The 60,948-nt window shown below is 40.0% G+C and overlaps 1 long non-coding RNA gene across 1 annotated transcript; it reads left to right on the top strand.

Moving 5' to 3' along the window:
• Nucleotides 1-24,238: 24,238 nt before the first annotated feature.
• Nucleotides 24,239-36,104, top strand: LOC135362460 (uncharacterized). Its single transcript, XR_010407215.1, has 3 exons — nt 24,239-24,446; nt 24,647-25,166; nt 35,652-36,104. It is a non-coding gene; the product is annotated as an uncharacterized LOC135362460 (long non-coding RNA).
• The last annotated feature ends 24,844 nt before the right edge of the window (nt 36,105-60,948 follow it).

Consider the following 60,948-nt stretch of genomic DNA (forward strand, 5'->3'; position numbering starts at 1 on the left):
GAAATTCAAGAGAGGGAGATGTGTTGTGAAGAAGGAGTTGGCCAAATACCCCAAATACAGCTGAGTGGTCAGATGGGAGGATGATACACAGGTGCCACTGAATTTGGCTGTGGGAGGCAGGTCATGGGCCTTGGCAAGACAACACGAATATCATGCGGACAATGGAGGACAGGACCAGGATGGAGGGTGGTGAGGTAACTAGGTTCAGACAGTGAGTCATAAGTATAGCTTGCTTCACAAGAAAGAGGAGCAAAGAAAGGAGAAGCCTGAGCTGGGTGGGTGAGGGGTCAGGAGGTGCCTTTTAGTGATGGATCGGTTTGTATACTGGTAACAGCGATCTGGTAGGGAGGGAGAGAAAAATTGAGAATAAGCAAGTAGTGGATGGTTTGGGAAGGGATAGTAGGTGGCAGAGAATTTCCTGGCTTTGTGGGCTGCAAAGGAAAGGAAGCAGAGAAGATGGACGGAGGTGGGGGTGGGTCTGTAGCCTTGTTGGTGGGTGGGTGAGGGAGAGCAACGATTCCTGGCTGCACACGTCCCCTGGCCTTTCTACATCAGCTCGGGAGTAATAATCGCAACATTTAGATGCAGGCAGAGAGATGACACTGTGTCACTTTGATCCAAATGGCATTTTTATGACTGTACTAAGTATGTTTATGACATCTGTAAGGAGAAAGTCTAGAATGCTGAGCAAAATTACACTATTGGGAGAGGACGTTGACATTTCTACTGACAGAGTGACCACCACACTTGCCTCCTTGTTCCCAAGGGACTTGTGTTTTTTCTAGTCTTTTTATGGTGAAGCATCTGAGAGGCTGATCATGAGGCCATATCAAGGGACCAGTGTCTCTGAGGTGTCATCCCAGGATTGGCAATAGGATCTCTGAGTCGAATCACTTGTCTTCCCAGATGAACTGGAACCCAGAGAGAATCATTCCTAAGCTGACATGACAGCCTTAAAGGGGATGGCTCAGATTCTATAGGTCTTTTTCCCCCCTGGGATGGGCTAACTGGACTCTCTGGAATGATTAGTACCTTGCCTGGTCTTAAGGGTCCACAGGGAGGAAGAAAATATTAGAGTTTTTATGACAGTAACATGATAGTAATTTTTATCTTATTCCCTTAAAATGTTAATATACTATAGTATATACCAACTATTAATACAATAATATATACATGCAATTTATGGCTAAATAAAACTCCATGTAGCAGTGACTGCTCGAAACCTTTATCCCAAGAAGGAAAGTGGTCCAGGTAGTTTGTGGGCCACTACTGTAAATAGCTAAGCCAACTGGCTAAGATATTTTTGTCCTTTTTTTTCTTCAAAAACCCTGGTTCCCAAGGCAGGCTGTGATTGGCTGTTTGAATAGTTTTGCAGGCTGGCAGGAACTGAAACCCACTCTCCAGGATGAGCAAGATCTGGGCCTGGTCCCCTTTATAAGGAGGGTGCTTTGGCTAGGAGACCATGTGTGCAAGAGCAGAGTGGGGAGGGGAACCAAGACTTAGATAACTCCACGCCCTCCTGGCTGCACCAACGTCAAGGCAGCATATCGGGCTGAGCCCCGATTTTACATCTTAGACCACAGTGAGATAGTGAATCCTGTAAGCTCAGAGTCCTGCCTCCCTCCGTGTAGAGGGTCCTGTCACCCAACTACAGAACCCTAGATTTCCTCTGAGCACTGCCTGGGAACCCTGTGGAAAAGACCCTTCCTCTGCCAGGGACCCTGTCACACCCCTGCACAAGCTTCCATCCGTGCGGATACTTTGCCCCAGGTCCTGAATCTCAATTTTGCTGCCTGGCTCTCCAGCCCTGCCAACAACTTGTGAAGCCCCAACCTCTGTATGCCCGGCATACCTTACTACCCTATTTCTCATTCCCAACTGCTCATTGCTCCCCCTAACCCCTGACCGAGACACACACGGACACACACTGTCCTCCCACCCTCCCATCTGATCTCCATTCTCAGCATAGACCAGCTGCCTTCTCTGCAGCCCACCATTCCCCTTAGGATTTTCCACAGGCTCCTCTTTCCTGCTGACCCCAATCCCTGCCTCTACCTTCTTTCTCAGCCTTGCTTCCAACTCTCTTCTAAGACACCCCTGCCAATGCCTTTACCTGGTAGCTTCTCAGCACCACACAATGGGGAGCACCTTCCCTAACTTTTCACTTGACTGTCTTTCTCTCTTCCTTCCTTCCTTCCTTCCTCCTCCCTCCCTCCCTTCTCTCCTTCCTCCTCCCTCCCTGCCTCCCTTCCCCTTCCTTCTCTCCTTCCTTCCTTCCTTCCTTCCTTCCTTCCTTCCTTCCTTCCTTCCTTCCTTCCTCCTCCCTCCCTCCCTTCTCTCCTTCCTCCTCCCTCCCTCCCTTCCCCTTCCTTCTCTCCTTCCTTCCTTCCTTCCTTCCTTCCTTCCTTCCCTCCTTCTTTCTTTTCTTTCTTTTTTTAAAGATTTTATTTATTTATTTGAGAGAGAGAGACAGTGAGAGCAGGAACAAAAGCAGGGATAGTGGAAGAGGGAAAAGCAGAAAAGGAAGAATGTTTGCATCTCTCATAGCATATGAGCTAAAATGATGGCCCTGCATTATTAACACACATATCAATTAGCATATATAATACTATGTGTATACACCTGCAGGGCACCCTTCTGTACTGATTGATTGGCCCACAGAGGCAATGGCTGCCCAGAGGCCAGGAGCCAGGGAGCATGGGAGCCTATTTCCAGGGCTCCTCACCCTCTGGTGCTCAGTGAGGCCACTTGGGAAATGAGGTTATCAATATCTCACCCATGTGAACCCAAGGGGCTGCACTCAAAGATTTCTTAATAGTAATAGCTAATAACCTTGTGTGTTCACTCTGCACCAGGTACTATTCTGCATCAATGCTCATATCAATCCTTTCTCTTCCGAAACTACTTTGAAAGCTGAGGGAACAGAGGCCCAGGCAGTTATGATTGCTCACAGCTGGTGAGTGGTGGCCTAGGGATTTGGTTTCGTCTAGACTATCTCCAGAACGCTGTGCTGTAATGCCTAACACGTTCTAGGCAGCTGGCAGGCGCACATATGGTGCCCCTGGATTTATAAAGCCCTGTAAGTTAGGGCATCCACACTTACATTGACAATTTAAGGAATGACTTATGTCTGGGAGGAACTATTCTGCCCACTTGGATTTTTCTTGAGAATGTGGCCCCAAGTTTTCATTTCTTTTTGCTGGTCTGCACATATTCTCAGGTAATTTCTACAAGCTAAAATATCCTGTCCTATATTTAAAGGTTATAAGCAGACGTGCTTGTAGCTCTGCTTTTGCTTTAATGACCAAAGGAAGGCAGATAGCAAGAGAGAGTGCTCGCCCCACTTACCTGCATTAAGAGTGCTTTCAGGGGAAGTATTTTCAAGAAGCCATACAAAGCCAAGTAAGACCTTTGAAACAATTTTTTTTTTATTTGGAAGTAACATAGATGTTTTGACCTTTATTTGTTTCATATTACTTGCAATTGAGTTAGCTGAAAATAAAGTACACTTATTTGACTAAATGGCCTGTGTCAGCTGCCCTGATGTGTTTTTTTCCTGTTTTTTTTTTTTATTTTATTTTACTTTTAATTAAATCGCAGTACTATGTACTGAACCAGCCCTAGGGCAGGAATGAAGACACACAGTTTTCGGATTATATAGGCCCCTGGGAAGCACCTCTTTGATGGGGGCTGGCTTGAGGTCATGAGTTTTCAAAGCAACTGATAAAGAGTTAACAGAAGTCCTTCCTTCATAACAAGGATGACATACAGAGCAGATTATGCTGGTGAACAGGGCAGGCCTGGGCCCAAGGCCACATCTGACTCATGTCAACAGTGTTTTGCCCAGAGACTTTTATGGCCCTCTCGGCCCTCCGCTTGACCTGGCCTGGTCCAGCTGTGGTCACTCTCAAAGCATGCCACACATTCACATTTGGTCTTCTCCTTTTCTGTAGTCCTTCAGCTTCTATGAAAAAGACTGACTTTCAGCAGGCTCTGGGAGGGGAAAGCTCCAGCCCTTCTCCGTGGGTTGTGTCTCTAGGCTGTGTAGGACCGAATATTGGCTTATTGATGAAGGGGGCAGCTAAGAACCTGCCCACCAAGACCAGAAGGAAGGGGTCAGGCCATCCTCCCTTCACCTGCTGTGGTTTCTCCCATTTACAAAGTTGTGTGTACATCTCAGGCAGGTGAGCAGCATGGCCCTAGTTCTTCAGGGATACACAATCGATCAAAGCATAACAGCTAGAATAATGTAATCTGAAGAATCATAAACAAGGCTCCCAACGTTTATTCCATATAGAATGCATATAAATACCTTATTGCCCTCCTCAGCTTATACTTAGTGGTAGAGGATTGGTAATCCCAAATTACTCTCTGGAAGGGGCTTATGAACAGGTACCTGGTTGTGTCGATGGAGGTACTCAGGGAGTTGTCTTGAAGACATGCCTGTATAGCAAGCACATTGGTTTTATTTAGGTTGTATGTTTATTTGGATAGTTTGGAGATATACCCACCTAAGCCACCCCTTGGGTTATGTCTTAGAGGTCAGAGGGTCCCTCCTAGAGAATTTGATGTGAGACAATTAAAGAAAAGCTATCGTTTCAAACCTTTTAGAATTGTGAGCACAAGGTTGACAAGATTGACTCAGGAGATACCCCAAAGGAGCTTTGTATTTATGCAGATGGGCACCTGGTATCAAACCAGCCCAAAATAAGAGTACTTGAAACAGAGATTCCATTTTTGGCTTTTACATGTTAGGCCAAGGAGTTTGGGGGCTCAGGGAGGAAGAAAACTAGGCTGGGTCTAGACCCAGAGGGGAGGACTGGCCACAAAAAAGTAAATGTCATTGCCATCGGCTGCTCTGATTATGTAATGTTAGGAACAAAGCACCCAAAGCTGATAGCTTAAAATATTAACAATTTTATTACAGTCCCAATCTGCAGGTCTCGTGATTCTTTGGCTCCATCAGCCAATGACTGGGGTCACCTAATGGGATTCAGCTGGTAACTGGGCTGTGCTGGAGGGAGGCTGGGCTCTGGTCAGCCCCTCATCTCTATTATGAGTAGGTTTTGTGGCCTCTCCACATGGTATCCCCTACAGGTCAGTAGGATGTCTTGCAGAGCATCTCAGGCTCCAAGAGCAAGGGTTCTAACAGACAGGAAGTGGAAGCTGCTGGCTTTGGGGGGGAATCAGGTGCAGCACCATATCCACCATATTGTATTGGCCAAAGCCATCACAGTACCACTCAGATTCAATGGGGGGCAAGAGATGCTACCCCTCCATAGGAAAAATGTCAAAAACTATGTGGCCATCTTTAATTTGCCATATCTGTCATTTAGTTTCAAATTGGCTTTTGTTCTATAGTTTGTTTTAGTCCACCTCTCTCTTCCTCCAACACTTAGTAACAGCGAGCAGAAGAAGGAGAATAGGCTGTGTTCTTGCCTGGGACACAACTGGGGGCCAGGAATCCATGGGAACAGGGATTGAGAGGGAGGTGACCAGAGGACTGTAAGACACCCAAGGGATCCTCAGGAATATTTGGGAGAGCTCTGGATGTCCCAAGTATGTGAGATGAGCCTGGGCATCATATATTTGGATAATAACAGAATACTTGAGGACTTGGTGATATCTTGTTCCTATAATAAAGTACAATAGAAATCACTTTTGAGCTTCTTCCCCTCCAGAAGATACGCTTCACAAAATCAGGGATTATATCTGCCTCGTTTGTTTGTCATGTCCCAAAAGCGCAGCGATTACTCAGTTATTCTTTGTTGAATAAATAATAGCCATGAACTTATTACTTGCTGTGTGTTTTTGCTCTGTTGGTATTTTGCATAAGTAACCACATTTAACAAAATGACACTCCTACACTGTTATTATCCCCACCTGACAGATGAAGATGATTACCTACCCATGATTGCTTAAGTCCAAGCATGTCCAACTCCAAGCCTTCAAATCAACTAGGCATTTTGGTTCTCCACTTACAAGTGTAATATGCACTGCACTGAATCCATCCCTAGGGGAGTTATAGTTTATTTAACTGAGTAAGTGAAAATAAATTCACAAAGAGTGACATTGTGATAATATAGTAAATAATGATTGAAATATGTCACAAGTCAGTGCAGGAATGCCAATAGACAAAAATATAAGGATAGTAAATTCTGTGAGTTTGGAGGACCAAGCAATTTATGGACCACAGGGGCTTGAGGAAGCTTCATGGAGAGGTTGAGACTCCAAGTTTGGAGAAATTGTGATGGATTGGGGGTTGGGGGTAAGATCAGGGGTACCTGCCATAATGTGGGGAAGTTGACAGGCAGGGAGAAAAGCATGAGTCAGGATTTGGAGGCAGGAAAAATACAGGGCACCTTGGAGGAATGGTGACCAGGTTCAAGAGAAAGTCCATGCTGGATTCAAAACTGTTCTCACAAATAACATTCACGTGAGAAGCAGAAGTCTAAGAGATGGAGAGATGATTACTGTAATACGATTTAACATTTAAAAAGTAACTCCAGTTGACCATATGTAATCATAGGATCTATCTATCTATCATCTATCTATCTATCATCTATCTATCTATCTATCTATCTATCATCTATCTATATCTATCTATCATCTATCTATCTATCTATCATCTATCTATCTTTCTATCTATCTATCTATCTATCTAATCTATCTATCTATCTAATCTATCATCATCTAGCTATCTAGCTAGCTATCATCCATCCGCCCATCCATCCATCCATTTATCTATCTAATTTATGTGCAATAGAATCTACTCTTTCCTGGACAGTTTTATGAATTTTGACAAATGCATCGAGTCATGTAACCATGATCAAAATCATGACACAGAACTGTTCCACCATTTCAAAACAACTTCCTTGTGCTGTCCCCTCCTGCAGCCCTAATCATAGGATTGTAGCTATATGTCCAGTTATATATTTGTGGTGACAACTGAAATCTCCTTGTACATTTTTCTTTGTTATCCTGTATGGCTTAGTGCTATCCAGACTTTTGTTGGTTCTCAGATAGGGGATGAAAAAGAAAGTGGCTTTGAGTTTTTGAAAGAGAAAAGAAAAAAGAAAATGAAAACTCCTGAGTGAGAGCAGAAAACAAGCAATGCGTGGTACACTCCAGACACCTTTTAGAAAAAGATTATCATGCTCTCTCAGGAGAGTTCAGACAACTCAAATTACCATTATTAATATGCTTCAATAAGAAAGAAGTAGCTCAGGCCCATTTAATGATAAACATCACTCAGTTGTCCTAATTTCTTCCTAGAAAAGTCACCACTTAGCTAAATCAAGCATTTGTTTTTCACATTTTATGTTTTGACTTGGGAGCTGGATATAAAAGAGCTCTGGACCAGAAGCTCTAAAGCCTGAGGCTGAGACATTAACAGGTCTCAGGACACGGGGGAAAACATTTAACTTCTTTGGGTTTTCCTTTTGGTCTCTGCAAACTGTGAGCATTTGATTAGAATGACTTCCAAGTTCCTTTTAACTGGGAACAAGAACTGGATGGATAATGCTTGTGACATGTTTCCCAAATACATTATCCATCCTACTCCATAGTGAAATACAAAACCCACAGGATTTTGGTCTCTACTATTTCCAAAATTTTCTGTTTTTCAGACCCAATATTCCAACTCTACCATGTTTTCAGATGAGTACTCTGTGATTCTCTCATGGTCCATTTTTAAAAGAGGTTAAATAAAACATCTTAGTTGCTATGACATATATTCCTTTTACAAATTCACTAACATGTGTCAGTTAATTTCCATGATACGTGTTGATCTCAGTGTGGTGAGGATGAAACCAAGTTGAGAACAGGAAACTAAAACAATCAACAAGACACAGTCACAGAAAATAAAACAAGAAGGAAAAGGAAAGTTCTGGGCCCCCAGTGCGAAACCAGGGGAAAAATGGCAAGTCAGAAGTCCTTGGGAGTTCAGTACCAAGACCCATAGCACCTCCATTCTTATAGAAAATATTCGCAGGGATTCAGTGTTGACAAATCCTGGGTGTGTATGACTCACTTATCCTTGTAAGAGAATACTAACTTTAGTGGAAAAAGCAGATAAAAATAAATGCATGCCACTCAGGTCTATTGCCTTTTCTTGTCTCAAAAAATGGAAATAACTCCACATTGTGTATGGACTTTCTCATTCCTGTTCCTAAGAAATTTCAGGTTGTTGGCTACTCAGGCATTACATTCCAAACCTCTTCCCCTCATCCCACCTGATGGAAGCACAGCCTGCTTTCTGCCTTCAATATTGTAATGCCATTTTAAGGACAATCACGTCACCTGAATGTGTTATTATTTTGGCTTGCTTTAAACCAAGTAAGCCAGCCAAATGCTGATAAAGGAACACCTCTGAGCTCCCCACATTTATTCAGAACCCAGAGGCGTTTACCTCTTATCTACCAGGAATATGAGAATGATAATAGCAGGACACTTAAGCCAGAGACTGCTGTTTCTTATTTAATATCTTTAGACACTAAAAGATTTGCATTGCGTTTAAATGGAATCACCCTGAGAACATTTAATTCTGACAGTTTAAGGAAAGTGTTCCTGTGCTAGGACTATTTCTCATCGTTTCAGACGTGATGGGTGACAGTGGCTGACTTTCGTGTTTCTCTCCCCAGCATCCCCACTGCAGACTGAGCTGAAGTCACTGTGGGAGGCTCCAACCTGCAGCATAGGATCCAGAGCTTCTGAATGCACAGGGAACCAATTTGCTGGACCATCATTATTATTAAGAAAACAACAGGGATTTGCAAAAATCTGAGAATCCTGGCAGCATATTGAATATGAAATGATCAGGACCATGTCTTTGGAGAGGTGAAATAACTGTTTTCTTGAGAACCCCGAACATCCGATGAGCTGCATTTCTCATATTCCTCACCCTGTGTGCAACCAATGTCAAATCTATCAGTGTTATGTGTTCACTGTTTTCCCTCTTCCTGGAATGCTCTTTCCTCCTTTTTCTTTGTAGAAACTATTCATGTGTCACAACCAAATTCAAATGCTGGTCCCTCCACCAAACCTTCTGTCTCTGACACCTCCTTCCCCGATGCCAGGAAGAGCAAATCCTTTCCTACAGGAGGCTTTTATTATCCTTTACTTGGTACCTCGAGGTTTCAACTTAAATTGCCTGATCTCTATGCCCATGTCAACTCCTGGGGGTGCCCTGCTTGGGGAAGGAGGCTGTGTTTGCCAGGGCCAAGGTCATAAGCATGTAACACTCAGAAATCCTGAAATCAAATGGGCTTTGTGTTGGCCCCTCTGAAATTAGGTTTTGAACTTCCTTCACTCACCCCTTCTCATTTTAATAGGATAACTCCTGAACAATTGGTCTGAATTCATGAGACATAATAGTATCTATTAGATCAATGGTGAACCATTGTTCAAAACATGAAGACGATAAATAGGAGCCAGGGAACTGACAGCATGTTTAGAGTGTTTGTTTATGCGGTGATGAACATGAACTATGTGGGCACTGAGTGAATAACAGAATCTCAAAAAGGGACAAATATATCTGCCCATAGCATTAATCTGTATCTGTAGGCTAGCAGGAGAAAATCAATGTGGCTTCTGAGAAGAGAAGGCACCTCACCAGGAGATCAGTAGCTTGAAAAATTAAGACATTTATAGTGAAAATTAATGAATATCCTTTTTTAAAACTTTTAATTTTGAGATACTCTTAGACATTCAGAAGAAAGGCAAAAAATAGTACAGAGTTCTTACATCTCCTTCATTCAGTGTCTGTTAATGTTAACATCTAACAAAACCATAGCACAATGCTCAAAACTAAGAAATTAACATTTGCACAATGCTGCCAACTAAACAGAAGACTTTATTCAGATTTCACCAGTGTTTCCACTGATGTCCCTTTTCTAGTTGAGATCAGTCCAGAGTGTCACCTTGCATTTATTTGTCATGTCTGCTTGGTCTCTTCCAATCTGTACCAATTTCCCTGTCTTTCCTTGTCTTTCCAAAACTTGACCCTTTGAAAGTAGTGGTCAGTTATTTTGTGAAATGTCCCTTAAATTTGGCTTTTCATGATTAGATTGAGCTTGTACGTTTTGGGGATGAATATCACAGGGGTGATGGGGCCTTAGTTCATCATATCAAAAGGTACATACATGATATCTATCTGTCTTACTGCTGGTGAATTAACCTTGACCACTAGGCTAGGGCAGTGTCGGCTAGGATTCTCCATCATAAACTTACTATTTTCCCTTTGGAATTAATAAATATTTACTTTGAGGCAGATCCTATGAGATTACGAAAATAACCTATTTCCTTTTAAAATGTTGCTAACTCTAGCCTCTATTGGTGGATCCTTATTGTGGGGTTCCAGTGGTGATTTTCTATTTTCCTCATTCTTTCTACTTTTACCAGTTGAAATTTCTCTAGGAGTAAGAATTACCCCTTCTCTCTTATTTATTTATTTATTTATTCATTTATTCATTTATTTATTTTGCAACAGTATGAACTCAGAGTTATTTATTCTTTGGGTTGAATTCCAATACTATAATTATTTATTTTGTTGCTAAATTGTTTCAGATTTGGCTACTGGGAGCTCTTTCAGTTTGACTCCTGTATTGTACACACTTTCATCCGCTTTGTTTGAGCACATCCTCGTTTTCTGGCATTACCAAGCCTTCACAGTCATCTTGCATATTCTTTGCTACAGCCGTGGAATCAATCACTTCTCCATGAGCCCTGGTTTCTTATATTGCAAAATAGATTTAGGAGCCAACATCAGGGCACTGCATGTGCTCATTACTACTGGAGTATCATTATTTCTAGGTCTGCAGACAGACCCAGGGAATGTATGTACACACATATCCATATTTATTTCTGCATATTTCTACATGTACGTATTTTTTATAAAAACATGAGTCTGTATTGATACTTCTGAGTCCAGTCCAGCAATCACATGGTGCAGTCTAGCCACCCTCCTCCTTATTCATAACTGCTTTTTCCCACTGAGAAACCTGACTCTCATGAAATAGGGTACATTTCTTGCTTGTTCAGTCCTGGTACACACATAAAGTAGTTTCAAATTGCTAACTTATGCCCCAGAGAAAAACAAATTTACCAAGTAAGGTACTGTGTCATGTATAGTTGTTTTTTTTTTTGTTTTTTTTTGTGTTTTTTTTTTTGTCTTTAGCCTTTCAGTAACCAGTCAAAACAGATTTCCCGAAGATACATAGATCAGCTCTTCCCCAGTCTGATCAGTGAGCTTGCATGATTCACTTGTGACAGTCATTTCTCATAATCTGCATCCCCCCTTGACTGCCCCATCTACCCAACATGCTTGTTGTTTTTTAAAAGTGTAAGTTACATACAGCAAATTTGCTCTTTATGATATACAGTTTTTTATGGATTTTTGACAAACAAATAGTCATATGTTGACTGCCACAGAGAACAATTACATTCCCCCTACTATCACCCAACTCCTGGCAACCACTAATCTGCTTTCCATCTTTATAGCTTGGCCTTTTCCAAGATGCTGTATGAAGAGAATCATATAATATGTAGCTTTGGGGGCTGGACTTCTTTCTCACAGCAAATGAGTTTAAGATCCATCCATGTTGCTGTGTCAATCAATAGTTTGTTTCTATTTATTTCTGAGTAGTATTTCATTGTATGGGTGTTACCATAGTTTATCCATTTTCATTTGAAGGTCATATGGGTTATTTCTAGCTCTTGGAAATGGTGAATAAAGCTTTTCTAAAAATTCACCATAGGGTGATTAACATAATAAAAAATGCAAAAAAAAAATTCACCATAGGTCTTTATGTGAACGTAAGTTTTCCTTTTGTTGAGTAAATAACTAGGAGTGGAAATGCTAAGTCATATAGTAAGGGTATATTTAACACTAAGAAAATGCTCAAAGGTTTAGCAAAAATGTTTACCATTTTCTTTTCTCACCAGCAAACTAGCAATGTATGAAAGTTTGAGTTGTTCTGCATTCTTGCTGGCATATGGTAAGTGTTTTGGGTTTAGCCATTCTAATAGGTGAGTATTGGTATTACATTGTGATGTTATTTACATTTCCCTAGTGACCCATGATATTAATAATTTTTCATGTGCTTAAATGCCATTATTGGCGACATGCCTATTAGATCATTTGCCCATTAAAAAATTGGGTTGGCTTATTTTCTTATTTTTGAGTTTTATGAGTTCTTTATGTATTCTGGATACAAGTCTTTTGTCAGAAATGTGATCTGCAAATATCTTTTTCCCAGTTTGTGGCTTGTCTTTTCAATCTCGTAAGTGTGTCCTTTTCAGCACAAAAGTTTTTAATTTTGACAAAGTCTAATTTATGATTTTTTTTTCTTTTATGGATTGAGGTTCATTATTATAATTAAAAATTACAGAACCAAAGGTCATGAAAGGTTGCTCCTATGTTTTCTTATAGAAATTTTATAGTTTTATAATTTAAATAAGTCTATTGTCCACTTTGAGTTATAATTTATTTTCTATAAAGTATGAGGTATTAGTTGAACGCTTTTCTTTTTTGCATATGGATGTCCCACACGTGCAGCAGCATTTGTTGAGAAAATGATTCTTTCTACATTTCTACATTTGCAACTTCATTCAAAATCAATTGACTGGGTTTTTTTGGTGGGTCTATTTCTATATTCTCAATTCTGTTCCACTGATCTCTATGTATGGCCTTTTGTTAATATTACAATATCTTAGTTACTGTAGATTTATAGCAAATCTTGAAATCAGGTGGTATGAGTCTTCCAACTGTGTTTTTCTTTCCCAACATTGTTCTGACCATGCTAGTTCCCTTTCTTTTCCATATATATTTTACAACTAATTTTCAGTGGCTATAAATAAAGACTTCTTGGATTTTGATTGAGATGCCCTGAATCTATAGATCAAATTAAGGAGACTTGACATCGTAAGAATATTGTCTTCTAATTCTTTACCACACCATATGTCTTCATTTATTTAGATGTCTGATTTTTTATCAGAATTTTGTAGTTTTTAGTACACAGATCCTGTACCTATATATTTTGATTTTTAATATTAAAAAGTTTTTTTAAATTCCAATGTTTCATTTCTAGTGTATATAAGTTGACCCTTGCATATTGCCTTTTTATGTTGTGACCTGGATGAACTCACTTATTAGGTCTTTCCAAATGTGTGCTGCTTACTTTATAGGCTAGGAACCTAATACAGTATTGGATAAAAGTGTTGACAGAGGACATCCTTGCCCATTGATGGTTGGAGGGCGAAAGCATTCAGGCTTCACCAGCAAGTACAAAGATACTTAATCTTTACATATCCTTACAGGGTAGGATCAGTTCTTAGGTTGCTAAATGTTTTTATCATAAATAGATCTTGACTTTTTTTAAATGCTTTCTCTGCATATATTGATGTGATCATATATTTTCCCTCTTTAGTCTGCTAATGTGTAAATTATATTGACTGATTTTTGAGTATTAAACCAGCCATGGAACCTTGGAATAAACCTCACTTTGTCATGATGTTTTTTAGTGTAAGTTTAGAGAAAAAATATTACTAGAATAAGTTCACTGTTAGCAGGAAAAATCCCTATGTTCTGGTGTAAACCAAAGACAGAGACCACAGTACAGATGGGAATCAACCTTCTCCCTAGAAGTCACACAAAGCAGGGTAACTACAAACAGGGCTCTCAAAGACAAGTAGGCAAGGTGCTGCACCCCTTTCCTCCCTGTCCTGGAAATAGCTGGAACCATGCCAGCCTTACCTGACCTCATCCATCTCCTGCACAAGGCAGATTTCTAATGCTGTGTCCTGAAGATGCCATCCCCTGGTTATTTGATTAAACACCAACCTTGGTAGTGCTGTGAAGGGACTTTACAGATGGATTTAATTAGGGGGCTAATCAGCTGACTTTAAAATATGGTGATTATTTAATGGATTATCCACTGGGCTCAATGTAAATGCATGAGCCCTTAAATGAAGGAAAGGAAGTCAGAGAGATGAGCAAAAGGGGAGGTTGAGGAGACTCAAAGCATGTGAAGGGCTTGATCGGTCATTGCTGGCTTGAAGGTGGAGAAGGGGAGCCACAAAACAAGGAACATGGATGGCCTTTAGGAATAGGGGCTGGCACCTGGCAAACAGCCAGCAAAAACAGATTCAGTCCTACAACTCATGGACTGCAATTCTGCCAACAATCTGAATAGGTTTGGAAGCAGATTCATCCCCTAAACTTCCAGAAAAGAACACAGCCTTGCTGATATGGGGTTTTGGAGACTCAGCGCAGAGAAGTAGCCAAGCCACACTGTGCCTGGATTTCTGATTTGTAGAACTGTGGCATAATAAATGGGGGTTGGTTTAAGCCACTAAATTTGTGGCACTTTTTTATGGCAGCAATAGGAAAGCAATGCCTTCATTGCTGAGGAGCTTCTGTGTGTCTGGGGCTGCTAGGTGCTAAAGACACAGAGATGACAAAGACAACTTCTTTCTCCAGGGAGCTCACAGACTAGAGGGAGAATCTGACACCTAACAAAACAATTAAGTATTCTGAAAATATGCTACAAGGGAAAGTTTCTTGTGGTTGCAAAGAATGGCAAAGAATTCTGGCTAACTTGAAGCAACCAAAACAAAACAAAACAAAACAAAACAGGGGGTGGGAAGGGAGGAGAGAGGAAGAGAGAGAGGGAGCGAGCATGTTTTTAATTTTAACAAGAAAGATACTGGAAGATTCTCATAAATTAAGGAAACTTTAAAGATGTCAGATTTGGGGAAGGAAGACCAACACAGTTCTAAGACCCTCAATAACAGGAATTTGTGGACTTTCTCCTGTTGCTATGGCTCAGCCCCCACACTTATTGGTCTTCATTTCACTTGCCCCCAAGTTCCAAAGTATAAGGGGAAGAGAATATGGCCTAGCTTGAGTCAAGTACCTACCTTTCGATCAAATGGCTGTGGCCAGGAGACAAGACAAGTCCTGTGTGAGTGTGTCTATATCTATCATCTATCTATCTATCTATCTATCTATCTATCTATCTATCTATCTATCTATCATCTATCAATAGAGAGGGAGAGAGATAAATTTATATTGTTTCATGTGATTTTGGAAGCTGGTACATCCAAAATCTGCAGTGTACGCTGGCAGGCTGAAGACCCAGGGAAGAGTGGATGTTGAAGCTCAAGTGTAAAGGCAGTTTGGAGGCAGAATTCCCTCTTCCTTGGAGAACCTCTGACTTTTTTCTCTTAGGGCCTTCAGCTGATTAGATGAGACTCATCTACACTGTGGAGGATAATCTGCTTTACTCAATGTGCACTGGTTTAAATGTTAATCTCATAAAAAAAATACCTTCACAGTGACATTTAGACTGGTGGTGTTCAACCAAACATCTGGGCACCTTGGCCTAGCTAAGTTGATCCATAAAATTAGTCATCACGACCTATGGCACACATGGCCCCTGGGGGTCTACCTCTGTGAGTAAGGGTCTCATCTCCAGAAGGAGCCATGTTATGAGCCCCAAAGCCAGGCCAACACGTTCCTATAATGCTCTGACTCGACACCAGCCTCACTTTCCTTACCCCTAAAATGAAGATAGCAATATCCATAGGGCCTTATTCTTTTAGTAAAGGATTAGGAGGGTAAAGTCACAGTATTAACCGTTAAGTTATATGCATATGTGAGTTGCCATTATGCATTTTGAATTAAAACTCAAGGAAAGTTGGTAAACTAGATTTTATGCTTATTACTTAAAATGACTTCAAAAAACCCCAGAGCCTCACGATGATTTCAAATGCTTCCAGGAACTCCTCAGAGCAACATTACTGTGTGTACACTTCAAATTGAGAAGTGAAATCTTTGTTAACCCTCCCTATTAGGAGGAGGCATGGGTGGCTGAACTGTGTGTGGGGTCAGGGTGTCCCAGCCCAAGCTGACAAAGGCTCACTGCCTTGAAGGAGAAAAGGGGGAACAAACCTAAACAAGAGTTACAGGCTGAGCCTGGGGTGTTTGTGGCTAAAAGAACAAGAGACTTTCATTTTCTCTCAGGCTTTCTAGTCTTTGCCTAGTGAAATGTCAGGGTTGTGTGTACTGATTATATTTTGCCAAAACTATCAGAAGCCTTAATGAGTCTCACAAACTGCATAGCTGTCACACCACAATCAGCCCTTGCTTCATAGCAGGGCTGGATGCTGGCCTTACCCTGTACTTTTTTTTAAAAATTAGAATTGATCAAAATTGCAAACTTTTCCTCATCCCTCCCTTCCATCCTTGCAATTTTGGTAGAACGTAACGTAGGCAGAATTCCGATATTTATGTCTCCAAACTTGCCATTGTCGGTATCAGTCTAAGTGTTCACGATGGTTGCTGAAGGGTTGCATCAGGCTCATTCTCCAAGCACGGAAGCCCTAGCCAGACAGTTGTCAAGGCAACAGAAAATGCACACTGTGAACTACCAAGGAAAGGCCCTTTCTGGCTGCTTACAGTCTGTACGATGTTGAAGTGCAAACAGTTTTCAAGCTTGGCAAAAAGATCTCTTTTATGGCTAATTATAAAATGCACCCAAGGTTATTAGACTGGGTGATAGATGATTGCCTGCTAAATGGGATGTGAAAAATTAAGGCAGTTTTCAAAGCAGAGGGACCTAAATTAAGTGTGCCTAAAGGATCAATTGCTTATTTTTGTCATTCTGCATAACCCGAACAGAACAGCTGTGTGTGTGTGTGTCTGTGTGTGTGTGTAGGAGCTTCCAAACTCATATTTATTTGAGTCACATCATACTTTTTGCTTCCAAATGTATTCAAAAGAAGGTAGGAGGTACCCAACCCATATTTCGATTTTTGGGGGGAAGAAGACTTTAAATTAAATCCCTGTTGATCAACATTAAGAATTTTCAATTACTCCTAGCAGGTGAGATTATAAAATCAGAATTTTCCTGCTAATTTCAGATGGTTAAGTGATATTATATCTTCTCCTTTTTTTTTTTTTTTTGCCTGCTATAATTCTCTTCTCACATTCTTGCTTGCCAACAAACTCCAAATCAATACTAACATGTTAATTTGATAAAAGATGTGGTGACTCAGGATCAAAGGAGTCAGGGCAAAAACCCTGATCTACTAATCCACTGTCTTAGTTACGTGTTCCTTTGAAAACAGACTGTCTTTAAATCTGACTTGATATGAACAGCTGATCCAAAGCCTGGTGGCCAGTCTGAGAGTGAACGGGAATTCAGTGAGTTAGGCTGTGGAATGAGCTGATGTGAACATTCATCTTTTCTTTCTTGGGTGAGCCCCAACTCTTGGTAAACAGGCCAGACTTGCACTGAGGGTGACATGATCAGGTACGTTTCCTCGGGCTCTCACCCTAGGGGAAGACAAAAAACGGAACTTCCAGCCTTTAGAAGAAGAAATAAGATTTACCTGAGGGAGAAGTAAACTCTTGTAGACTCCACTGATTGACTATGGAAAACTGTAGTATTTATTGTCTTCGCATAGATAGAGAAGGCTCTTGAGGTTGATCTCCTAGAAGGTGAAAATGTCATGGAAACTAGTTATGCATGAGCCTGTAATGTATAGCACATTTACCCATACATGTGATGGCCACATGTCTCTCCTTAGCCTGAAATGCTCCTGTGACTGCATTTTATACACTGGGTGCATCTCTACAGGCAGAAGAGTGGGAAAGATTATTATGCGGTAAATAGACATGTCAATCAGGCGTGTTTGGACAACGCACAGCAATAAACCAGGTTTTTCATTTCCTCTATAGCTTTTTGGGATATTATTATTTCTCTTTATAGCCTTTCCATGTGTGTTTAAATAGGTCCTAAATGTAGTTGTTCAAGATATTAGAATTAGGGGGGCCTGGGCGGCTCAGTTGGTTAAGCAACTGCCTTTGGCTCAAGTCGTGATCCCGGGGTCCTGGGATGGAGGCCCATGTCAGGCTCCCTGCTCAGCGGGGAGCCTACTTCTCCCTGTGCCTCTGCCTGTCGCTCCCCCTGCTTGTGCTCTCTCTCTCTGTCAAATAAATAAAATCTTAAAAAAAAGATACTAGAATTAGAGTGTCAGAGAGGAGTGAGTATAATTGACTCTTGACTTAAATTCCTTTCCTGTTTTCTAGTCTTGCGTGGAGGTAGTGGGAAGCGGCAGCAGGGAAGAATGACCTCAAATAAAAAGGTGAATTGAAATGAAATGGCTGAAATCTGTTCCCTAACAACCAGCTTTCTGAAATCGTATGTAAAATGCAGGACATATTTGGACTCCTCCTCGGAGTGGATCAATAGGTTCCAACAATTCCTCAAATGGGTCCTTGACCCCCAAGAGATTAATGATGAACACAACCCAAGAGTTTGTAAAATATGCAAATGGACTAGAATGCTACCAAGTAGCACTGAGTCAAGGGAAGTTCTGTCTGCAGGCACCATGCTGGAGTGGGCTGCCCCAGGCCCCGGTGAGTGACTCGGGAGGAGGGAGGGCCGGGCACATTGGAAGTCCTTGTCCCTTAAGCTGGGTGCCCGGTATGGCTGTTCCCAACTCCGTTGAATGTCCTCTCTCCAACCTCCCGTCAGCTCTCTACTTCAGCATTTTATTGCAGCAACCAAGGAAATAACATGAATAGAGAGCTTGTAAACTCTGAAATGCTTGATAAATGTTTATCATTTAAAAGGGGAGAATTGGCATCACAGTTTCGTGCTGCATAAACGTCGATCAGTTCTGCCCATCACCATTGGAAATGTCTGTGACATCCAAAATGCCTGTTAATGCTTCCATTCACTCATCTTTTTGCTAATAAGCTAGTTCATAAAATTAACACGCCCAGATACTAAGATCTGCTATCAATACATACTGATGCTTTCCTTCTCATCTCGGGCTGGGTAGGATGTCCCCTGAGAGGCACTGAAAGATGGTGGAATGACTCAGACGTGGAATGCAGAATGTAATCTAATGGCACTGAAAAGCGATGCAGTCAGTTAGAAATAACATCCAACTTTCCAGGCAGCTTAAATGATGTTGAATTAGCTGCAGTGGCCGCATGGTTATGTCTCAACATTGCTGTGACAAATCTGACCAGGAAGGAAGTCCCGCATGCAGAGAACAATAGTAACAAAAAGGTCTAATGGGATGAGTGGGATATGTTTTGGAAATGATAAAGACAACGTGTTCTATAAATACAAAGAAATTTGTTGTCACCTTTGTAGCTTATTTGAGAAAACTGGGCACATAATTTATAGCCTGGATTCCCATTTGAGGTAAAATGCAGTCAGATTGCAAGAACTGAGATTTGAGCCATAGAACTGATTACAGAGTAGATGGAAGTGGATTCCCTGCATTTAGATTCGCAAGGTGAGCGACAAGAAATGACCGTCTAGTAAATATGTTTAAAATAGCCAGGGATAATTTAACTTCAAGCAAATTATCCATTAAAGATTACTGAACACATTTTTTTTTAAAGCAGATTTTACAAGCATGCTGGCAAGGAAAATTAAAGGGATTCCCATCTTAAATGAGTTAGCGAAGACATAGATTTGATTAGTGATATCCAATAAGCAGATGAAATTACATGTTAGAATGACTGAAGGTAAAACTATCACTTTTCTGTTGTGAAGGTAAAATGAGGAGTGTTCTAATCACAAGGAAAAATACAAGTAAAGCAACATAAAAACCTGCGTGGGGTTGTGTAAGGACTGGATGTCTGTGTCCTCCCAAAATGCATATGTTGAAATCCAAACCTCATAATAATGGGAGGTGATGAAGTGATGAGGGTGGAGCCCTCATGGATGGGATCCTATAAATCTGCCCTTACAGAGGGACCTCAGAGAGTGCCCATGCCCTTCTTCCACACTGTGAGGACACAACGGGAAGAGCCCTTGACCATGCTGGCACTCTGAACTTAGGCTTCCAGCCTCCAGAGCTGCGAGCAATAAATGTCTGCTGTTGATAAGACATTCAGTGTATGGTACTCTGTTATAGCAGCCTGAACTGACTATGGCAGGTTGGAAGTCAGAACTCAGATTCTCTGAATCCCAGCCCTGGCATTCAGAGAATGTCAACTGTGGGGTGTGTGCATGTGTTTCTCAGGGCTGCGCCTGGACTCCTAATCTACAGCAGAATCGGCACAATTTCTGCTGCCTTATGGGTAGGAGAACAAAGGTAAAATGAGATCACTGTACAAAAGCATTTTGTAAATGAACTGTTATCTAAGTAATTCATTCATTCTTTGGATATTATCTTGAAATTGAAAAAAATATATATCTATAAGGAAATTTTCTCTGTTTATCACCACTACCTTCTACCCTTACTGGAAAACATTTTCATGAGCTATTTGGTTCAGAGTTAAAAAGAGAGTGGCAAGGAGAATAATTATTCAACCATAATTGATGTCAAGCAAAGTGGGAAAATCTCTTAATTTATTGGAGTCTAAATGTCCTTGGTTATGAAACCCAAATGATAAAATGCAGTGTTTTGTAAACTCTAGTGCTTAATACAAATGTATTTATTTTAATTCCTCTCTTAATCACTAGAACCCATTTCTCTAATTTTTTTTGCTGCTGATATATTTTTGCTCTAATAAGTTTGAAAGAATTAAAATGCATTATTCCTGGATTCAGATACCTCCTTGGGAATTTGGTAAGAATACAGCGTATAATACACACAACATACAAAATAGATGTTAATTAGAAAATTATGTTATCAGTAAGGTGTCTAGTCAATAGTAGACTATTAGTAATTAATATTTGGGATATTTAAAGTCATATCCAGATTTTCAACTGCACACGGTACTGCTGCCCCCGACGTCTGCATAGTTCAAAGGTCAACTGTACATTGAAATATATCTGCATTTCCTTCTGATAAAACACCTCAGTTGGTTTGCTCCAACCCTAACCATTTATCTCATGAGCTTACATCTCACCCTTATCTCACCTTTTGCCTTGGGAACTTCAGCTCCATTCCCATTTAAGCCAAAAACAATATCTAATTTTCCATCCATTAAGGTAATGTCTTGTGATTCAAAACATACTTCAAGATTCTCCTTGCTGAGAAAGCTTGTTTCAAGGTCCCTGGAAGAGTCATGAGGATGCATTTGATTAATAATTGTAACTCTTCATATTCACAGAATGCCTCAATTAAAGAGTGCTTCTTCATATGTACATGACCTCATTGATTTTTCATTTATATAAGGAAGAAAGTAACATCTGTAATGAAGCTTTTTTACATGCATCCTTTCATCTGTTATAAAAGAATACCACCAATGTTTAAAAGAGGTGAAGTCCAGTATTTCTTGGCTAAGAAGCAGGACAGCTCAGATAGTACCCATTTCTATCAAAACCCAGGGCTCTTACTTTCAAGATTTTCTTTGGTTTGCTGCAGGTTGAGTATGATATGCCTAGCTATGTCTGTTTGTTACTTATTCTGCTCTGTGTTCTCTGAGCTTCCTGGCTCTGTAATTCGGTACTTTTCATTATGTTTGGAAAGTTCTTGGTCATTGTTACTTCAAATATTCTTTCCCCACCATCTTCTCTTCTCCTTCCAATATTCTCATTACATATATGTTATGCTTTTTGAAATTGTCCCACAGTTCTTGAAGGCTCTGTTATGTTTTTCCACTCTTTTTGTCTTTGCATTTTGGTTTGGAGAGTTGTTATTGACCTATCTTCAAGCTCAGTGACCCTTTCCTTGGCTGTGCCCTGTCTACTAATGAGCCCATCAGAGGCATTCTTCATTTTTGTTAGTGTTTTTGATTTCTAGCATTTCCTTCTGATTCTTTCTTAGAGCTTCTGTCTCTCTGCCTATATTACCCATCTGTTCTTGTATACTATCTACTTTCTCCATTAGGATCTTTAACATATTAAACACTTATTTTAAGTTCCCTGTCTAATAATTCCAACATATGTATAATTTCTGAGTCTAGTTCTGAGGATTGTTTTTTTCTCTTCAGACTGTTTTTTTTGTTGTTGTTGTTGTTGTTGTTGTTTTTGTCTTTTGTCATGTCTTGTAATCTTTTTGCTGAAAGTCACACGTGTTGTATGAGGTAATAAGAACTACGGTCAACAGACATTTAGTATGAAAATCTATGGTCATCTGGCTGGGAGTTTCGCTATTTAGCATTTACAGTGTTCTAGGTGCCGGAGGCCTCCAATTCTTCCAGCGCCCCCGTTTTTTTCTCTGCTTTTGACTCTGGCCTCCCTAAGTACTATTCCTCAGGGAGAGGGCAGGTCAGCTCTCTGAGATGGACTCCACTGTTATCATACTGGAGTCCTTTGATGTGGTGATAATGTATAGAGGAGGAGAAGCATTCTACAATCTCATGAACCAATCTCATTCTCTTAATGGGTCTGTGTCACGGAGCTGTGACTGTCACAAGCATTTCCTCTATTGGTATTTTCCCCCTGCCCCTACTCTTTTTTGAGTGCAGCATTCCCAATCTTTTCCCTTGGAACCGTGATCCATGTTGATTATGCTTTGTTTTTATCATATAATGAAGTACACAGGAAGTTCAGAGTCTACTGTTATGGGAGAAATGTCTTTTCCCTAGCTTGGATATCGCTCTAGTCAAGTCTTTTCTGATGGGGCAAAGGCTTTTGTTATGGACATATTTCACAAAGATTACTCTTCCCTTCCTCCCAGAGCCATGAGTGGATCTCTCACATCTTCATCTTGAGAACCTGTGAGTTTCCTGAAGGTAAAGTCCATGAAAGAATGTCCCCCCACCCCCACCCAAGACTGTGGCTCTCAATGGCTTCTCACTCATGTGAATCCACGCTCAGCTCTGAGCAATTCGTCAAAGTTACCATTTGAGTGTTTCTACCAGTGTTTGGCTCCAGTGGCTTTTGCTCCAAGTCAGCAGACCTAGCCTTTGTCTCTCCAGATTTGGGGTTGACAGTTTGCCTTGCAACTTCAATTCCCTCATGAGTCCAAGAAATGTCATTGATTTTCCAAGAAAGAGTTCAGCTTCTTCTTGTAAAGATAGAATGATTTCCAAGCTTGTTATGTGTCAGAGCTGAAACCAGAAGTTCTAAATCTTTCCCTTTACCTGAGAGCCTTCACCAGATTCTAAGAAAGAAAAAGCAAAGTCTCCAAAATAATCCGGCATCTACTCATTGCTAATTTGTGTCTTAGGAAAGAGGAAGGGAATGCTAACATATTAATTTCTTTATCTGCCTGTCCTTTATAGAGGAAGAAGGCCAGCCAGAAAGTCACTGAAATAGTTTGGGGGCAAAAAAACTTAGGTGTACCACATTAAAAGAGGACAACAATCCATCCAGCCCAGTATCCCATCTGACTGTGTTGTGGGGGAGCAGACCAACAGAGATGAAAACAAATGTAGTGATGGATCTATTGTCCACAAAATCATGAGAACCCTTAAAATCACAACATCATAGCATGTCAGAACTAGAAGGTGGGTAGAAACTGCTCCTTTATGCTGTTGTTTAAATCCTGTAGACTTTCATAGAGGTGTAAAATGTCTTAAAAATATAGCACTAGTGATAATGGGAAAAAGAAGGAAGGCAACATCCACTTCTCTTCTTTCTATCTTATCATCAAGTCATTTGTGAACACATCATAAAACTATGTATATCATAAATCTGCTGTCACCTCCATCAGCTCTCCATTCCATCTGAGTCAGTGTCAGAGAAAGAAATGAGGAAGACGTTTATGCTCTTCTTGCTCATTGGTTCAAATGGTGAGGAAGACTGTATCAAGACAGACAGAGGGATGAGGCAACAGCAAGAATAATAACCCTAAGGCCACAAGTGTGTCATAAGAAAATATTTTTGCAAGACTTCAGATTCCCCAACATGAGTCATCTGAGGATAGTCCTGGAAGTGGTATTTTTGTTTTGTTTGTCTGGAATGTTATATAACTTGTTGTATGGTTGGTTGTCTTAGTCTTAGATGTCAGAATAGGAAGCAACCAAAAGTCAATCTTGTTTAACATTCTTCAGGCTATGCTTGAATCTTTTGGTTTCCAGGGTCCAGGTGACCTCTCCTGAGGCCCCAGGTCCACAGGGCTCATTAATCCCCAACCAACTTACTTTATGTTCCAGAGCACTGGTTGTTACAAAGTTCTCTCTCTTGCTGAACCCAATTCTATGTTCTTGTAAATCCATGAATTGATCTTAATTATTGCACAAAATAAATATCTTTGACAATTGAGCTATTAGCCCACATATGAATTTTGTAGTTACTGGACACAGTTTTTCTGAGACAAAATCTTGGATGAAATTCAACAATTCTTTCTTTCATTTTCAGGTATGTCAAAATAGATGAATCAAAATGCCTAGCCTCAGTGATTTAAGGAGTTCACTAAACTGACCTATAAATAAAGCAGCTGAAAGAAGTTTGGAACATAACACATAGAAATGTATTTATTTTTCTCCAAGGAGTGAATGAGCCCATGTCCCTGAGGGGCCCAGAGGGCAGGAATCTGCCCTCAGTTTGTGCAGATTAAAGACCACTTTCTCATCTAGAGTGGTAAGTGAGTGTTAATCGGAGGGAAGCGGTGAGTTACATTAAAGGAAGCATTTCCAATTCCAACTATTAAGATACACATGAAAATTGGCAGCTGTGGGTATATTAAGTGAGAGCATACTAGAGTAAATATTACAGAGAGAATGCCACATTCAGTCATGATAGGTGAGACAAATGAGTTCTTAGAATATTCTCTTTTTCAGAAAGACACGGGACCTTGAATTGGAAGAACTTGAAAAAATTAAAAGGCATGGAGACCTTATTGCCCTGAATGTGGTTTCAGGTAGGTGATTTGTTCTAATCTCAGCCAAAGTCTGAGCCCATTGCAGAGAAGGCAGCATGCTGGTGGCAGAAGGAGGGACATGGAGAGAGGAAGGCGTGGAAAACATTGATCCAAGCGAAAATGGCCCTGGGAAGAAAGGCAGAGGTGTTTTTGTTTGTTTGTTTGTTTTATTATTTTTTTTATTAATCTTTTATTTGAGTAGTTGTTACACAATGTCACATTGGCTTCAGTTGTACAACATACTGATTCAACTTCTTTATATGTTATGCTCACCACAAGTGTAGCCACCATCTGCACCCTACAACACTGGAGGTTCTTGATTTCCTCCAGTTGGGAACAACTGTGAGCATGGACAGCAGCAGTGACAGAATGGGCTCCAGCTCCTGAATCAGCAGGCAGCACGGAGGGAATGGCTTGTAATCTCAGCACCTGAGCTCTGTGTAAGTACAAAATGCAAACACCAGCTGAGCACCAAGTGATCAGATAACCACATGTACAAAGGAAGAGACAATGGCCAATTTATAATGCAATGTCATTAACTAAGAGAATTCAGAACCCGCAGGAGGATCTTGTTCTGGCACATTCCCAGAATCTAAGTTGATTGATTTTTTTTTTAACTTTTATTTATTTATTTATTTATTTATTTATTTATAATTTTTTTATTCTTATGTTAATCCCCATACATCATTAGTTTTAGATGAAGTGTTCCATGATTCATTGTTTGTGCATAACACCCAGTGCTCCATGCAGAATGTGCCCTCCTCAGTACCCACCACCAGTCTAACCCATCCTCCCACCCCCCTCCCCTCTAGAACCCTCAGTTTGTTTTTCAGAGTCCATCGTCTCTCATGGTTCGTCTACCCCTCCGATTTCCCCCGCTTCATTCTTCCCCTCCCGCTACCTTCTTCTTCTTCTTTTTTTTTTTCTTAACATATATTGCAGTATTTGTTTCAGAGGTACAGATCTGAGATTCAACAGTCTTGCACAATTCACAGCGCTTACCACATGAGTCATTTTGTTTAATGTATTATATGTGGTATGGGTAATAATGTCTTAATGATGATTCAAATTCAAACTTACTTGTCATAAAGAAAGATCATGTTTGAAGAAAATAATGATTAGAGGGCCACAGGTAGTAATTACTTTGAGAAAAAGTGATGCTTCCATCTGTAAAATCTTCCATCCTTATAGAAATTTATTTGACATAGCCCCATAGCATTTCCTTAAGCTTACTTTTGATTGGACAAAGCTAAAGTAGGCTTTCTTTATTGATTCATTTGTTTTAATAAATTGGCATCTAAAAAATTCATAAGCAACCTGTAACAAAACCTAACTGAATTTTTGTTGAGCTGTTTTTATTTATTTTTTAAAATTATTTATTTATTTATTTTATTATGTTACGTTAATCACCATACATTATATCATTAGTTTTTGATGTAGTGTTCCATGATTCATTGTTTGCGTATAATACCCAGTGCTCCATTCAGTACGTGCCTGCTTTAATACCCATCACAGGACTAACCCATCCCCCCAACCCCCCTCCTCTCTAGAACTCTCAGTTTGTTTCTCAGAGTCTATAGTCTCTCATGGTTCATCCCCCCTTTGACTTCCACCCCCTTCATTTTTCCCTCCCTGCTATCTTCTTCTTCTTCTTCTTCTTTTTTTTAACATATAATGTATTGTTCCAGAGGTACAGGTCTGTGATTCAACAGTCTTACACAATTCACAGTGCTCACCATAGCACATACCCTCCCTAATGCCTATCACCCAGCCACCCCATCCCTCCCACCCCCCACCACTCCAGCAACGCTTGGTTTGTTTCCTAAGATTAAGAATATCTCATATCAGTGAGATCATATGATACACGTCTTTCTCTGATTGACTTATTTCACTCAGCATAATATCCTCCAGTTCCATCCATGTCGTTGCAAATGGCATTATTTCATTCCTTTTGATGGCTGCATAATATTCCATTATATATATATATATATCTCACATCTTCTTTATCCATTCATCTGTTGATGGACATCTTGGCTCTTTCCATAGTTTGGCTATTATGCACATTGCTTGTTGAGTTCTTTTTAAAATAAGATTCCTCTATCTTAGGATTCTCAACACCGGCTTAACTCCTTTATAGACAGACCAAAAAAAGGAAAGTTCTTGGTGCTTTACTTTGAGGAAAAATGTCTTAATTTTGAATATGTAAGAAAAAGAGTGTAATGCATATTTTATCTTATTGCATATACATACAGCTATTACTTGGGTTTCTTTGTGAACTTCACAGCTGGAGTTACAGACTGATGATCATTTCATGTACCATCCTAATATCCATGGCAGTTATTCAAATGAGTTATTTAACTGACAAATATATTCAGACTTTAGAATAGGTTATGTGTTCATTCTCTTAGTGTTCAAGGGTAATGCAAAGCTCAATGCCAATTAGTCTAGAAGTTTCTTGGAGGGGTGAACAGGGGCAGGAACTACTCTTATTTCTCACAAGGCTGAGCTTATTGTGAGACTTTAAATGAAAAACAAAATAGGGGCACCTGGGTACTCAGTCAGTTAAACATCTGGCTGTTGATTTTGGCTCAGGTCACAATCTCAGGGTTGTGAGATTGAGCTCTGCATCAACTCCATCCAACATGGAGTCTGCTTGAGAAACTCTCTCCCTCTCCCTCTGCCCCTCCCCCCTCACTAAAATCTTAGAAAGAAATAAAAACAAAATAATGGGTTGTAGAAAATTAATCTCTAATTTCTATTTTTAAGATTTTATTTGAGAGAGAGCGAGCACGAGTGAGAGAGCACAAGCAGGGGGAGTGGCAGAGGGAGAGGGAGAAATGGGTTCCCACTGAACAGGGAGCCCAATGTGGGGCTTTATCTCAGGACCGTGGATCATGACCTGAGCTGAAGGCAGCTGCTTAACTGTTTGAGCCACCCAGGCACCCCTAATCTCTAATTTCTAACCTAGTTGTTGAGCAAATTATTTGAGGTTTATTGGTCTCTCCTTACCCAACGTTGATATAGTAGTTACTTAATTATACCACCATCATAAACAAAAGCAATCATTTATGGTATGCTTTTCTAAATTAAAAAGCACAAGGCAATACCCCCCACCCTAAACACACACATGCACACACACACACACACATTCCAAATAGCAGCTATCTGAATCTGAATCTCTCCACGTATCCTTCAAAGAGCACACAGGACAATGAGGATTTCAAGAGTCACCTATAAACCTTATCTACAACAAAACAAGGAGACAAAGAATAATATAAACTGTAAATGTAATTGGGAAAAGCATTCTGAACAGCGAGCCAGGCTCAGCATCCAGGCTGCAGCAAGGGTTAAATGTCAGAGAAAGATCACAGCGTGGTGTGGCAGTGGTGGAGAACGAAAACATTTCCTCACCCTCTTAGGGTGCTGGCTGCATCGGAAAATTAATTTGACAGAGGCAGCTTAACAGGAGAAAAGTGTACACATTTCTTTGATATAAGTTTGAAATCACAGAGCAGCCTTCAAAAGAAATGAAAAGCCAAGGAAACAGAGCTGTGTATTTTTATTTTAGGTCTGAGGAAGACTGGATGGTCATGGAGGAATATGATAGGTTAAGGAGAATGAAGTTAAGTGTAGTAAATGGGTGTCCTTTTGTCTTGGGAGATAATGATGTTCCTTTCCTTTGGGTACCCTCCAGGTACACGGAGAGCACCTCTCATGTGAAGACTCTGTGACCTGTTTCAGAGACGAGGGGTGAGGGGTGTGGAGGTCAGAGTGACCTTCCTGCTTCTGCCTGTTTCTCAAAGTCCCTCAGCTTAAAATACGCAATAGGCCAGTATGCCATATTTGGGGGTAGTATGTCCTGAACTTTCCCCATCATAGTGGTGGAATGAGAAGGCACCTCCAGGAGAAGAAGGGCCTCTCTCTCCTTTTTTTTTTTTTTTAAGATTTTATTTATTTATTCATGAGAGACAGAGAGAGAGAGAGAGAGAGAGGCAGAGGGAGAAGCAGGCTCCCAAGGAGCAGGGAGCCTGATGTGGGACTCGATCCCAGGACTCTGGGATCATGACCTGAGCCAAAGGCAGACGCTTAACCATCTGAGCCACCCAGGCGCCCCATGGAGGGCCTCTCTTGAGTAGGCCGATGTTGAGACTAGGTCTGAGACCTTGGGGATCAAAGCCCTGGCTAATGTGGGATTAAAATGCCTCTGGCCTTCCCCTTGCTTGTGCTCTCTCTCGCTCTCTCTCTAATAAATAAATAAAATCTAGAAGAAGGAGAAGCAGCTTAAAATTCATCAGCCTGGAGGTGTTAGTCTTCCGGGGAAGAGGGAGCCAACAGGGAGGCCCGAGGGGGAAGGAAAGAAATGTAGCAAAAGGCTATGTTATCGGAAGAAAAGAATATTTCTTATCACAGGGCACTTTGATGACCCTACAAATTAGAAGACAATGAAGAAGCAGACCCCACTTCCAAAGGGAAAAAAAAAAAAGAAAGAAAAGAAAAATACTTAAACATTATAAGAAATGGGCTAAAACGAAAGTGAGGAAGAGTATAAGACACTGCAGAAAAACACTTAATAGATTTGAATAATAAGGAAGATACTCCTTGTTCAGGGATACAACAGTACAACATTATAAACCTGCCCATTCTTCCGAATCAACATACAAACTGAATACAATCAAAATAAAAATACCAATGAGTTTGGTTTATTTTTCCCTTGGGCTAGACATTTGATTCTAAAATGTATATAGATTCTTAAAAAATATGGCATAATAGCCAAGGAAACTCTGAAAAGAAAGTAAAGGGGTCTTCACCCTATGAAATATTATAATATTCCATCAAGCTTCTGCAGTTAAAGCAATGTGGAAATGTTCCTTGAGCAGACAGACCAGTGGAACAGAGTAGAAAGTCCAGAAATAGATTCAACTATATGGAACATTTGTATGTGATAAAGGATGCATCTCAAATCATTGGGAAAATCTTGAACTTTCTCATAAATTGTGTTAAGACACCTAGATTCATTGATGAGAAAGTAAAATTGGATTTATACTTCACATAAGAAGAAACCCCAAATGATCAGTGATCTAAAGGTAACATTGAAACCATGTAAATGTTCTATTTGGAACATAATCTTGGAGGGAAGAAAAATTCAAAATCCAGATACCATAAAAGATTGATAAAATCAACTCTGTGTATGGGTGTGAGCATGTGTTTCAATGTAGCGAATAGAACAGAATTAACCATCAAAGCTAAAATAAAATAACATGCTTTTCACCTGAAGAATCTTTTTGTTAACCAAAATGTTTTACCTATTTTCAGGTGAGTAAAAACAGGGCAATATCCAGATGGAACTTCGTGAAATTTATAAATCTCAGGGCAAAAAGCACATCCTCAAGTATTCAGGCAGAAAAAGTCAATTTACTTAAAATAAAGAAAAATAATCTTTGTCTCAGACTTTTCCATGGTAATGAACATCAGATAGAAACAAGAGTGCCATTTACAGAGATTTAAAGCAGAAAGGTTGTAACCAGGATTCTAGACTAAACAAGTTTTCCTTCATCTGTAAAAGCAAAAACAAATAGTCAAGGCTTTAAAAAGTAGTTCATTTCTGTGCTGCGCCCTTCCTTAACAACAAAACAAAACGACAAACTTCCCATGCTGAATATGTATTGCATCAAAGCAAAGCAAAAAACTTGAGAATGTGGAAATTACAGCAGGTAAGTTAGATAACATTCAGATATTTTTTTAAAAATTGTAATAATTGGGCGCCTGGGTGGCTCAGATGGTTAAGTGTCTGTCTTCAGCTCAGGTCATGATCCCAGGATCCTGGGATGGAGTCCAGCATCAGGCACCCTGCTCAGCGGGGAGCCTGCTTCTCCCTCTCCTGCTCCCCCTGCTTGTGTGCTCTCTCTCTCTCTCTGTGTCAAATAAATAAAATCTTTAAAAATAAATAAATAAATAAATATTGTAATAATTATTTTAAAAAGTTGAAGACATAGTGCATATATTTTTTGGAAGGTTTTTTTTTTAAATTTTGTTTTATGATGTTATGTTAGTCACCATACATTACATCTAGTTTTTGATGTAGTGCTCCACGATTCATTGTTTGCGTATAACACCCAGTGCTCCATTCAAATATGTGCCCTCCTTAATACCCATCACCAGGATAACCCATCCCCCCACACCCCTCCCCTCTAAAACCCTCAGTTTGTTTCTCAGAGTCCATAGTCTCTCATGGTTTGTCTCCCCCTCTGATTCCCCCAGCTTCATTTTTCCCTTCCTACTATCTTCTTTTTTTTCTTTTAACATATAATGTATTATTTGTTTCAGAGGTACAGGTCTGTGATTCATCAGTCTTAACACAATTCACAGTGCTCACCATAGCACATACCCTCCCCAGTGTCTATCACCCTGCCACCCCATCCCTCCCACCCCCCACCACTTCAGCAGCCCTCAATTTGTTTCCTGAGATTAAGATTTCCTCATATCAGTGAGATCATATGATACTTGTCTTTCTCTGATTTACTTATTTTGCTTAGCATAATACCCTCTAGTTCCATCCACATCATTGCAAATGGCAAGATTTTGCATTTTTTGATGGCTGCATAATATTCCATTGTGTATATATACCACATCTTCTTTATCCATTCATCTGTTGATGGACATCTTGACTCTTTCCATAGTTTGGCTATTGTGGACATTGGGGTAGTGCATATATTTTTTAAATGTTCCTAAAAGTGAAAGGGACCTCTGTCTCTCTACCCCCTCTCACACACACACCTTTAAATTCCAGATTATTGGCAACCAAAATTAAGAATTAGATGGAGGAAAAGAGCAAGAAATACGAAGCTGCTAATTTTCTAATTTTACATCAAGAAGTATCAGTAGAAACTTTCTTTGGCAATAGTAATGAAATCAATATTGTTGCAAGTGCATGTTTTAAGATTCAAAGAAACTTATCAGATAATTAAAAGTATATGTATACACCATTCTAATTGTTAGAGATTAAAAAACATTAAAAATAATCAATTTATTTAAAAAAGAGAGAAAACAAGAACAAAAGCGCAGGCCAACAAGAAAACAAAGATAAAAAATGTCAAATCCAATTGGCACCAAAATTTGATTTCCTCACCTATAATGTGGGTTACTTAAAACCTAATTTATAGGTTAATCTTGGGGATGAATAGGATAATGCTCAAAAAGTACTTAGCAGTACCTGGCTCACAAAGTTCAATGCTCTTGCTGCTGCTGATTATTACTATTATTACTATTAATCATCATCATTAACAATTATATATATGTATATATATATATATATATATATATATCACCTACAAAAATAAATTTAAATGGATGTAATTTGATAAACTATTTTAATCTTTTTTATTAAAAGAAAAAGATTAATGCTATAAGTAAAATAAGAGAATTGAAAGTTAAAGCATGTGAAAAGATATATCAAAGAAACACAAACCAAAGAAAGCACAACAATGGAGAATCCAAGGTGAAGAGGCATGGAACATTGCAAAGATGATCATTTTATATGCACAAGGGAAAAATCACAGTGAAGATAAAATTGTCATGAAATTTAATGCATTAAAAGTGTATCTCTAAAATAAATAACATAAAAACATTTGGAAATGCAAGAAATAAGGGAATTTTAAACATGTTATCCTCAATAATCATAAATCAAAAGACCAAAATAGAAAGTCTATAGAGGATTTTAATGATGTAATTAATAAGATCTAATTAATATATGTTAAACATTTTACCTTACAAAGATTTTGATGTGGAAATTTTTTCAGTGCAATAAGAATGGTTTTATTAAAGCATGGGGATAGGACCCATGGGCAGAAAGAGCTGGTCTGTACTTGTGTGGGGTGACTGATTATATACTTTCAAGTTGGGAGGGGGTCAGGGATATAGCATAAGTCTCTAAGGACTTTTGGAAGCAAGGTTTCCAGGACCCTGAGGGAGCTAGCTATTGTTGGGAAAAGGTCATGTATTACTGTCTAATAAAACCTTAGTCATGAGACCCTTGAGATGTATATCAGTGGGCCATATGTTTGGAGGATGATTGCTAACAAAGATCTTGGGGGGTAGAGATAAAAGAAGTTTCCAAAGGAATTGTTAATATGTTAAGGAAGACTTACAGAATTTTGGGGGTTGAGACAATGTTAAACTAAGATTACCTTTTGCCTTTAAGAAAGTGTCAACACTGAAGCAGCTGAGGTCTCAGAGGAAGGTCACTCTGCTTGTTTCAAGGACTAGTTAATGGGCTGTGGTAAGGAAATTTAATTTTTTCCTTTTGCCTTTGTTACCCACATCGGATGAAATATACCCTTCTAAGTTTTTGGAAAATATTAACTGAATCACATATTTCATATAGTTTATAAGATTTTCATAATATTTGATTTGTACATGACAGTCTCTCACAACAATGCGATAAAAATAAAAACTAATGCTGGTAAAACATTTAAAAGAATCCAATCACTTGAGACTAAAAAGCAAACTTTTCAAACATTAGCTCACTAGGAAATGAAAGTTACTAACTATAAACCATTTATAAATAACCTGACAAACCCTATGTTAAAATTATGTGCCAAGACAATTCAATGGAGGAAAGAATAGTCTTTTTAACAAATGGTGCTGGGACAACTAGATGTCCACATGAAAAAGAATAAAGTTGAAGTCTTCTCGCATATTACATACAAAACATAGTCAATGTGGATCGGCACCAAAATGGAGGAGCCAAAACTATAAAACTTGCAGAAGAAAACCTAAGTGTAAATTTTCATGACTTTGGATTTGGCAACGATTGCTTAGATGGGACACCAAAAGCATAAGCAACAACAACAGAAGATAGATAAACTGGGCATGATCAAAATGAAACACTTTTGTGCTTCTAAGCACACCATCAAGAAAGTGGGGGGAAAACTCCCACAGAATGGGAGAAAATTTTGCATATACTATATCTTATAAGGGACTTGTATCTGGAATGGATAAAGAAAATTACACACACACACACACACACACACACACATGCATGCATGATGGTATGTTATTTGGCCACAAAAAAAAGAAGGAAATCCTGACATTTGCAACAACATAGATGGACCTTGAGGGAATTTGCTCAGTGAAGTAAGTCAGACAGAGAAAGACAAGTACCCCATGATTTCATATATATATATATATCAACCCCTTATGTAGTACACCTAAGACTAATGCAATGTTATATGTCAATCATATCTCATTAAGAAATTATCATTGAAGGGTACCAAAATATGCCACCCCAAAATATACCCCTTTAGCATAGGGACTATTTTGAACTAAAGGCCATTGAGAACAAGCAGACACAGGAAAAGCTCTAAAAACAGGGTACAGGTTTGTCTTTTGTAAAGGAAATCTACATTTGTAGAGGTGGGTCTCTCTCCTGTATCTGGAAGAGGTGGACACTTAAGAACAAAGAAGGCACCAACTTAAATGTACAGAACAAGTCTTACTAAGCAACTCTTGTTTACCATACTTCTCCTGGCCACTTTCCCACAAATTGCCTCCCTGACCAGAAAATTCCCAAACCCCTTTTCTGTATTTAAGCCCAAGATCTAACCACCTCTTTGGGTACTGAGTGCTCCCACATGCCCTTAAACTTCTGTGTGTTCTCATGTTCATCTGCCTGTGGCTAGTCTAATGCACAAGCCCCTGCTGGAGAACCTAGAATGGGTAGAGGAGGAGAAATTTCTCCCTTACATCAGGAAAGGGGAAAGCTGCTGAGTTCATAGATTAATAAATCTGAAAGCTAGTTATATAAATAAGAGAAACTCAACAACAGACATGCATTCACTTTTAATTTTTACTATTTTGATTAAATAAATTTGATTCAAATAAAGATACACAAATGTGGGAGTAAAAACATGATGTGAGTACAGACTCAGGGGAAACTATACAAGTAAGGATAACTTTAAAATACATATTCAATAAATAAATTTGATATTTTTATGAAAAGCATCATTTTCTGGCCAAGTATAAATTATAAAACTTTACTTAAAAAGAAGCAGAAAACCTGAATAATCCAATGACTATGCACGCTACTGAAAGGATTTTTCAGAAACTTTTAAACCACTTCAAAATTTTTCAAGGTCAAGTGGTTTCATACAAAATAATTTCTACTGTATATAATAGAGCACAGATGCCTAATCTATAGTTTTATTTAAATCTCAATTTATTTTCATGAACTTATATTAACTTGGTACCAGTGCTTGAGAAAGACAGCACCAAAACCACTCAACTTAAAAAAAATAGCATATGAGACACTCTCACTTATGAATATAGGTGCAAAAATTCTAAATGAAATTTCAACAAATCAATTTCAGTGCTAAATAAAAATGAGAACATACCACACGATCAAACAGAATTATTCCAGGAATGTAAGGACAACTCTGCACTAGGAAATCTATCAATTTAATGTATCAGATCTGCAGTTGAAGGAAAATCTACACAATTATTTCTACTGAAAATGCATTAAAAATGATGATACTTTTTAAAAAAAATTAATAGGCTTTATTTTTTAGAACTGTTTTAGGTATGCCCCCCCCCAAAAAAAATTAGTGAAAAGTACAGAGCTTCCATATACTCTCTCTTCTTGCAGTCTCCTCTACAATTAACATCTTACATTAGGGTGGTACATTTGTTACAAGTGATGAGCCAATGTTGATACATTGTTATTAACTCAAGTCCATAGTTCACATTAGGATTCACTCCTGGTGTTGTACCTTCTGTGGGTGTGAACAAATGTATAATGCCCCCTATCCACCATTATAGCACCCTACAGAAGATTTCACTGTCCTAAAACTCCCCTGTGCTCCACTTATTCATCTTTCCCTCCTCCCAAGCCCCTGATCCATTGACTATCTTCATAGTTTTGAATTTTCCAGGAAGCAGAATATGCGGCCCCAAAAATATGACTGAAGGACTCCAGGACATGCCACCCTAACATATGCTGCTTTGGTACACTGATTACTTTGACCTGAAAGCACTGGAAAACAGCAGATGCAGGAGGACTCTGATCTCCCTCATCTGCCTTAAGTCAGACCCTCCAAAAGGAACTAGGTCATCATCAATCCCCTCCTGGGAGTGTCTTCAGCAAGGAAGATGGATTCTTAGTACAGGAGATGAGACTAAAAGTCGGCATCGCATCCAGACACACTCTGTCCCAAACCGTCAGACTCCCCATCGAGTCTTCTGAGGGCCCCTTCTGCTTTCCTAAAACCATTTTCTCTCCCCTAAGAAGCCTGCAACTTCCCTTTTCCTTATTAAGATGGCATTTATTCCTGAGTTCTAAGCCACCTCAGACAGTTAGTCATTTTCCCCCATGAAACTTCCACGTATACATGAGGCAGAAATGTTAATAAACTTCTTTTTGTTCTTCTCTTGTTAGTCTGTCTTTTATTACAGGAGTCTTAGCTAAGAACTCAGAAGGTAGAGGGAAAATTATTTTTCTTTCCCTACAGTAGGACTCATAGAGTATGTAGCTTTTCAGATTGGTGTTTTTTACTTAGCAACATGTATTTAAGGTTCTTCTATGTCTTTTCATGGTTTATAGTTTTGTGGGGGTTTTTGCAGTTTTAAATAAGCTGCTGTTATGAATAAACATTCACGTGGAGGTTTCGGTCTGAATGTAGATTTTTCAACTCATTTCGGTAAATACCAAGGAGCATGATTACTAGGTCATATAGTAAAAGCATATTTAATTTTGAAAGAAACCATCAAACCAACTCCCAAAGTCACTCTACAATTCTGTACTCACACCAGAAATGAATAGGAGTTTCTTTTGCTCCATAGCCCACATCTGGTGTTGTCAGTGTCCTGCATTTTGGCCATTCTAGTAGGTGTATAGTGCTATCTCCTTGTTTTAATTTGCAATTCCATAATCATGTTGAGCATCTTTTTTCACATGCTTATTTGCCATCTGTATATCTTATTTGGTAAAGTATCTGTTCAGCTCTTCTGCCTATTTTTAAATTGTTTGTTTTCTTATGTTAACTTTTAAGAGTTCGTTGTATATTTTAGATACCAGTCCTCTATCTAATATGTACCTTGAAAAAACTTTCCTTTGAAAGAGGCTTGTTTGCTCATTCCCCTAGGAGTGTCATTTGTAGAACAGAAGTTTCTAATTTTAATGGAATGCACTTATTAATTTTTTCTTTTACTGATTGTGCTTTTAGATCTAAGAAGTCATAGCCCCTGGCTGGCTTAGTTGGTAGAGCATGAGACTCTTGCTCTTGGTTGTGAGTTCAAGCCCCATGTTGGGTGTAGAAATTACTTAAAAATAGATCTAAGACGTCATTGCTAAACCCAAGGTCATCTAGGTTTTTCTCCTATATTAGCTTCTTGGAGTTTTATAAAATATGTTTTTTAATTAGAAAAAATAGAGACTCTGAATAAGTCAAGGTCCCCACCAGATTATTTAATCGAGACTTTAGTGAAGGGACAACTTGAAACAAGCTTGGCAAAGCTAAGGAAACATACAAGGGGTGGTGAGACACCTAAAGATAGCACCCATGGTAAGCTATTACCACTCCTAGGGCAGATAGGGAAAGGGAAGAGGTAGGGCTGGCACCTAAGCAATGGTAAAGGGGCTATTACTGGGGACTCAACTACTACTAAAGATTTCACTTTGGGGCAGGGAGAGAGCCAAGGAAGAACTCTTCTCCTTCCCTTCCAATGTCATGTCAGTGACCCTAGTTGGCCAAACCCAATAGAAGGCAGCCAGCAAATGAGGCTAGGGAGTACAGTCTCCAGAAGTTGCCCTCGTGAAGCACAGAGCTGAGCAGAGACAGGTGGGAAGTCCATGTGGGAGAGGGCACATGAAGAATAAGGACCATGAGCTCTTTGCATGACAGAAAAAATACATGAGTCACACTTTGACTATTATGGACCAAGGTTCAAAGCTGAACTTTATGACCAAGGTGAGTGAACACCTCCATTTCTTTATGTTTAACTGGGAATAACAATAACCCTGCATTATAAATACTGAGATGACTATATTAAATGTCTACTATATAAAGTATTGATGAGTACCCAATATATACTAGCAACTGCTGCAACTATTACTACTATTACTAGGGTAGTCATTTTGATTGGAGGGAGAGGAGAAACAGGCAGCAAAACCAGAAATGTAAGCATTATCTCTTAATAGAAGACATACATGAAATTAACAGCCAAAGCCATACCTGGCAATGAGATATTAACATGCCCCACCAAAACCAAGAACCAGGGAGGGATGTTTTCTATCACTATTATCATCTAATGTTCTAGAATTTTAGCCAACACAGCAAGATATGTAACACTGGAAAGAGAAGAAATTTACCTTTTTATTACTTTTAGATAATGATGATTCTCTATCTAGAAAGATCCCAACACCCAAATTTTATAATTAAGTGGCTAGACACATAATGAATTTATAAAGCATAAATGGCTTTTCTAAAATTCAGAAAAAAAGTTATTATATTTAATGGAAATAAATTCCCTTTTATAATAGTAACACAAAATATGAAGCACCCAAATGGACTTATAAAGAATTTTGCAAACAATGTGAAGAGAGCCAAAAAAACTGATAGCTACATGAAAAAAGGAATGTAGTAAATGAAAATCATTCACTTACAGGGTTAATGCAATTGCATTTAAATTCCCAGTGGGATTTATTCTGAAACGTGTTCAAGTAAAATTAAGATTCATCTAGAAGAAGAAATTCATGAGTAGAGCTGAGAAAAGATAAAATAGAAACAAAATAGAAAAAGATTGACTTGTGATATTTGTTGTACTAGATGTAAAAACATAGTTTAATATTAATATATTTAAAACAGGTGGTGGTGGTGGCACAGAATAGAATACTAACAGGGATGAAGTAGAAATTCCAGAAGCAGAATAAGTACATTAACATGATAAACTTAAATATGTATTCTGATACATGACCCCCGAGTAAATACCAGGTGGATTAAAGATCTAAATGTTGACAATCAGCCTTGATCAAAATCCTGGAAGAATATTTGTGTATCTCAGAATGGGAAAGGGCTTTAGGAGAATAAAAGCAATACAAAATAGTCACCCTGGGCGACCTTGGGTCAAATCTGTGGCCACACCTTTCTCAGGGATTGCTGAATGCCATTTCCTTCTAGATGCTGAAGGGGGTGGAGTTGCCCTGAGATGCACAGCGGGAGGGCGGCAATGGTGTGCAACATGCCTATTACACGATTCTCATCATCATCATCATCGCAAACGATATGAAGCTTTGTAGAGCAGGTACGATGTGCCAGACGTTGCATTAGACATTGAGCATGCCTCAGTTTATTAGAGTCTTACAACCAAAATATGAAGTAGGTGCTTTTGTTGTTATTAGTATCTATTTTATAGATAAAGAGACGCTTACAGTGATAAATGATTTGCTCAAAATGGTAAGAGCAGGTGGTAGAGTCTACTGGCTTTCAAAGCTTATGCTCCGAGTTATGAAGCAGTACACTATTGTACTGCATCTCTCTGAGCCTTGATTTCCTCATCTATAAAATGGGATCTACATGGCAAGGCTGTCTTCAGATAGACAGGAAACATATGCAATGCATTTATCACAGTAAGTGGCATATAAAGAAACAAAACATAGGAATTAAAAATAACAAAGAGCAATGACAAGAATACACATATCTAGATAAATATTGATTGTATAAATAACATCACTTTGTGAGATCAAAAATAGAAAATTAAAGTAGCAAAAAAAATAGCACTTTAATAAGTCAAGAATACCTGTTGTACTCTCTAGGGAAAATAACCCCCCTGCAAATTTTTAAGTATAATTAACAAGCTAAAAGAAGAAGTGAAATTATAAATTATTAAAAAATCCAAAAAATCTTAAGAAAGGACAGAAAATATAGAATAGTGAGGGCAAATATAAAACAAATAGCAAGGTGGTAGATTTAAGCCTAAATTACAGTATATTTAAACAGACGAAGTATTCCAATTGAAATATAAAGTTCCTCAGACCAGATAATAAAATAAAACAAAGTTGAACATGCTCTTTATAAGAGATATACCTTATATATAAGTATAGCAACAAGTAAAGGATGGGGAAAATATTATGCACACCAGAAGTTACAAAGTCAGAGATAAAAGTAGTTCATTTCAGAGCAATAAAAGTTTCCACTTTAAGATAAAATGATCTTAAATTTGTTTGCACCTAATAACATAACCTCCAAATGTGTAAAGTAAAAAAGGATAAGTCAACAAAAAGAAAAAAACATCCAGTAATGGTGGAAGACTATGTAAGTCAGGGTTCTTCAGAGAAACAGAACTAAAAGGATATATATATTGAGAGATTTATTTTAAGGTTTTGGCTCACATGACTGTGGAGCTGGCAAGTCCAAAATCTGCAGGGGAGGCTGGCAGGCTGAAACTCAGGCAGGAGCTGATGTTGCAGTTTTGAGGCAGAATTTTTTCTCCTCAGGGGAAACCTCAGTTTCTGCTCTTAAGACCTTCTACTGATTGGGTGAGGCCCACCCACATTCTTGAGGGTAATCTTTACTTAAAGTCAACTAACTGTGTTAGTCACTTCTACAAAATACCTTGACAGCAACACCTAGATTATTGTTTAATTGAATAATGAGGTACTATGCCCTATCCAAGTAGACACAGAAAATCAATATTCATGCAGATTTTACACAATTTAAAATGTAAATTGTATTTCTATTTTTTAAAAAAGAACAGTGAACAAAAGTAAACCAAGGGGTTGGTAATTGTTGCAGATTGGATCCCCCGGGAAGCAGAGTCTGAGCTAGAGATTAGCACGCAGGACTTCTCAGGGACTGTCTTGGTATCCACAGCTGTGGAAGGGAGAGGGAGGAAGCAGGATTTGGGAAGGGGCAGAGCTGAGACACAATTCAGCATCATCTGTAACCTCGGCCAACCCTCCCAGGAGATCAAAAGATGGGATGACCTTTCAGAACTGTGCTGAGCTGGGGCAACAAGCCTGGCTTTTATGCATCCCAAATCAAGTGAGCACTGGAGGCAGGGCATTGTGGAAGGAGGATGTCTCCCCAGGTGAGGCAGCTCTTCAGCTGAGGCCACTCGGAAGGGGGCTGACAGGTGAGGGCTGTGTGCAGCAGAGCTCTGGGTGCTGTGGCAATGAGTCCTTCAATCCTGACGGGACCTGGGCCACACATCACTGGATGTGTGTTTAGAGTCATGTTTGGATTCCTAACATGCTTAACTTCTTTGTCATGGGCATGATGTCACACCCATTATTTTAAACACATAGAAGAAGGGTGTGGGTACCACCTGATGGGGTCATAAAGGAAACTGATCTCTCCCCCTTACCATGCTATGTAAGTGGTGGCCCTTCTCAAAAGGCTGAAAGAGTTTACAACTCCAAGAAGAACCCTGGCTGGGGTTCCAGAGACTCCAGTGTGTCACTGACTCATCTCAGTCAGTCCCCTAGGTCTTGAATATGGAGTAGACATGTTCTTCTATCAGCCAGGGATCTCACTTTGGGCCACTGATCACCTGTGGGAATATCCTTGCCTCAGTTTCTGAAGGGGCGACGGCCAGCATTCCCCTGGATCTGAGGGGGAACTACGGAGAATAAGAATGGATCAGTTGTTAAGATAATGTGGCGGATGATCTCTTATGTTTCCTTAGCTCCATGAAGAAGCTTGGACCCACCTCTTTTACTGTGAGGAAAGGCTTCATTCATTCAGCATGGCATTTGTTGAGCACCTGCTCTGAGAGTATGCTTTCCCACCTTGTCAAAGACAGTGCACAACTCCTTAGAATGTTGTTTCCTTTAGTCATTGGTTATGAGTAACTCACAGTCTTTCATTATAATGCTTCCTTGGAAACTCATCATGGGAGATATAGACTGGCTCATATATTTCCCAGACAGAAGTTTGGCTACCAGCAGGGAATTCTAAACAAGTGAAGGCTGCAGATGATGAATGCACAGCATGATGATGGTTGAATTAAAAAAAAAAAAAAATATATATATATATATATATACATATATATATGCATGGTACTAAAATGTCCATGAAACATTTTGTTTAAGCACAGATGCCAAGTCATTGTCTTTATAGGGTTCTTATTCTTAAACAATTTAGAATACTTTGTCCTTTAGGATGCATGCTGGGCAACCATATCATGATTGAGTGACTTATTGTACTTTTAATGATTTTCCTTCTCCTAAGAAAATGCATAGATACTATATTAGAACAGGACCAATAAGATCCATCTATGTATCTATCTATGTATCTATCTAGATATCTAGATATCTAGAAAGAGAGAGAGGAGAGAGATTAATTATAAAGCATTGGCTCACATGATGATGGAGGCTGAGAAGTCCCACAGTGTTGTTTGCAATCTGAGACCTCAGGAAAGCCAAAGAGCCAGCGGCATAGATTCCAGGCTGAGTCTGAAGACCTGAGAACCAGGAGCACCAAGGTTGGGAGGAGATCAATTTCCCAGCAGTCAGGCTGAGAGCAAATTCAACCTTCCTCTGCCGGTTTGTACTATGCAGGCCCTCACTGGGGAGGGCACCTACTTTACCCAATCGTCCAATTCAAATGCTCCTCTTTTCCAGAAACACCTTCACAGACACATCCAGAAGAGTGTTTAATCCGATATCCGGGCACCCCTTGGCTTCACAGATACAAATTGAAGTTAAATAATTATAATACAAACTTTGGGTAAAATGTATTTTACAACGTGTTATGAAGTAGGTTTAGGGGCGTCAGATAAAAAACAGAGTAACGCTGTGTTGGGTGTTCTGTGTTGGTTCCTCCAGATCTCCTTCCACCCTTTGCCACCATGTTTGGAGCCCCAGGAGACTGAGCTCTATGAAGAGCACCCACTGGACCCCTTTGTCTATGGCTTCCTGTGGGATTTGGCCCGTGGAAGTCCCAGAGAAAGCTGGGGACACGATGGCTGGGGGTATTTATGTTCCTTCAGGCCTTGCGTTGGCAGCGGCCACATTCCTGTGCTAATGGCCACTGTCTCCCAGTCAGCCGTCTCTGTGGGTTCTGGCATCCTCTCTCCCTGCAGTCCCCTCACCCTAGGGGAGCCATGGCTTGCCTGTGGCTGCTGCCTATGGAGGACGCTTCCACATCCATTGTTGGTCTCCCGTAGCTGTGCCCACATCTTGGTGAGCAGAACCCTCATGAGCTCTGCTCAGTTACTGGTTTGAGTGCACCATCTGATTCCTGCCAGCATTCTAAAGAAGCATTTCTCAGGGCGCCTGGGTGGTGCAGTCGGTCAAGTGTCTGACTCTTGGTTTTGGCTCAGGTTGTGATCTCACAGTCGTGAGATAGAGCCCTGCAGGGAGCCTGCTTGAGACTCTCTTCCTCTCCCTCCCCGCCTGGTCTCTCTCTCTAAATAAATAAAATCTTAAAAAAAAAAAAAAGCGTTTTTCAGCATTGGTCTGTGCCTCATGCATTTACCTTAGGACGCCCTCTATTCCTCATTGATCAGCATTGTGAATCTTTTCTTCCCATAACATTAAATTTCCCTTAATAAAGCATATTCACCTTAAAGTTCAAAGAGGGAAAAATCAGTACTAGTTTCAGCTTTTTAAAGAGGGCATTAATGTCCACAATAACCACACTATGGAAAGAGCCAAGATGTCCATCAATAGATGAATGGATAGGGCTCCTGGGTGGCTCAGTTGGTTGGGCGACTGCCTTCGGCTCAGGTCATGATCCTGGAGTCCCTGGATCGAGTCCCGCATCGGGCTCCCTGCTTGGCGGGGAGTCTGCTTCTCCCTCTGTCCCTCCCCCCTCTCATGTGCTCTCTCTCATTCTCTCTGTCCCAAATAAATAAATAAATAAAAAATCTTAAAAAAATAGTTGAATGGATAAAGAAGATGGGGTATACACACACACACACACACACAAAAAAAATGGAATATTATGCATCCATAAAAAAAAAAAAAAAACCCACGAAATCTTGCCATTTGTAATGACATGGATGGAACTGGAGGGTATTATGTTAAGCCAAATAAGTCAATCAGAGAAAGACATGTATCATATCTCACTGATATGAGGCATTCTTAATCTCAGGAAACAAACTGAGTGTTACTGGAGTGGTGGGGGGTGGGAGTGATAGGGTGCTGGGTGATAGACACTGGGGAGGGTATGGGATATGGTGAGCACTGTGAATTGTGTAAGACTGTTGAATCACAGACCTGCACCTCTGAAACAAATAATACATTATATGTTAAAAAAAAAAAAAAAGTAGAAGAAGATAGTGGGAAGGGAAAAATGAAGCAGGGGGAATTGGAGGGGGAGACGAGCCATGAGAGACTATGGACTCTGAGAAACAAACTGAGGGTTCTAGAGGGGAGGGGGGTGGGAGGATGGGCTAGCCTGGTGATGGGTATTAAAGAGGGCACGTACTGCATGGAGCACTGGGTGTTATGCACAAACAATGAATCATGGAACACTACATCAAAAACTAATGATGTAATGTATGGGGATTAACATAACAATAAAAAATTTAAAAAACAAAAAAAACAAAGAAAATAAATAAATAAATAAAAACTAAGGATTCTAGAGGGGAGGGGGTGGGGGGATGGGTTAGCCTGGTGATGGGTATTAATGAGTGCACGTTCTGCATGGAGCACTGGGTGTTATATTCAAACAATGAATCGTGGAACACTACATCAAAAACTAATGATGTAATGTATGGTGATTAACATAACATAATAAAATAAAATTAAAAAAAAAGAAGGTATTACATGAAGGTTGGGAAATGTTAAATACAAGCATTCACATATGTTCCCCCTCTCCTGCCCCAAGCAAAGAAACATACACACACTTTGTGAAAGACTGTGTAACTCCACGTTGTTTCCTGTTCCTCAAGCTGGAACAACTGATTAGAGCAATGAGCTCTGACTCAGCACTTTATTTAACTAAACATGAACTGTTGACATCTCTCATTAACTCTGGTTTCCTTTTTCCTATCAGTTAAATTGAAGTTTTTTACTTAATGTAAGATTTGAGGTTTCTGTCTCAGAGCTTCCTAAGACTGGCTTTTTTTTTTTTTTAAGATTTTATTTATTTATTTGAGAGAGAGAGAGAATGAGAGAGAACACATGAGAGGGGATAGGGCCAGAGGGCAAAGCAGACTCCCTGCCGAGCAGGGAACCCGATGCGGGACTCGATCCAGGGACTCCAGGATCATGACCTGAGCTGAAGGCAGTCGCTGAACCACCTGAGCCACCCAGGCTCCCAAGACTGGCTACTTTTATCTGCTCTTATTTTTATCTCAAAATCTAGATTTATTTGTAATTCTAAATATTGGCATTAACTTTGCTTTTTTCTTCCATTTCAGTTTTGAGGTCCTGCTTTCAATTCTCTTGAGTCTATATACAGAATTAGAATCCAGGATTGTATGGTAATTCTGTGTTTAATTTTTGAGGAACAGCCATACTGTTTTCCACAACAGCTGTGCCATTTTGCATTTGCTCCAGCAGCGCACAAAGGTTTTGATTTCTCCATATTCTTGCCAACACTTGTTATTTTCTGGATTTTTAATTTGTTTTATTTTTTAAATATAGAAATGCACATGATTACAAATCCACCATAGTAGTCTTCATCAAATTAGAAGTGTTCACATCACTCATTCCTCCAGGGATAGAAACATTTGTGAAATATCAAATTAAATTAATACTGGTCAATGTCTTCAACTTTGAGGAGGTTACAAATGGATTTTTCAACTGCTTCTTCTTCTTCCAGATTATAAACCCTTTTTTCATTGAACATCTTAAAGAACAAGTTAATTAATCTCAACTCATCTATACTGAGGGCCATTAGGTACCAGTTCTCTTCTAGGTGAATGGGCCCAGCAGTGAACAAAACCATTAAAAAATTACAAACCATTTGGAATCCCAGTGTTGTAGTGTTTTCTTTAGAGATGATGTCTCTTCTGTTAACTAGCAAGTAGGCACCCTCCTGACCTCACTGTTATGTCTCAACCAATGCGTTCATGGCTCTGAAAAGACAAGAGACAGATTTCTACAGTTCTTAATTCGTGCTTGTCAATGGCACTTACCACTTGAGATATGTGAATGTATTTTATTTTCTTGCCAGACTTGGGAGTTTCTTGAGGGAAGATTTCATCCATATTTGATTTCCCACAGTTATCCACAGCATTTTGCACAAAAGCAAGCAAAAGATATGTATTTTTCACTTTCTGAGTATTAATCAACTGGCCTGAGCCTCCACAGTTTTGTTTTTTTTGTTTTTTTTGGTCATTCCTGAAAAGTTGCAGCTCCTATGCCAAGGAGAGCAGTGATTCTAGACCTCCAAGAAGAGGGCTGAATAGGTAATCCGAATCCCCTTCCTTCCTTCTGGGCACTCCCTTGCTAGTGGGTTGTTGGTGCCCTCCAGGTGAGAGGGTTGCTTACACCTGCTAGTCTCCCTGTTTTAGTTTGTATTTTTGTAGGAAAAAAAATGAGCGGGTGCCTGGGTGGCTCAGTTGGTTAAGCAACTGCCTTCGGCTCAGGTCATGATCCTGGAGTCCCGGGATCGAGTCCTGCAACGGGCTCCCTGCTCAGCAGGGAGTCTGCTTCTCCCTCTGACCCTCCCCCTTCTCATGCTCTCTCTATCTCATTCTCTCTCTCAAATAAATAAATAAAATCTTTTAAAAAAAATGAGCAAGCCGAATTCTGTCTTGGAATGCTTTGGAAATTAGAAGGGAAGTCCACTCGCTCTCCCACAGCAAGCACTCCCCGCCAAAAAATACCCCACACACGCGTCTGTGCCAGGTAATAACGTATGGCTGGCAGACATCAAGCACCAAAACAGGTAATAAATCCACTTCCGCAAAATGCAGCTCCACCTTTCTCCCATTTGGCCCCGGGGGTTGTTTTACTATTTTATGAGTCTGGATGTAATTAGTCACAATTAAAATCTGAATTCTTTAAGTATATTTGCAGTCCAATTTCATCTGAGGCAATAAAAATATAAATAGCTCACAGTGACTTTATTACTTATGTTTCTCAGGTTTGGGGGTGGGGGCAGGATAATGAAAGAGGTGTCTTCACAGCATGCAATTGACATGCAGGCTCTTCAGGGGATAGAGTGCCCACAGCTCAGGTTTATTTCACCTAATCTGTATAACAATGTATATACATTGTATAACCATGAGTCAGGGCAAGTTCCCTCTAAGAATACCTCGGAGGTCCTTTGTGAGCAGAGTTTACTTCACCTTCTGTGGGGGAGGAGAGGGCACCTGTTGGAGACAAAAGATATCCAAACTCCTTGTTACTTTCCTGCTTCCACTCTGAGCTCTGTTGCTGTTTGTTTCATTTATGTCTATCCCAAATGCCAAACGAATACCAGATACCTGCCTGAGATCTTGAACTATTTCTAGTCAATTCTTGGGAATCACAAATCTGTGTTAAGCGTTATTGACACTGAAGACATAACCTTCTCCAGACATGGTTCTAAATTCTCACCTTTTTCAATCCTTTCTGTCTCCCTCCTCTGTAACCCCACTTGGTCCTCCCTTTCCTTTCTGTCTCCCACTCTATTCTGCTCACCTTTTATTGAAAGCCTCACACTGGGATGGATACAGGACGATATGGTACCTCTACTCATGGAATTTACCTACCACAGCACCAGTAGCTATCACGATTATGGAGCACTTACCAAGTAAGAAGCACATGCTTGCTCACTTATAAACCCACGGGGCTCAAAAGCTACATCCTTTTCTCCTTCCCGTTGTTCAAATCCACACCAAGAGGATCAGTTGATTCTGTCTTTGGAACCCCTTTTTATCTGCTCACGTCTTCCTCTCTCACCGACAGCCCTTGCTCCAGACTTTGATCTGGTCCCATCCAGGGTTGAGGGTTGAATTGTGTCCACTAGAAAGATATGTTTAGTCCGACCCTTCATACTTGTGAATGGGACCTTATTTGGAAATAGAGTCTTTGCAGACATAGGGAAGTTAAAATGAGGTCACACTGGATTAGGGTGGGTCCTAATCCAATGACTGGTATCTTTATAAGAACAGGGAAATTTGGACACAGAGACACACAAGGAGAAGGCCAAGTGACAAAGAAAGTGGAGATTGGGTCATGTGTCTCCCAAGCCAAGAAATGCCAACGATTGTTGGCAACCACCAGAAGCTAGGAGAGAGACATGGAGTGGATTGTCTCTCAGAGCCTCCGGTGCAATAACTCTCAGATAGTTCCCCTTGCCTTCTGATACCCCATCTCCCATCACCGAACACTGTTGCATGCTTTCAGGGATGGGTCAGTGCTGAGCAGAGAACTCAGTCACGGCAAGGGCACAAGCATCTGGAGAGGGATTCTGAGACAGGAAATTAATGAAACCACTGGATACTTGCAGAAATCTTGGGGAGGTCACAGACCCTCCCCCAGACATGGAGTCAGGGACTCAAAGCATGGGGAAGCTACTGCTGCCATCTGGGTGCCCTTCACACAGTCTCACTGTGTCCTCTCTGCTGGGGCCATTACCTGCACTTACGGGAGGAAGCCGAGGTTCTGCGGGGGGTGAGCCCAGCCACGGGATCTGAACCCCAAACTTTCTGCTCCATAGCAAGTACTCTTCCTTCACATCAGCACACTGGCTTATTTATTTTTCCCAGCCCTACCTTGTTGTTTGTTTGTCTGGATTTCTCCCTTTTTCCCTCTGCACCTGTTCATCTGGTAAGGTCCAGTTTAAATCTAATTTTATCTGTTAGAGTTTTTCCCAAGCACTTCAGCTGAAGTAGATCTGAGCTAGCTCTCCTGAATACAACTTAATGACACACATATAATTCTATTTGGCACGACTGAGGACTTCCTGAGTTATCTCTTTCTTCAATTACTGTCTTGGTTTTCTTTGCATCTTTTCTTGGTAGTGATTTTTTCAGGATTGTTGTTAGCTCCCTGGCAAAGTCCATAATTTATATTCCTTTGTATGTCTAGCAGGTCCCAGAACAGTACCTTGCACAAAAGAGACTCAATAAACTCAGGTGTCTTGGTTCTCAATAACATCATCTGCTCTGGATTTGTTAGCTCCAGGACATTCCTTAAACATCCCAGCTCAGTTCGCTTCGGTTTGACAAGAGGAGGCTGACCTAGCAACTCTACATTTTCTCCAGTCTTACTAGATCAGGACACTGCCCCTTTGGCTAAGAACCACTCCGGTGAGAGGGGCTATGGGCCTCCTCTAGCCCAATTCCCAGGCCCATGGGGCTTCAGCAAGCTTCACCTATTCACCAGATTCACCAGAGAGTTGCGCCATGGTTGTGACCTTGGTGTTGGAAGGAAATCAAGGCCAGGTGGGATGCAGGCAGGGTCTGGGTGCGGCTCAGGTGTCTGCCTGATGTCTGTCTAGGATACATTTTGGGAGATGCCAGATCTCAACAGGACAGATCTGTCTTCTCACACATGCCCAGAAAGGCTTCGCGACACTCAAACAGGGGCTGTGGTCCACAGGGTTCTGGGGAATGGTATTCTGAATGGTAACAGTAATAAGTGCACCTGTCCCCGTTCACAGTGCCGTCTAGGAAAAAAAGTGACATAGATCGACATAGGTATGCTAGTGTGTTTGTGTGTGTGTGTGTGTGTGTGTGTTTGGGGGTGCTGGAATGGAAACTTAGGGAGGCATTTGAAGCTCTGCTTTACCTTTTCTTATTGAAATGACATCCCCTCCCCACCTCACCCCCGCCCCCCCCCCCACAGTATAATCTTGTGAATACCTTTCCCCAATGCAGGTTCACCAAACCCCCAAGCTCTGCATATAATAAGCATAGGCAACTGAATTTTCGTAAACCAGCAGAAAATTTTTTCAAAGTTTAATTTTAAAAGCATAATTATAGATATCCAGATGCTGATGGAATGTGATGGTTCAGGAAATAAGAACATTCCCTTGCTGGGTGTAGTAGCCCTTTACTGAATCGCACTGAATTCCCACAACCAGCCATACACCCCAGAGAGAACCATGCAGACGTGGACAGAAGAGAATTCTCCATTTCAGCTCCAGTTAGCAACCCCGGTAGGATCCCCATAGTATTACAGCCAAGGAGATGTGGGGGGAGAAGAAGATTTTGTCCTTAGAGAGGGATCAATTAATTGACAAGCGTGCATAACTTCAGGTATAATTACATAAGAAACAAGCAATGTGAGATAGTTCATTTATTTTTATGGTGGACCAATTTTATTTTATGCTCATTTTACTGCAACTAATTCCTTCTCATTCTCCTAAAAAGTGTAAACACTCATCACGTGCACTCTGAGCACAAGATTTCAAGCTCTGTGTCTTTGTGTCACAGGCAAATGCTGTCAACATCACTATTTTAAATGACAATTCTAAGTGAGGGTTGTGATTATTTATTTGCAGAAAAAAAGGGGGCAACAAAGGAGCGTTTGGAGATGGGAACAGTGTGTTTCTAGTTTTAATTACATGTTGTATTTAGAATTCAACAGTAATATCTGATCCATATCTCTCAAATCGGTCAACCTGAGGCCACCTTCTAGGGCAGTGGTTCTAGTCCAGGGCTGATGTTGCTCCACCCCAACCTTCCTGGGGACAGTTGGCAGTGTCTGGGGACATTTTTGATTGTCACAGCTAGGCAGGGTTCTACTGACATCTAGGGCTGAAGGCCAGGAGTGCTGTTAAGTGCCCTACAACACACAGGGCTGTCCTCCAACCGAAAAAGTCACCTGGCCCCAAATACCAGAGGGGCTGAAATTGAGAAATCCCACTTGCTCTGAAGAAAAAGCAATTCTACTCCTTCTTTATGGTATCCCACAGTTCACCTTTGAGTCCCATTTTGTTCGAGATGTCCCAAGTGTCATGACCAGAGGGTTAATCTCAGAAGAATTTCACCTTCTTGTTAGTGCAGAGAGAAGCGTTATGTCCAGGGTAAGTGTGGTTTGTCACTGTAGCACTCCCTGGGAGACTAGCTGACATTTCATGCTTCCGTGTCGAAAACACTCCCTCTCAGTCTGCCTTCCTGATATTTTGTTGAGACTCTGATTAAACCTTGACTGAGGATGCTTAGATGCTGGCCAGATTTTACTCTGAAGGATACTACCACCCGGAAACAAGGAAAAGGAGAAATGAGGAAGAAAAGGAAAAAAAAAGTTGTTTTCATTTGAAACACTTCCAAAGCTTGATGGGGCTCAAATAGAGTATCATTAATTATCTCAATAGCTGGAAAGATAATACAAATCCTAAAAACATAGCTATCAAATGTTATGGCATCTGGGAACCCTAGTGGCTGGCTACTTAAAATGGTTTTTCAGGATAATTTTACTGTACTTCAGCGTAATAAGCTGGAGAGATGCTGTTGGATCTCACAGCTGCTTCCCCTCTGGCCCCACTCTCTGCTAGGAAGGAGCCCCAACGTCTCCAGTACCACTCTGTAGTAAAAGAAATCCAATGCCATGCCCATTATTTGGCAACATTTGATCGCTACGCCATTGGACATTATTATTTAGAGACTCTGTGTGGCTTCGTTAATCATACTGGCTGGGGAAACTGAGCCCTGGGATGACCACAGAAGGAAGAAGTCACCGGGTACCTGGTGTGGAGGCTCCTGGACTAGCACTTTCCTTCGGAAAAGCAATCCTTCATTCACAGCACACAGAAGGAACATGGCGCAGACTCCTCAGTGATAAGCTCTGTTTCCTAACAGTGTGAGGTTAATGAACCTCCTTAGTTTTGGCAGGATGAGTAAGTGGAAAGGAGAAAAATCTATCTGAGAGCACCCAGTTCAGAGGCTTTAATTGCTTATGTGACAGTTGAGATGAAAGCCCCCTCATTTCAAAGCAGAAGGATGGAGTTCTGTATTCCTAAAGCTGGCAGCTATGCTTCAATTAGATAAATAAGAAGAAAATTAAAATTTGATGGATTAAATAAGGGGGTGATCCAGTACTTATTTCCCAACTAGAAATTACCATTTTTGCTCTTTTGAATTGATAATTATCAGCACCAGAGTTTATTCACTTACATAATGAGGTTCTTCTTTTTAATTAAAATTGAAATGTTTTACATTTCTTGTCTTCCCTTAAGTAAATCTTTCAAGTGTTTAAGTCCCTGATATTAGAAAGCTTTAATTATATTACGGAAGGAGCAGAGTGGAAAAAGTTGGCAAGGAATGTACTTTTTCTTCTCTCATAAACATCATCACACTGAAAACTCAAGGCAGGTTAGGTGGAAAGCATCACTAAAGGACCATGCATGTAGCCTCCTTTCCAATCATTTTACCTGCCTTGCCTAATTTCAGAACCCCATCAAATCATCACCAAGCATCCCATATTGTCCTGAAAATGTCCATAAAAATTGTCATAAAAATCAAGCTACAACAGACATCTAGGCTTGCACCTGTGTCCCATACCAGTGGGATATTTGTTTATATTGAAATAAGGCACCCTATCATCAGGATTCTCCAGAGAAACAAAACCAATAGGAGAGCACCGATAAATATTTTTGAAATTTTATTGTAACACATTTTTTTTAAAGATTTATTTTAAGGAATTGGTTCACGCGATGTCAGGACTAGCAAGTCCAAAATCTGTAGGTCAGCCTGGCAGACTGGAAACTCTGCCAAGTTAATGCTGCAGTCTTGAGGCAGAATTTCTTCTCTGAGAAATCTCAGTTTTTGTTCTTAAGGCTGTCAACTGGGTGAGGTCCATTCATATTTTTGAGGATAAGTTCCTTTACTTAAAGACAAGCAATTGTAAATGTAAGTACATCTAAAAAATTACCTTCATAGCAACACATAGATTAGTAGTTGATTAAATAGCTATGTACTATAACTTTGTCAAGTTGACACGTAAAACTAACCATGACAGGCATCACACGAGACTTAAGACAGTTGACACTGGATTCACACCCAGAAGGTCTCAAAGGCCTGAGCCTCCCTACCAATTCTACTCTGATGTTGACTTTCCCTCTGTTCTAGGGTCTGACCCACTTATTCCATTTTTGATCTGCTCTACCTTCTCCTTCTCCTCTGGATCAGGAGTAATGTAACAAGTATGTTGAATTAGAGAACAGACTTCACCAATCTTTGAATGCCTTCAGCTCCCAAAGTCTATGTCCCATAATTTTTCACTTGATTCTCATTTTTATGGTTTGGTATATGTGGTTTAACATGCCTCTCCATTTGGATATAGATTCTCATAAGATAGAGAATATTAAGATTATTTTATACGCATCGTTCAAAATCATGGTTCAGGTTGATACTCAGAAAATACATTCACAACTTTAGGGGTGTACCGGATGGAGAAACTGACAAAAATCATTCATTCATTCTCCAGTGATCCCAAATCAGTCATTCTAAATGATGGACTCATCCATTTATCTATTTTTAGTCCATCATCTATCCATCCATCCATCCATCATCCATCCATCTATCCATCCATCCATCTACTTATTCTTTTAAACTGAGAGATACAGATATCAAAAGACTCATGGAAGAATGTTTTATTGGTAAGGTTAGGTCTCTCTCTCTTAATTTTTAGTCCTCTTCTTCTTTGCATTTCATCTGCTTAAGTGCTTTAGAGGAGGAATTCCTGTAATTATTTGAGTTCAACATAGTTGCTTAAATTTGTAACTCAAATAAAAATACATGATTCCTGAAACTGTGTCTCTCTTTCTTTACTTCCAATATGGACGTCAGTTTGGTTTTCCTGATACTAAATTTGAGATGAGATCACAAAGAAGTGACTATAGCTCAAAAGGACTAGACATTTGCAATCACAGTTTCTGAAATAATTGGGACCACTACCTGAACAATCCAGTCACAATGGGAGGAAACTTTTCTTAAATTCCCTACATAATTTTAGAAAATCTGGTTTCATTTTTTTAACTAAATTAACCAGTAATATCTTATGTCCCCAGCTTCCTTTTGTCAGTGGAGATCTGGCTTAATATCCCTCAAGGAAAATTGGAGAATTTAGCAAAATGTATTTTGAAACCATGAACACATATCCATGTATTCATATTCAAAAGGAGAAGATTTAAGTAGAAGGGTGTATTTTGTGTATTATTTATTTAATTTGCACATATATCAACCCTACCACTGCCCACAGAAAATATCTTTGTGACAGAATCTGAAGAGAGCACAGAAAAAAGGGGGTAAGGAGGAGATGGGTTAGGTGGATAAACCTAGGCTATGCCTGATAAATGTGGGCTAGGGCCTCCAAGATTAATTTTAGCAGAAGTCACTGTAGCCAAAAGATGCTGCCATTCTGTTGGGGCCTCCAAATGAAGATGCAAGTAGAGTGATTAGGCATTACTCAATTTACGGTGCTTTTAGCAAATAAAATCTTTTAAGATCTTCCGATGTTTAGCTGAAACTCCCAACATTTCACAAAGTAGATAAAGTAGTCTGCTCTTCAATGTTTATTTTGTGTTCTTGCACGAAAATCAAGTGGAGAAGTCTATCGGTTTCATACAGTTAACCTAGTCTATAAAAATTCATAGAACTTCCAGGATCAGATGAGATCAGAAGCATTCACGGTGGTATTGATGTTGACAAAAATTCATAGAACTTATAATGATTCCAACTGCCTTCTCCACCACCATATTCATTGATTCTGCCTAGACATGACTTACAAAGTCCATAAAACATATAAAAGTAAATTCATTACTAGATATCCTTCAACATCAGGAGAGAATGTAAAACAACTTATCCCCTATACATTTCAACATGCCCTGTTGAAACTACCCCTGGCTGAATGTATAACGTCTATCACACTGTACTTGAATATCAATCAAAATGGCAAGAATCCTTTTTCAAATATCTGTTGATCTTGAGCTTGTGTTGTGTTTGCATAATGAAGCTTTTCAAGTCGAAAACATTTTGAGGAGTACAGAGCTGTTCTCGTATATTCTATATCATGAACAAGAGACAAAAGACCACCTCAGATTAATGAAAGAAGACAAAAATAAAGAGGATGAAGGATCAAGAGAGCTGAAAGCTGGTTTTCTGAAAAGGTGAAAAAGCTCAAACTCTGAGTGAGATTATCCTGGAAAAAAAAAATAGAGAGGGCATAAAGAAACAATATTAAGAATGAAAAAGAACATATAAGTATAAGATATAGTCAATATTTTTAATATCACTAGAGAATACAATGCCAATAATTTTGAATCTTAGATAAATTTCTAACATTTTAATTTACGAAAATTGACTCAAGAAGAAGCAGAAGATCTGAATAAGCCACTTATTGTTAAAATTTTATGTACAAACTCATTCCAAGCCTGGAAAAAAACTGGAAGTCCTCAACTCATTCTGTGAGGTTAGTATAACCTAGATACCAAAGCCTCACAGAAAAAAAAAAAAAAAAAAAAAAAAAAAAAAAGATTAATCTCTCCTTATAAACATATGTGAAAATCCTAAATAAAACAGTAGTAAATTGAATATTAAAAATCAATTGTAACCAGGAATGAGGCCTGCGTTGACCCCAGAAAATTCTATTAATGCAACTCACTACATTAAAAAAGTCATGTAGAAACACCATATTACCACAAAGGCTGAAAAGGCAATAAAATTCAGTATCATTCCTCATAAAAGCTGGAACCCATGTGTTTAACTGAAAACACATGGGTTTTTTTCCATCCAATGGAGGTTATTCTCCAAAACAAAATAAAAGACAAACATAAAACAAACAAACACATAAAAACCACTGTGAAACTCTCACTCTTTGGCTGTAAATGCCATTTAGGCATTTAGGGTCTTTGGCTGCTGATGCACACCTGGAAAATAACTTCTCCTTTAGAAGGACTTTGAACTCTAAGGCCAGATGGTCCAGACAAATTTGAACAATTCCATACCAGCTTTGAAAGAAATGGAGCCTTTTTCATGACCATCTCAGATGACTGAGTAGGAATCTGGTTACAAGAAGAATTTTTTAAAAAGAGGAAATAAAGATGCTCATGTAATTTTAAAATGAACGCGTGTTAAAGATTTAACTCAGGAACTAATGAGGGAACCACCATCGGTTCAAACAAGAATTCAACATACACACACAGGAAATCAGAGACCCTAACATGAATTTACAAATAAAAGCAAAATGGGTTAATATTCCCAGAGCAGAGTGGTATATATATACCACTTCTTCTTTACCCATTCATCTGTCGATGGACATCTTGGCTCTTTCCACAGTTTGGCTATTGTGGACATTGCTGCTATAAACATTGGGGTGCACGTACCCTTTCGGACCCCTACTTTTGTATCTTTGGGGTAAATACCCAGTAGTGCGATTGCTGGATCATATGGTAGCTCTATTTTCAACTTTTTGAGGAACCTCCATACTGTTTTCCAGAGTGTCTGCACCAGCTTGCATTCCCACCAATAGTTAATTTTCTTGTTTTTATTTTAAATAAGAAACCAGTGGAGCAAATACACCAATGCCACTGAGATATGTCTTTGGGAAGCCAGGCCACACCCCTGGAGACCCACCAGTTTCTCTCAGTTGCTAGCAAAACTCGTGCAAGGAGATGTATTGAGACAGTCTCAGTGGAAGAAACCATCATTTTTTCCCTCCGATAATGTAAGTTTTCAAATATTTAAACAAAATATAATATTATTTTAGGAAGGTGCCTGGCCCCAATGCCATTAGCTAGAACAAATGGCCCAAGCTAGGGACATCCAAGGAGCTGAAGACAGGGGCCATCTCAATCCTAGGGATCACCACACAAGGATGGACACAGCTTCAATCCAGATCTGGGAAGGGCAGGATGGAAAGTTGCCCTTCTTGGAGAGAAGTCTAATCGGACCGCAAGAATCAGGGGTCACTTTCAGCAAAATGATTTCACACATTTCCAGTGGGCAATTGACAGAGGCATACAGCAGACTTAAATCTGGTTTTTACCTTATCAGAATTCATTGCTACTAAGGCAAGCTACAAAATGGGCAATGGTATGAAGAGTGACTGAAAAATCAGCAATATTCAAAGTCTTGACATTGGACTTTCTTTTCCAAAATACAGAAGTCATGCATTCTTGTTTTTTTTTTTTTTTTTTTTTAAAAAAGAGAATCTTCTCCCCCGGACCACTCTGCAACTCCACCATCCTGGAGGCCTAACATTAATAGCACACGATTCCTCTGTCTCTTTTTCCTGTTCCTGTAAATCTTTTCCAGGCAATTATACACACTTGGGAATTTTTGTTGGTTTTTACCAAAATGTCTTCTCAATTAATGTATCAAAGATCTCTCAATAAGTACATGGATATGGATCTAGCCTCCCCCGACCCCCACAGGTTAGTAACAACAGGTACGATTTATTCAGAATTTTTATGTGCAGTCTTACACAAGCATGAGGAGCAGGAATTATACCCATTTCTCAGAGAGAAGAGATTGAAGCTCAGAGTAAGTGTTAACACTACACTGCTGGAGCTGGAATTCCAATTCGAGGCTATCAACCCCAAATGCTATGCTTTGAACCATTACGTTATGCCATTCCTCAAAAGCATAATCCTTTAAAAATCCTAGTTTCATATAACAAAAAGTCCTGAATGGCCACATATTTGCGGATAAAGACCTGCTACTTACCTAATTCATCTGAACACTTTTAATAAAATTGTTTGTCTGAAGGAGATTTGGCAGCATTACTATTTAGCTATGTTGCTAATTAACCTTCAACTCTTCGTAGCAAATAAGAAATAACACTGCTCACGTATTGGATCTATCTTTTATCTTTCCCCCTTCTTTATGCATCTATATACACGTATGTAAATTTATGTGAAGGTAATTATATCAGACGTGGTAATATTTGTAGTGCACTTTTTAAAAATTTTGTGCTTGTCTTTCCCACCCCATCATCTCTCCTCTGGTGTTTCTCTCTGTGTTCACTTAGTCATATATAAATACACACACCCACACACACACTGTTGTTTTTAGGGTCTTCGTTTTGTTCTAAATGCAATCATCTAAATGCACATCTTGCTTTTCTTATTTGGCAATGCCACATGGTATTTCTGCAAGTCAGGGGCTAGTGCCCTAACTCATTTTTTAATAACTGTATAAACTTCCACAACTAGTAGAGTTTATTCTGCCACTTCTCTCTTAATGGGCTTTCACTTGATTGTCATGTTTTGTCATGGAAACAAAGCTATATAGACCATCCTTATACATGCATCTGTATATGCTGATCTTTATTCTCTGGAGTAATTCCCTAAGACGGGGATTGGTGGGTTACAGTTTTTTTTTTTTTTTTTTTTTTTTTTTTGTAGAATGCAATTTTTTTTTTACATCATTGGTTTCGATATAATGTTCAACGATTCGTTAGTTGCGTATAACACCCAGTGCTCATCACATCACGTGTCCTCTTTAATTATCATATGGTTTCACTTATATGTGGAATATAAGGAATAGTGCAGAGGACAATAGGGGAAGGGAGGGAAAACTGAATGGGAAGAGTTCAGAGAGGGAAACAAACCATTAGAGATTCTTGACTCCAGGAAACAAACTGAGGGTTGTGGAAAGGGAGGTGGGTGGGTAGATGGGGTAACTGGGTGGTGACTCTGCATCTTCCTAGGTAATTCCAAGATCACATTCCAGGAGGAGGCACCAATTCATGCTCCCACTGGCTATGTTAGAGTTCCCATTTCTCCACATTCTCAACACGGTCGAGGGCTTTTGTTTTCTAATATTTGTCCATCTAAAACTACGTCACATTGTCACTTACTACTGAGTTTGAGTATCTTCTCATATTTGGTGCTCCTTTGAATTGGTTTTTCTGCGAATCAATTTTCTATTATGTTATTTATATTCTCTTACCAATATAAGACGTTTTTATTATTTTATATATTTTTTAATCTGTATCTTCTTAAAACTCTGCTTATAGTATACATCTCTAGAGATAGATATAGATATATTTATAATGTTATCACTATAAAAATGTTCACCTTGCAAGGGGGAAGCATCTGTCTTTATCTCCTCCTAGATTTCCTCCCATGGGACTCGCTCTCCGCTGGATGATGGGGCTGGGACCGCCCAGCCAGGGGACACTCAGAGCACAAGGAGATGGTGAGCTGCCACCAGGGGCCACCCACGCCCCTCTCACCACCATGCAGAGACTTGCTCTCCTTTCAAAGGCGGCATGGATGGAGAAGTAAGTGGGGGGATCCAGATCTCTCTCAGCATCATGGCTTGGACTGAGTAACCCAGAGGAACGGTGCTAAAGGCCTGAACCGGGCACTAGCAGTGAGAAGGAAAAGTTAGGGGAAATGATAAAATTATCATTATTTCATACCTTTTACTTATTAAAAATTTAAATATTGCCAAGAACTTTGTTACGTACCCCAAATAGTATTATTGAAATTAAATGGATGACAGACATTTTCTTTTCTTTTTTTTAAAAGATTTTATTTATTTTGAGAGAGAAAGAGAGAGCACACACATGTGTGAGTTGGGGAAGGGCCAGAGGCAGAGGGAGAGAGAGAATCTCAAGCAGAATCTATGCTGAGCACAGAGCCCCACGGGGGCTCGATCTCATGACCCTGAGATCAAGACCTGAGCCTAAACCAAGAGTCGGATGCTTAACCAAATGAGCCACCCAGGTGCCCCCAGACATTTTCTGGAGATGCAATTAATTAATACCATGCAGTATTTCTGGGGTTCACTCCCTTCAAAATGTCCCCCCTGGTTAACAGTGGGTGAGGGCTTCTTGCTTCGCTCTCGACTGCCACTTTTCTCCAAGGCAGAGATGTTTTCTTGTCCTTTGTGTCTCCACAGTAGCTCTAGCCTCTGGACCCCCAAACACACACACACACACACACACACACACACACACACACACACACACCCCTCCCAGCTACCTGGAAGCTCTCTGCAAGTCTGCCAGCGAGTCCCTGTCCCTTGGGTACCCCTTGGTCTTAGTGAGCAGCTGGTACCAGCAGGAGCCACAAGGACCTGGCATGACCATAAGGCCTGGGCACAAGACAGATGACCCATTGTTACTGGTGCCACATCATGGCTCTTGGCTTTCCATATGGGCTCACACGTCCACTCAGCAGGAGACACTGATGGGATGTTTAGGAGTTCATAAACATCCTCTCTGTCCCACCAGAGTTATGAACAAACAGGAGGGCAGACACAGAAGCAGACAGATGGAGACCAAACCATCCATTTTATTGCTCATCCAAGGGAGGTCATTTGATGGAGCTCACGCCTTCTCCTGATGGGCTTGTTGCTCCTCTGCATGTCCCTTCTCCCATCTGCTCTTTGGAGCAGCTCTCGACAGTAAAGTTGGGATCTCCAAGTCAGACACTTTACCCTTTTGCCGCCTCGCAGGGGTCCTAGCTGGAGAGGGAAGAAAGGAGATCGAATCCCTGTTGTTTCCAGCCTTCTGAGAGATCAGCTTTACGCAATCATGGAGCATGAGCCAACGGCAGTCACCTGCTCCTCCATGGTGAGCAACCCGTGAGACTGGAACAAGAGGCCAGGAGTCATTCAAGTAGCATTCCCTCCATATGGAAATGTGAGGAATGGGGAACTAAGGGGACCCCTGTGCTTTTTGTTCTCTTAACCTTTGGGTCCAGGGGTGTCCTGCCCTGCGCTGGTGAGCTGTGCATCTGGCCAGCCCTGCTCCTGCCTTCAGCAGCCCACACCCCCTTGGGGTACGTTCCTGGAACTGCCACTGGGCAGTATATATTTTACTCCCAGAAACTGTCCATTGGGTTGAAGTAGTGAAATACTCATATTAATTTTGAGCCACGCTGGAGTCAAAGCTGGAAGTTTATTCTTTTCTTTATTTCTTTGCATTCCACCCCCCCCCAGCCATATTGCCCAATGGAGCTTCAGCAATGTGATTAAAGGTCAACATTAAGATGATCTGGGAATAAAATGTTAACAATCTGGAGATGGCTCAAGTTGAATATAAAGCCCTTCTTTTATTAAATTCTGTTTTAGTAGGTAGCCCAAGTTATACTGCAGTAGGAAGCAAGCCACAGATCTCAGTGGATTAATACTAGGAAGGTTTATTCCTGAGGACTTCACTGGCCAGCTGGGGGTTCTGTTCTGCTTCACTGTGGTCTTGCTCTGATACCTGGCTGGAAGAACAGCCACCATCTGGAATATTGCTGGCCATATGCCAGAGGGAGCACCAACCTTAACTAAGCACACACTGGTGCCTAAAGCTTTCACTTGGAAGTGACAATGTCTTTTCTGCTCACATGTCATAAGCCAAAGTAAGTGACATGGCAATGCTTACGTTCAAAAGTGGCACAG

The sequence above is a fragment of the Mirounga angustirostris genome, unplaced genomic scaffold (assembly GCF_029215605.1).
Source record: "Mirounga angustirostris isolate CCGP_5_RB_7025 unplaced genomic scaffold, mMirAng1.0.hap1 SCAF_14, whole genome shotgun sequence".
Classification (NCBI taxonomy): Eukaryota; Metazoa; Chordata; class Mammalia; order Carnivora; family Phocidae; genus Mirounga; species Mirounga angustirostris.